The sequence below is a fragment of the Glycine soja genome, chromosome 12 (genome assembly GCF_004193775.1).
Source record: "Glycine soja cultivar W05 chromosome 12, ASM419377v2, whole genome shotgun sequence".
NCBI lineage: Eukaryota > Viridiplantae > Streptophyta > Magnoliopsida > Fabales > Fabaceae > Glycine > Glycine soja.
In genome coordinates, this window is record NC_041013.1 from 5,514,905 (window position 1) to 5,577,234 (window position 62,330).

The following is a 62,330-nucleotide window of genomic DNA, read 5'->3' on the forward strand; positions in this document are numbered from 1 at the left end:
ATTACTTAAAATTAATTTTAAATATAAAATAAATAAGAGACTAAAAATTATCAAAATAAAAACTAATTTTGAACAAGAAAAATAAATAAAGGATTAAAAATAAAAAAATAGAAAAACTAAAATTGCTATTAGAAAATTTATGAATGACTAAAAGTTGTATAAAAAAATTGAGAAACTAAAAATTAAAATAGAGTTGAGGGAATAACAACTTAATTAACCCATAATTAGGTTTAGTTTAAAACCAGAAAAACTTTTAAATTTAAGAAATACTTACAAGTTCAAAAAACATGTATACATGACCTTTTTCTTTTCATTCTAAAAATCGAAAGAGGTTAAATTGTTGAATTAATTCTGAAATTTTACTTAAAAAAATGATTATGAATTTTTTGGATCTTATCTTTTTATAACATGATAATGATAATTTTATTTCGTACTCTGAAAATACTCATTTGAATTCAGGCCATGTGGATAAACTTTTTCAATCGTCATCCATAACAGGCAGTCTAACTGGAAAAGGAAGAAATTTAAGAAGGAGAAGACTATTTATTAGTATTTACTAACTGAGAATGGACAAAAGAATTAAAATTGACCTCACATTAAATATTAGGATGCATTCATATCTGTCAACATGTATATATTGGTTTTGCCCTAGCATTTATCATCACCTTACGCGTATTCTAGTGAATAGTGATTACATTCTTGGCTTGGCTTTCTAATAAAGCTAATCTGATGGACAAAAAGTGATCATAGTCTATCTCACCTCATGTTCAAGTTTGTCTCGTCATCAAATGAAATATTATATATATATATATATATATATATATATATATAATCCAACAAATCATGAAATTATTTAAATTTAATTAGTAATTTAGAACTTAAATCTTAAATGCACAATTATATTAAATATTCAGAATTTTTTTACTATCCATAATGGTGTCATATCCGACTCTAACAATACTTATCATCTTAAAAAAATATTATAATTTTGATGCGCGCATGCATGCTTAAATGAGCTGCAACCTTTAAGCGGAAAATTCCTAGCTTTTAATGAATGTGAATGGAAAATTTGTCAACAGAGTTTATACTACACAAATATATAATGCCAAATTATATGTTGGCTATAGTCTAACAGCCACAAACTTCAACTCAAAGGTCCCGTCCAGTCCAATCTCATGCTTCTTCATTATGCTAGTTACTCTTCAAGTCTTTCCTTTCCCACCAAGAAATTGCTATGTTATTTATATCACTCAATGATGGAGTTGGTGAGGTAAGACTTACGAGTGTGATTTAGGGTAATTCTATTTATACTTCCCCCCCCTCTTTTCACATCTTCTATTTTTTATAGTTTAGAAATTAGTTTTTTTCAAATTAAAAAAATTATTCTGAAAATTAATTTTCCGGATAAGGAAGATATAAAAACAAAATAAAAAATGGAATTGCAAATAGAACTATCCTGCTTTTTTTTTTTGTTGTGATTAAAAAATAGAACTATCCTGTGATTTATCGCTTAGTGGCTAATAAAACCTAGACAAAAAATCGCTTGGTGACGGGCCCGCTTGCACGATCTAGAATATTTTGTTAACCCATAAAGTACGGCAAAAAATTCGGAAGTTGCTTTGTACACCAGTAACCTTAAAAAATTCCATAACTACCCCTCCCTTGTAACTTCTTCATCTTTGTTTTCCTTTTTCACGCGACATTTTTTCTTTGCCTTCACCTTCATTCTCGTGAGAGGTTATCGTGTGAGAGGTGCTAGTTCGTTGTTGTGTTTGCTTTGATCGAGGTGCATCGGTTATGATGGTTCGTTGGCAAGTGGTGGTTGTGGTAATAGTTGGTGTGACCATTAATGGCAAAGATAAGGTCTGGAACTTTGATCTAGTTTTTTTCCGCATAAAAATTACGGATTAATAATCCATATGTTACTTACGCATTGACAATCCATAACATACGAATTGTCAATCCGTAAATAACATGCGGATTCTCAATCCGTAAGTTAATTTTTTTTTAACTTTTTATACCATACGAATTTTTTTTAACTAGATATGTTGTTGGTAGCATACCTTTCGCGCAAAGTCAGCATAACCGAAGAGATGAAAACCATATCCAAGCGGCTTAAAGAGCTTGATGTTTGTGACAAAGTTACTCTAAAGAGTAAACTTTGGGAAATTGCCTACCTTGATGTAAATTTTTTATGTGTGCTCTTCCAGAAAAGTACAAAACAGAAGGTGCTCAGAAGAAAACGATGGCCAAACATCAAAGATCAACAAAGTGTAATCCGTCTTACTGGGAGTATGTTGATGCATTATATTCTATGCAAAATAGTAATTATTCAGAAACGTAGTGCATCATCATCTGAACAAGCAAAACCAAGAAGGACCGTGCCGATGTTGGATCAATTTCATCCATGTATTCATGATTCCATTGAAAACATTGTCGATGTCAAAGCTGATGGTAACTGTGGATATCGTGCAATTGCTGCCTTATTAGGTATGGGTGAAGATTCATGGTATTTGGTTCGCAAACATTTGCTTAAAGAACTTGCAAAATGATCTAATGAGTATATCAGCCTGCTTGGTGGCATAGACAAATTTAAGGAACTAAAGTGATCCTTACTTGTTGATGGATTATCCATGGTATATAAATTTTTTGTTATGTTTTGATGGATTAATTTAGCTTTAAATAAATGTAATTAAAATTGTTACATGCAGGTTACCATGGATAAGGAGATGAATATAATCGACATGAGATATGTGATTGCATCAAGGTATAATGTCATCCTTGTGTCTCTTTCTCTCTAACAAAGCATGATGTTCTTTCCTCTTAGAAGTCAACCACAAAGAGATTGTTTTATACATCACGTAATATGTATCGGTCATGTGTATGACAATCATTTTGTTTAGGTAAAAACATGATCACCCTATTTGTGTAATTTATGTAATAAAATGTGTTATGATAATTTGAATGTGTATGACCCTAGTAACATGCATTTATAAGAAATTGTTGTCACTTACTGCCAGTAGCTTTTTTATGGTCCACACATTGTCATTATCAAGCAAAGCAGTAACCTACACCATATATTAGTATAATGCAGCAATATACAAATTTGACGAGGTTGAAAACAAACTTTGTTGATTTAAGGGAAGATTGAACATTTAGTTATTGTTAAGCCAATATTTGTAACATACATAGTTGTGACATACTTACGAGGTTGTCATGTAATATGATAATTAATGCGTATTTCATTATACATTCATATAATTATTTATTTTACTTAATTATTGTCTGTGCAAATAATCATATTAGAAAAAAAATAAAACATCAAACGATATATATTTATTTATGTTTTAGTGTTTTATTTATGGCTATTTGACTAATTAAATTGAATTAGGCTTTAGGGTTGTTTGACTAATTAGGGTTTAGGATTTCAGTGTTGACAAATTATGTATTTAGGGTTGAGTGATTAAATAATTAGGTTTAAGGTTTAACATAATTATCTACTTAGGTCAATGATTTAATATTCACATACTACATAAACGAAAATAAATAAAAAGCTTATCAAATAACACTAAATAATAAACATTGTTCATTCATATTGCATACATAATTCATATAAAACCTAAAAAATCCAAACAATCTTTATGCGTTTGGCGTATGCCGCCTTCATCTCTATCGAACATATACATTCCCTTGCGTAGTGACACTCCTGGAAATCCTTAGGCACTCCTCGGTTACAATGTATGCTTCTGTTCCTTTAGTGACTATCCTTAGGTTGATCAAGCGTTCCAACCTTTCTGTTATTGCTTGGCAAACCTTCTACGACAATGACAACAAGGTAAAAAGTAAACATTTAATGCATGACACATAAAATGACTAACAATGAGAATTCAAAATATATTATACCAGTGCATGTCGAGGCATGTCAACATCAGTAGGTGTAGGTACAGTTGGTTCTAGCATAGCAATTGCGGTGACCGACTGCTGAGAGAATCTGGTTCAACAAATGTATCATCGTGCACCACGGGTGGATGTCTAGGATGATTCCTAGGCTGTGTCGGACTCATGAAGGGATGGGATATCATGTAGAACCACTCTATGTAGTCCAATGCACACGGTCTAGGAGCAACACAAATCTGACTAACCGATGCAAGGTATTCAGAAAACTAAATTCGTCTATCATCAATATCCTCTATAGAAAAACATGGAGTAGTAGGGTGTGGAGGAATGGTCTGCATATAACTAGACTGTCGCACAACCCTCTCTGGTCAGTGTATGACAATAGATAGACTCCATGTGATATGTCTAAAAAATAATGAGATCAACTCAAATTCTTTGAATGCATGGTGGTCACCCTAAGGAATTCAACACACAACATTAGACGCTATAAAAGACGCTATAAAAAATAATCCCTTCCAAGACTTCCAATGGCAAGCACATGGTTTCCTTTCATGATAATCTTCAACAACAATAGAAGAAGCAACAGTAGGAAAATACTCGTAGATCCAACACTGCACATATTTAAAAAATAAAAAAAAAATCAAAACAATGCTCAATATAAACTACAAAACTAAAAATTATATTTAAAATTAATTATAAATACCTGTAAAAGTGTGATATATCCTGCAAGTTGCCTGACGCTTCTCTTTGACGCATCATTCAAATTCTCATACATATGGACCGGTGCAGTAGCTCCCCATGCGTAGCTTCCAGTTTGACTGAGATCACGAAATGCATCCAAGAATAGCACATGCACGTATGTGACACTCTTGTTAGCAAATAATGTGCAACCTATCAGATGCAAAAGATATGCTCAAGCTGCTACGGTCCACTGTCATGCATCACATTTGCTATGATAAATGTCTTGCATTCAGGATAATCAAACATATGTCTCATGGCATTGCAATGTCTCATCTCTTGCTTCTTGTGAACTGACTTTAAGCAAGTCAACTAACAAGTCCATGACTTGGTCTACATGAAGAGTCTCAAAGCTATGGAAGACGTCTGTAATAGGCAGATGAAGCAATGATGCCACATTATCCAAGGTGATAGCGACCTCTCCTACTAGAAGATAGAAACGATTAGTTTTCTTATGCCACCTCTTCGCAAAAGTAAATATAAGTTCCATGTCACCAGTGTCCAAGGAACATGCAATCAAAAGACTTAATCCAGTGACAACCATGGTGCCTTCATTCTCTGGAGCATACCTTCCAAATTTCTTTACCTTCCTTCCATGGGAGGACAACTTTAACTTATGACGTTTCTGAAAATAAAAATTTAAATAATTTCAACTTGAATAAAAAATAATTATGAAAATATTGTATATTTTAAAAAATAAATACCTCTCCATTCTAAACTGTGACTGTCACATGATGAACATAGTTCATAAAAACTGATGTATCGTGGGACTCACCTGGAAATCCTTGGACATCAACAACTACATCATCAACAACTACTTCCTAAGGCTGGTCATGGACCTTGTTAGCTGCATGATGCTGTCGGCCTACGTGTAGATGCTATCAGCCTCACCGTTGAGGGGTTTCATTGACATCACCACTAACTTTTGACCCTAAGGCTCTTCCTATAACTTTACCTAAAGTCCGATGCAATCCTCTGGTTTTAACCATAATCTGTACATTTAAAGAGTAATAATAATTAATGTCATTGTTCAAATAATAGTTGAGTTTCATAAACTTACTAACAAATTGACTAATAAATAAATTTAATTTAAAATACTGAATAAATTAGTATTTAACAATTCATAAATAAATATTTAATAATTTTTTAATACTTTTATATATTCATAAATCAATATAGAAATTCTTTTTAAATATTTATAGACTTCACATCACTAATTCTAGTAAGCTTAAATAAATGATACAAATATAAGTACAATTTAGTTTTTTTATTTCTAATAAATGATTATTTCATTTTTTAACAAATTAGTATTTGAATACTTTAAAATTTTTATAAACAAATGAAGAAATTTTAATTTTATACTTCCAAAGACTATTTATATAAATATTTATTACTATTAGTGTAATAATATTTATATGACTATATAATTAAAAATAAATTCATCATTTACAAATTTAGGTTTTCTTGTTAAACTAATTTCTACAATATATACTTATAAAAATTTGGAATTAATGATATTTTAAAAAATTTATAAATAAATATTTCAAATATTAAATATAATTAAATTGTTTATATTTTTAAAATAAATAAATTACAATAGTATTTATACATTCATTTTTAAATAAAAAATTAATAAATTAATTATTTATTGAATTAATTAATTATTAAAAACCATTTTAAAAAACAAATTTAATTAATTAAATAAATATTTAAAATATACAACAATATTTATTCATTAAATAAATATTATAACAACAAAATATATTTTTTAAAATATTAATAATTTATTCAATTATTATTTTATTATTTAACAAATTAAAAAAAATAATTATACGGATTGAGAATCTGTATAATACGTATTATATGGATTTTGAATTTGTATAATGCCTATGCAATCCCATTTTCAACACCAAGTGGATGAGAGGGACTCTTAGTGACAAGGCGACAACTGAGACAGACGGGAAGGTGCAAACAGTAACAGACGACGACAACACAACAAGAAGAAGCAATGAAGGAGGACGAAAGAAGCGCAGCAGCAATATGAACAGGAGAGGAGAGAATGACTTTTTTTTTTAAATTTAAATGAAAGATAATTTCGTCACTTCACTTAAAATGTTAGGTGCATAAGAATTTATGCTTGGTGCACCTAGCAAAACCCAAGAAAAATAAATATTGTGACCCAAACTGAGAGATTATATAGGCAATACACCTAATTAGGATGCTTAAAATGATGTACATATTCCTTTAATGCAAATCTTTTTCCTTTATTACCGGAATGAAACTTCATTTTAATTAGAGAACCATATAATACATATAGAATTTTGTGTCAGTTTTGTCCGATTGATTAATGTAATAACGTATTACTATTCTTTGTTTTGGTGATTAATATCCATGGATTCAAATTAAGACCAATAGTTAACTTAGATTAATTTTGTTTTAATTGATTCATGTGTTCAATAATGCCTATTAACTTTGTTTAATTTCAAAATAAAATATTAAAATTCATTATTTTAACAAAACAATTTTTTATGTCCTATAAGGTATTAGTAGAAATGAAAGAATATTAAAGTTGCAACTTATTGAGGTCTATTAGTCGTAAATTTCTGAACGAAAAAATTAACCCATAGACAGATTCAATTAACCCATCAATGGATAGAATTGAGTTATGAAAATTTTGATCCAAACTTATTTTGTTTCAGTCCAACTTGATTCAAAATTTCAATGGCCTAAAAGGAGTTTGTTTTTTGTTAGACTGAGTCAGCCTGCGAATCAGATTTATTTTTTATTGTTTATAATTTTTTATAATTGATAGAATTATCGATGGAGTGCCATTTTCTATTACAAGTTGACATCCACTTCTTCTTTTTCTTCTTTTTTTTTTTTAATCTGAATTGTCAATAACAACGTCATACTGTAACAAAAAAAGGTTGGTCACGATGACCGTCATATTTTTGGTTCCCAATCGAGTTATGATTTCGGAGAAATGGAGAAATTTCCCCGTGGCCTTTTTTGCACCATATATTGATTTTAACGGAGAATTGAAAAGGTTGGTCACGATCAGGGTAATTAAAAAGAAATTTAATAGCTAATAACAAGGTTTCTTTGTTTTTTTTTTATATAACAACAAGGCTTCTTTTTTTTAAAAAAACTAGCAACAAGGTTATTATTAAAAAAAATCTTTAGTAAAAAATTTAATTATTCATACTAATAAGATGAAATTCTAATTCTAATTAATAATAACATAAGATATACGCATCACCAGACCTCTGAATAACTGAATTTAAATATTGTCAATTTAATTTAATGAAATCTTCGAGGTTAAGTTACCAAAACTCCATTGGCTGTTGTTATATATAGAGAGATGACCAGAGCTCTCTCTCTCTCACCCCTTCACTTTATTGTATTGAGTTGCTGTCTGAATAAATGGAGCTCACCAAACAAATGATCCCTCCAAAGAGGGGGCTGGTCACGATCAGGGTTGTGAAAAGTGTCGTCAAGTCCGTCATGTCTTTCCTTGCTGCTGCCTTTACTCCAAGTGCCCCTGATCGTACGTAACCGGTTACTGTTTAACAAATTCAACCACATATGTGCTATTTTTTATGTTTAAATTCTTTGATTTATGCTTATGTATTCAATTGATTCTGTTTGGGAATATTTGCAGAGATGCCGATGTGTGTATTTGTGATTATTATTATTGTATTCTATAAAATGTTCATATTTGTTTTTCCAGCATGTGCTTCTTCCTTTTGTTTTCCCCTTCACATGAGGAATTGTTTCTTATTGTTAATTTTCATGTTTGTGTTAATTAGTTGAAAGAGTTTTATAATTTAGAAAGAAAAGAGTATATGAAAATTAAGAACAGGAAAATGGCTGCCCGAGGGTAATCAATCACTAATCTGTTGTCAGTTTTCTTTTATTGTATCTTATTCATTGAAAAAATAATTAATATATGTTGTTTGAAGCATAAAGAAAAAAAATTGACCAATATTCTAGTACTTCTTCGGGAAGAATACACCTTTTGTTTAGGTTCTGATCTTCTTGTTGATGACTTTTTTAAACCTTTCATAAGAATACAGAGACATATTTGAACTTCCTTTAATAAGATTGTTGTAGAGTACATAGACATATATTTGAGCCATATTTGGTAACCAAAAACAAATTCATATATCTCTATGACAAAGAGTAACCTCAATTGTTCAATGAGACTACTTTAGGGATTTGAAGGTATTCATGAGTGAATTTGTCTCTTCTTAATTAAGTTTTTTTATATGCAAAAGTGAAGATACGATCCTTTATCACTTGAGTTATCTGAGTCCAACCAGTTGTTGGTTTTCTTACCGTGCTCTAATACATCAAGTTTTTTTGTAAAGGTTGAAAGGTACCAAAAAATATCTTTCTTCAAATGATAAAAAAATGATTAGATTCCTGAATACTCTGACAAATAATCGAATTAAGAAGAAAAAAAAAAGAGAGAGAGAAGCTTTGATTAATCGAGAACCGAAAAGAATCCACTATGATTGTTTCGAACTTTCGATTAGGAAAATTATTATAAATGGAAAGACGAGCACTCTGAAAGTGGGTTCTTTGACCAAGTGTTGGCAGCCCTGTGTTGATAAATAGCAGCTTCCAATATTTGCTAATAATCTCGCTGCCTTGATTTTTGGATGCTGAGCTAACGAATCGGGTTGGAATAGATTTAGTAGAAGTAAACAATTGAAATATAGATTAAAATGAAACTATTTGGTTTTGATAAATTTTGAAACGGAAATTTTGTTTAGGACAAATTTTTTGACAGAAATAATAATAATAATTTGATAAAGAGATGGTTTTTTTTCTTGTCTCTTTGTTCATTTCTTGACAAAAAATTGATTATTTGGCTTCATTTATTTTGTTTCAGGCATAAATTTAGGAGGATATTTTGTTGGCAAAGTTGTTCAATATATTTCAGGGACCTTTTATTTTAATTTTTTTTTTATATAAAATGATATTAAACCCTGACTAATTTGAGTCAATGCGGATGAGTATCCAAGGGAGTCAAATAATCTCTTCCAATGCTTTCATATATCATACATTTTATATTTAAGTGAAATAAAAGTGAGATTAACATAATAGAAGTATCATAAGATTTGGGAGGACTGAATTAAGACTTAAGAGAGGATAACAATTAATTTTAAAGGCAGAGTTACCTATTCACTTTTTTTCTTCTTCTGTTTAATGGTTAAGTATTTAAAATGCATGTGTTGGATGTAACATTATTCAGAATAGACTGCAAGCAACTTTATTAGTAGTGGAATAAGAGGCAACCTGGTTCAAGGGGAAAAATATCCAAGGAATTATTGATGGCTGTATATAACAGCTGCGATGAAATTCAATTCATGCAACCTCTCTTTTACAAAACGACTTCCTTGTGTTTGGATGATCAAGAAAACAGGACTTATCACTTTCTTGTTTTCTATATGTTTTACTTGACAATTTTTTTTTAATAATCTTTTAATTTAAATTTATGTTCGTTCATTCACTCATTCTTAACTACAAGAAAAAAGGTTACTCTGTAGCAGTGAAACTGACTAAAATTTTCTGTTATAAAAGAAAATGTACACTAAGGTCTCAACCATTCAATGATGTCTCATGCAAGTTCCAGTGAGCCATGAAAGAACAAGATACAATACTCACTAGAAGCATGTTGTCAAGATTGCAAAGAGCAATAAGTTGATAAAAATACTTCTCCTAGGCCTGGAAGTCATTACCTGCAGAATCAACTCCCCATTTGAATGAAACTAGAGTTCAGTATAGAACTTAAAACTCAATCCAACAGAAAGCTCATATATCTTTCACTGTTCGTTCACCATCAAACATTTCCCCTGTTTTTTTTACCAGAAAAAAGTGAATTAATTAATTAACTGGTATTGACATATTGCTATATCACAAGTTGTGAAAATATGGCAAACCATAAAGCAATTTTACAGAAAAGGGAACCTCCCGGGCAATATCTCCAAATATAGTACCATGTATTAGTTACAAAACCACCATCTAAAACATAGCCAGAATACACATCATGATTTACAAAAATCCATCACCTTTTAACAAAAATAAATATACCCCCTGGATGAAAAATTCTTTCATTCCATCATAGCTTGTAGTACTTCAGTATTGTCTCCCATGGTCCCATAATTGAGCTGTAAAATAATTAAAAAAAATTCAAAGGAAAGAGAGAAGGAAATGAATCTCACCTTTAGGATTCCATTATTAGGTTTCACGTCTGCTGCTGGTTCAATTTGGTGTGTGTTTTATGGGCATTGATAAAATTAATTTTGAAGTAATGTAGTTTATATTTGAATCTTTTATTATAAAATTAAGCTAGGATTAAAATTTAATATAAAATATTGAATCAAACGTTAAAGTTACTCAAAAATTACTTTAACTCAAATCAATTTTGGACCCAAAATTTATTAGCATTTCACAATAACATTAAGAGTTGTTGGCATAGAAAATTACTTTTTCCTCACAACCCTAGACACACTGGTCTAGAAAAACACATTTTTCTTAGCAATAAAAAATGTGTTGACATAGAAAAACAACTTTTTACAACTATTATGAACATTGTTGGAATTAATTAATACTTTTTCTAGTGACAACAAACTCGTTCACATAAAAAATCATTTTTTTCTCATTACAACAGGTGTGTTGGCATAAAAAAAATAACTTTTTGCAATAGGTATGTTGACATAAAAAAATAACTTTTTGCAACAGGGGTGTTGGCATAGAAAACTATTTTTTTGCAACTACTATGAAAGTTATTGACATTAAATAATATTTTTTCCAACTATAACAAACATGCTGGCATAAAACATTGAAAAAAAGGGAGAAGAATTAGATTGCGTTACGTTGGTTCTGACAGAAAATTAATTGCTAGCCCTATGTCTAAGGTCTTCTCATTATCTGATGAAGACATATGTGTCTTTGACACATGCATGCTTAATTAATTGAGCCGTAAGAGGAAGATACCTAGTTAGCTTTTAATCAGTGTGAACGGAAACTAATAATTACAAAACCACCATCTAAAACATAGCCAGAATACAAATATAATACCATGGTATTATTTACAAAACTAATAATTACAGAAAAGGGAACCTCCCGGGCACTATCTCCAAATATAATACCATGTATTATTTACAAAACCACCATCTAAAACATAGCCAGAATACACATCATGATTTACAAAAATCTATCACCTTTTAACAAAAATAAATATACCCCTGGATGAGAAATTCTTTCATTCCACTATAGCTTGTAGTACTTCAGTATTGTCTCCCATGGTCCCATATTTCAGCTGTAAAATAAAAAAAAATTCGAAGGAAAGAGAGAAGGAAATGAATCTCACCTTTAGGATTCCATAATTAGGTTTCACGTCTGCTGCTGGTCCAATTTCGTGAGTGTTTTGATGCACATTCACAAAATTGATTTTGAAGTGATGTAATTTATATTTGGATTTTTTATTATAAAATTAAGCCAAAATTAAAATTCAGTACAAAATATTAAATCAAACATTAAAATTACTCAAAATTATTTTAACTTAAATCAATTTTGGACCCAAAATTAATTAATATTTCACAATAACGTTAAAAGTTGTTGGCATAGAAAATCACCTTTTCCTTGCAACATGGACACACTGGCCTAGAAAAACACATTTTTCTTAGCAATAAAAAATGTGTTGCATAGAAAAAACAACTTTTTACAACTATCATGAATATTATTGGAATTAAGTAATATTTTTTCTGGCAACAACAAACTCGTTGACATCAAAAATCACTTTTTCCTCATTACAACAGGTGTGTTGGCATAGAAAAGTAATTTTTTGCAACAGTTATGTTGGCATAGAAAAATAATATTTTTTAGAAGACTGAAAGTTATTGACATTAGAAAAGTAATTTTTAGAAGACTATGAAAGTTATTGACATTAAATAATATTTTTTCCAACGATAACAAACATGCTGGCATGAAACATTGAAAAAAGGGAGAAGAATTAGATTGGGTTACGTTGGTTCTAACAGAAAATTAAACAAGCTAGCCCTATGTCTAATTATCTGATGAAGACATATGTGTCTTTGACACATGCATGCTCAATTAATTGAGCCGTAAGAGGAAAATACCTAGTTAGCTTTTAATCAGTGTGAACGGAAACTAATAATTACTGTGTGTCTCGCCTAACAGGGAAGGGAAAGAAATTAAAGAGGGAGAAAACTAACCTATCAAATAAATTAGATTCACGTTAAATATTACTAGGATGCATTCATATTTATTATAGTGGATATACCCTAGTATTCGCCTGAAGGAAGAAAGTTGAATAAAATTATCAAATTGATTTTGGCCTAGCATATTTATCGATCATCACCTAACGCTTATTCTAGTAATTACAATATTGGTTTATCTTTCTAATGAAGCTAAATCTCATGAACAAAAGTCACGCCAGCGTCTACCTTTATGTCCAACTTAGTTTCTTTATCAGATGAAGAAGACATATGTATTATGATATTATATTTGTAATGTGTTTTGCGCATGCATGTGCTTAATTAAGTGAACTTTCATATAATGTCAACTGAGTTTATACACATATAAAGTCAAATTCATATGCAATCACAAACCACAAATTTCAACGTAATGCTGGAAAGTAATAGGACGATGCATCTAGATACAAAGATCTCTTACAAGTCTCGTGCTTCTTCTGCTCACTCATTGCGCTTCAAGTCTTCCCTTTCCCACCATGAAATTGCTATGCTTCAGATATGTTATATCACTCAATGATGGGCATGGTGAGGTAAGACTTAATTACAAGTTTGATTTTTAATAAAACCGAAGTTAATACAAAAAGAGAGATTACATACGGTACGGCAATACAATTTGAAATTTCTACAAAGCACGACGGCCATGGAATAAAGTTTATATAATATATATTGATCTAGAATGAAAAAGTTGATGTTTTCAACTTTAACATTAACAATTATAATATGATAAAATAATAATACTTTTTATGTTATTATTATGATATTTCACTTCAATTGATGTAAGCATTTGAAAAGTTATAAGTAAAATATTATAAAATATATAAGCCATAAGCATTTAAACTAACATTAAACAATAGACACAAAAGTTGCAGTATAAATTAAAAATCAATAGACACAAGAGTAAATTATAACTAGAAATGGATTTTATTTGTATTGCCGAAAGTTTGAATTTTATAACATTATTTTATGTAGTATTTCACCTAATTATTATTGTCAATCTAAGAGTAGGTATTTTCGAACAGACAACTTAATTTAATGGCTTTTTTATTGACAATATATCATAAGTTTTACTATAAAATCCATTTTAAAAAGCTAACAGACATATTCCACCAAGTTAAAAAGTTATTGTAACAAGTTAAAATTAATTTATGAGTGTTAGAAGACATTTTTCAAAAGTCAATAAAGTCATAAATTAGTTTTATAAAATAATTTTTAAATGCTTTAGTGCTTAATTTAATTTATTTTTTAAAAAAATATTTTTCCAGCTGTATATATACAATAGTTTTTTTTAAAGAGTATTTATCAATTTTGATCAATTTTAAAGAAGTACTAAATCCCGAGGTTATATCTATGAATATATCTAGTTAAAGATTAAAAAAAACATAATTATTTAAAAGTATTTAATACCCAACATAACTATTTTAAAACGTATATAATTGCTTCTTTGAAGCTTTTCCTCTCCTATAATGTAGAACTTTGTTCAACGTGTAGTACTAAACCTACGTTATTTAGTTTCAAAAGGAAAAAAAGAAAAAAAATCCATAATTTAACTAAAGAAAGAGAATATTAAAGTTGCAAATAAAAGCAAAGCAACTTGTTGAAAGAACTAAAATATTAAAATAAGTTTAAAAAAATTGGAAGAATATTTACGATTTTCTTTTACACAAACCTGAACGGGGAGTATATAAGTAAAAAGGTTTCCGTAAAAAATATTTTGTAAATAAATAAATAACAAAGGCGAACATAGAAAGATTAAGATAAGTAGGGAGTGTGAATATGGGGATCTGTTCATTTTGCTTTTAAGCAATTATGACAGAGAAATTGTTACTTCTCACTCCATCAATTATTTGTTTTTTTTCTTCTAAATTCTAAAACTACCCCTCACAGGTGGTTTCGTTGCGTATGTTACAGAACAAAATTATATTTATGTTGCTGGTAAAAAATAAGTAGACAAATGGTAACGAGAATTAGTTATGTATGCAATGAAATCACATTTTTATTAAGTAATTTATTTGTACCTCTTAATGTAATGAGATTTAGTTTTTGTTAAAACAAATTACACACGAAATTATGTATTATTGTGATATTTTATCACAAAGGAAAGCAAATTTTGTTGGAAATGATTTTTTTTAAATGACTTGCTAAATAGAAGGCGATCTAGAAACATACTTTGATAGGTTTGTAGCGAATGATGATGGGCTCAAAGCTCATCAAGTTCATCATTCCATCATAATCCCTATATGAAAGTTTTGGTCTTCAAAATAACCTTTTCCCATAAAACTGAGATTTTAAGGTTCTCATGATCTCATCCCCATAATAATACAAGTTACATGCACTTGAGGTGCTTGTATGTTCCCTATCAAGGGTACAATGCGTGTTTCATAAGAATAAACCCCCTTTCAAGAAAACAAATAGGTCATCTGGAGTGTGACTATTGGTTTTTGAGGAGCAAAATACTTTGGGGTTGGACAAAAGCCGAAGGTTAGTCTCAGAGCTTCTTTGTTCACACTCAACATAATCACAACAACCTTAACGAACGATGATGATGATCACCAAAGACGATGGTTGGAAAGTTGGGGTGGGAAGAGTGGCTGAATGAAGAGAGGTGAAGGGGAAGGGGTGTGGTGAAATAGAACTAAGGGTGGCTAAGTAATTTCAATTATTTTTGAAAAAGCAATCATTGGGAAGAGGAAAAAAGGAGGTGAGAATAGTAGTTCCCAAGTATGACATACTGGTCTACAATGCATTTCTGTATGTGGGCCCTCGGTCTTTCACTTAGGCTATTACTAATACACCTCATATTTACTTTTACACCCCTTCCACTTCTTTTTTCTCTTTCAACGAAGATTGCTGCACCTCCTTCTACTCTGCAACACGAGACTAAACTTAAACCCCCCGTCTCTTATAATCACCTAAATCCAAATGAAGCACCCAAAACCTAACTCAAACTAGCCTTACGGCAAATTGTTTGGCACAATCTTATAGCTCCAGCATTGGGGTGTATCTCAAGTGACCTACATCGAATACGATGCAAACACAGAATCAAGAACAATGAGATAATATGGAAGAAAAGAGATAGTACTCGTCAATTTCACTCTCAATTTATCGTTTGGATTGAGCAGCACCCAAACCCTAGAAAGTGTTACTTCACTTTGATTTAAGCTTCACTTTGTATCAAACTCTAATTGCAGCGATCAATGTTATCTGAATTGGTTGATGGTTGCTCCATAAATTAATTTGATGAGTTCTATAGAATGGAGGAATTCCTTATCTTGCTTTGGTCTTTAAGTAAGCCTAGAAATTCGGGATTTGTGTTGCCATGACTGGGTTCACTACACAAACTTTTCTGAATTACTGTGAGAGAGTTTGGGCAAAGGATTTCCCCTATCAGAATACTTGATAAGGTTATGGAGTTTTAGTGTTACTCATTTACTAGAATGTGTTCATTCGGTGATGATTCTGAAGTTGATTTTAACAATGAGATAATATGGAACGAAAGAGAGTAAAGAGGACAGAGAAGGGGGTGCACTAACTTCCGGAAAAAATACAAAAAAAAAGGGGATATAATTGAAAAATGATGAGTGAAAGTAGGTGTACAAGTAAAGAGAAGAGGTGTGTTTAGCAAAAACCTTCTCTTATGTTATGCTTTGTTATACGTGAGCCCAAAAACAAGCATAAAGAAAAAAGGCGGGATTTCCCTTACGCCACTCAATTTCGAAAGAAAATCCCTATACTTTGTGTGTGTGTTTTTTTTTGCAGTCCACTACTAATCAGTAATCACAAATAGCAAGGGCAAGAATGCAATAATGAAGATTAGATCACAGTCTCACACATTCCAACATTTGAAATTCAATTTGAAAAGCCGAACGCCAAAAGAGGCAAAAGCCACAACACCAAGGTGGACCTCCCCCCTTTGTAATAATAATAATCTGAATCACTAAAACCCTTTTCAGTTTTCTCATACCCACTTTGCTGCTTCAGAGAAACAACGGAAGCAAAGAGATGGAAAACAATGCTGAATCTGAGAATCCAAAAGGGAAAGGGAAAGGGATTCCAATTCACGGAGGCAAGTACGTTCGCTACAACATCTTAGGCAACCATTTCCAAGTCTATTCCAAGTACGCTCCCCCTCTCCAACCCGTTGGTCGCGGCGCATACGGCATCGTTTGGTTCGCTTACTCTCTCAGCCTCAACTTCCATCTTTTTTTTTTTTTTTCTTTTATCGGAGCAAATGTTAATAGTTAGTTTGTTAGTTTTTTTTGTTAGCAGGTTGATCGAACTCACGACCTTTCCCTCCTTTTCTTCTTTCTTAATCACCCACCAACCTTATATATCCCTTAACTTCAATCATTACTACTCCATTTATTTTTTTTTCATTTTCCATTTTTATTTAATTAACTTGATTGTTTAGCTGTGCGACGAATTCGGAGACGAAAGAAGGAGTGGCGATAAAGAAGATTGGGAATGCCTTTGACAACAGGATCGACGCCAAGAGGACGCTCAGGGAAATCAAGCTTCTCTGTCACATGGAACATGATAACGTGCGCCTTGTTTTTTTTTTTTTTGTGATTTATCTGTAAAATTTACAATTTAATGATCTGTGCATTCTTTTTTTGATTTGATTTGGTCCATTTATATGCAGATAATTAAAATTAAAGACATAATTCGGCCAGCGGAGAGGGAGAACTTCAATGACGTGTATATCGTGTACGAGTTGATGGACACCGATCTGCATCAGATTATACAGTCTAATCAGGCTCTCACCGATGAACATTGCCAGGTATGGACTCGTGAATGTGTGAGTGCGTGATTTTTGCTTATTGCTAGAAGAAGTATATGTGTGCACGTGTCAGGGAAGTGATTGAGTGTGTGGAGGTGCGTGATATTTAGTGTGGGTGATAGTGCAAAAGAAAATACTGTGATTGAGTATATGGTGTGTGTAAAAAATTGCATTGGTTTGGTATGAGAAAAGAAAAGGAACGACATGGTTTGAGTGTTGTGACTTGTGAGAGGGGTTTTGAAGGGTGTAAATCCTGGATGCAGGGGTGATGGTGAGATATCTAAAGTGGGGGAGTGTTACTGTGTTAGTACCATATTTTCTAACATATTCTTTGTAACACATTCTCTTATATTGGTTAAAATTTATTAAAAACTATAAAATTATCAGTAAAACTCATTAAATAAGGTATGAGACAAGACTTGCATAATTTTATGATTTTCAATAAATTTTAGCCAATTAAAAAGAATGTATTTAAAAAGTGAGTGTGTGACTAACTAATATTTCTCTTTATGGTAATAGGACATTGAGAGTTTACATTTATAGTGGAATGGTTTTCTTCTTTTTGTGGATAATGTGGACTAGTTGTTGAATTATTGTTATTTTGTTTGCGTTGTTATGATTCCCACACAATAGGCATCTGTCCTGCCTACTAGAGTTTGTTGAGTTATTGCTATTTTGCTTACTATATAAAGCAATTTACTATATAAAGCAATACACGTGATGGAGCACTTTAGAGTGTTGAAGTTTGAGTTCAATTCATCCCTGTCCCCCTATTTTTTTTTTTGCAATGAATGCTATGTGTCAGTTTAGCTGTTTGTTTAGTGGTTGTTAGGTAACCCACTAACCCTGTTTGACAGTATAGGAGAAGAACAAAATTTTGCAGAATGTTTCTTCTCATTCTCATTTGTAAAGTTTCGGGTTCGACTTGAGTCTTGTGAACAGAGAAAATAGGTGTTAGAATAACTTTACCCGTGAGTTAGTCCATTAGCTCAACCCAGATTAAATGGAATCTAAAGTGATTTCTTGATGTGGAAGATTTAAGACAAAAGGAAAAGTAACCCAACTACTTGAGTGATATTAGAAACTTGTTACTACTACATAACTTATTAAGAGTGCTTCTGTTAAAGTGAAACTGTTTATTTAGTCATGTAGTGTTTTATTGGTTTATAATACCATCTATTGTCCTCTGAGTACCTCTATAATTAATCAGTAACCAGTTTCAGATGTTCTGATGTTTTTCCTTGAAACTGATAATGAATCATTAGCTTACAAATTTTAATTTATTCATTATGTTTTGGACTTATACATTTTATTTGTAACAAGGAAGTTGAAGTTCATAAAGCTTAAGTAGTGTTTTAAATCGTTGCAGTACTTTTTATATCAACTCTTGCGAGGGTTGAAGTACATTCACTCTGCAAATGTTTTGCACCGAGATCTAAAACCAAGCAATTTACTTCTGAACGCAAACTGTGATCTCAAGATATGTGACTTTGGGCTTGCTAGAACAACCTCAGAGACCGACTTTATGACAGAATATGTTGTCACTCGTTGGTACAGAGCCCCTGAATTGCTACTGAATTGTTCAGAATATACTTCAGCTATTGATATTTGGTCGGTTGGTTGCATTTTGATGGAGATAATTAGAAGGGAGCCTTTATTTCCTGGTAAAGATTATGTCCAGCAGTTGGCCCTTATAACTGAGGTATTTGTTCTTTCTCTTTAATACTGTCTGTTTGTTGAATAGACAGAAAAATTTAGTATGCTAGGATCTTTGTCTTATGAAATCTCTTTTAATTAGCATTAGTAGTTAATACAAGCTTCCAAATGATTAAATCTTGATGAACAAATTCCTCATAATCATCTTTCGAAACAGTTAATAGGTTCACCAAATGACTCGGATCTTGGATTCCTCAGAAGTGATAATGCAAAGAAGTATGTTAAGCAGCTCCCACATGTAGAAAAGCAGTCCTTTGCAGAGCGGTTTCCTGATGTGTCCCCATTAGCAATTGATCTTGCTGAGAAAATGTTGGTCTTTGATCCCTCCAAGCGCATAACTGGTATGCCTCTTTATTTTGCTATACCTTTATTTTTGGGGTAAAAAATGTGTTTTAGGTATGCTAGGATTTGGCCAAAATCAGTTTTTAGTTCCAAATGGTAGTTTTGGTCCTCATATATATCAAATGTGGTCAATTTTGTCCTTGACTCTATACTTCATTTTTACTTCACCAGAGATGAAATCCACTACATTTCAGGAATACAAGGACAAAAATTACCGTTTTTAAAATGTATAGACTAAAACAAATTTTGAACGAATGTTGAGGACCTAAAACTCATTTTACTATATATTTTTTTTTATCGTCCTCTTTAATTTCTTTGTAAGTTTTACTTCTTTTCTATGGTTGCGTTATTGCATAGTGGAGGAAGCACTGAATCACCCATACATGGCAAGTCTTCATGAGATCAACGAGGAGCCCACTTGCCCAACTCCTTTCATATTTGATTTCGAACAGACAATTCTCAACGAAGAAGATATAAAGGAGCTCATATGGAAGGAGTCTCTAAACTTCAGCCAGGATCATCAGATGTTGGAATAGCCTTTGGCAGAATGGTTTTAAATCATTAGATTCTATGGAGTTTGATAATACAGGTTTGGTTGGAGTTGGGTGGGAAAGTGGTTTTAGTTTTATAAAACATGTTATAAATTGTTATTTTAAGAGGTTTGGAGTTGCAAGTGCTGCATGTGATTCTGCTATCTGTAATCAAAGTGATTAGGGAGATAGGTTCTCCCAATTCCATTGTCCTGAGAGGGCTGTGTGTTCACTTTTTCTTTTATTTCTTGGGGAGGATTATGGTACCCACAAAGCGTTGGTGCTTGTTCTACATAAGAGGGGCATATGCCTCCAAGGCCCAAGACGTTGTCTTCGGCTTCGCATTGTATAAATATCCAAATATAGTAGTTATACAGAAGTTATTGAAGATAAGCCACAATATAGTGGTTGTTTTATTTCTGTGTGCTTATTGTTGTGGTTTTGTTTTCATTATTTGTCTTTCATTTTTTTTACTGTAGTCCTTCACTTTGAAATTTAGATATACTTCTGTTATGTTTTCTAAAGCTTGGATTCTTTTAAGGTGCTAGTAGTTATCTTTTCCTCCTTCTTCCTCCAAAATATAGAGTTCTAGCAGTCCTACTGGCTTGCATGTTCCTTGAGGAATTTGGCTCCACTCCACTAAATTGTGAAATTCACTTTGGAAGATAAAGTGGAGAGGGATAATTGTTGTTTAGAATTGTTGGCACCACTTCCAATTGTTATTTAGAATTTTTTTAAATAATTTCATAATTTTACACACAAATATTTTATTATAATATTAATAACTTATATTTTAATTAACGATTACCGCTTTATCCTTTATTTTTTCAAAGTTCAACTTTAAAAGAGATGAATTCATAAATGTGTTGCAATTTCCCCTTCACCCTGTCTCTTTTACTTTCTCTTTTTTGCATTTTTCTCTTATCTTGTAAAGCACGGGTACACTTCTAGTTTATTTTATGTGCATACCAAACCTGACTTGTTTAATGGTAGTTTATTGCGAACCAGGCTTATAGAAGTAGAAAATATAATAACTACAATAATGATAATGATAAATATGATGTTTTAAAATTTAAATCCAGCACTATTAATTGTGATAACAATTGTTGACTAGTAACGACGTCAGTGACAATAATAGTCTTAAGTGATTATGATGACAATAAAATGGTGATGCTAATAATATTGATAATATTAGTTTTTTGTTTTGTGGTAATAAAATTGAAAATATTGATTGACAGTGGAGATTACCAGGGTTTTGAAAATTTACAATTTGCAGCAAATATTACCATTCTCAAAATCTAAAGTAGTAGTAGCTTAGGCTTAGACTAAGCTTGAGAGGATTACATTCACTTTGCTTTGTAAGTTATTGAGAGTTGAGACCGACAAAATTTGTGGAGTGTGGACTACATATCTTGGCGAAGGATAGTACCTGGTAGGTTCCTGCTGCTTTCCATGGCCCCAGGCTTTGATTCTTTTAAGGAAAAAGGTCTCAAAATGCAATTGGTAAGATAATAGTAATTGTGATTAGGAAGACTTATTTTCTCTATCTGTTTACTTCATAGAATAAATCTTGTCACTCGTTTTGAATGAAAAATGTCAATTAATGTTGGGTCCTCTAGTAAGTTAATAGTCTTTAGTTGATAAGTCACTAATGAGTTGTATTTAAGTTCTCCATGAAACTTGAGGGAAGTTTAAAATAAAAATCGGAAGTTACAAAATAATACCCTCGGTGAAATTGATGTTTATGATATTGCTCATGTCTTAAAAAAAGTAATTAAAAGAAAACCACACTTTGGCATTTTAAGCACAGTGTATCCAGCTAATCATTTTCATTTGATGGATGCTCACTAGACACGGGCAGAGCTAATTATATTTTGAGTCCACTTTTTATTCTTATTAGTATATTCTGTATTTTAATCTTTCAAAATGTTAAATGATTTTTTAAGGATGTATTAATTCTTTAAGAGTTTAATTCACTCATAGTGTAAAATGATTTTACATTCATAAATCATAATTTGAATTATTTTAAGATAATTATTTTAAAAGTCAAGAAATTTGACATATATGATAAATTGTGATTGAATGATTATAAAAAATTTTACACTAACAAGTATGTAACTTTTTCTAATGTATGTTTATTTCTAAAAAATAAGTTGAAGTTGAAATTACTTGAACTATGAATCTAGTTTTTTTTAATAAAAATCCAAGAATTCCGTTAAGAGCTTTTAAATTATTAAAGATATATTTAAAAAACAAAGACAAATAGTAAAATTACACTAATGATATCTTTTTAAGCTCTCATGACTTTTACAATACATATTTTACATTAAGAGAGAAGATAAACATGAAAAAATAGATATACACTCACAATTTCACGTTATCACTCAATTGTAAAATCATCGTAAATATGATAATAAGTTTGTTAAATTTTATAATCATCACCTTAAAAGTTATAACAACAATAATTTTTTTAAAACTTTTATACAATCAACTAATTAGATATAATTGTTGTATGACTTTTAAAATAATTATTATATAAATGAATAAATTTACTATATAATAATTTATGATTAAATGATAATAAAAAATGTAACATCATCGGTTTGTAGTCTTTTTTTTATATTTTAAATAAGTGGTTGCTTTTCTAAATTTTAACTCAACCGAAGTCCTATTACTCATTTTTTTATTAACTATTAAACTTCTATGTAATTACATAAATTTATTTAAAACTAAGATAAAATAGATAAACTTATTTAATTATGCTATTGTTAATTTTGGGATGTTTGAAACTTTGACTTGGAGTTTCCCGATAGATTCTTCTTATTGCTAGTTAAGTTGATAGGTGAATGAGCACAACTTTTTTGTATATAAGGGAAAACAATGCATACTTGGAAGAGAGTAAGGAATTTTCTTATATAATGCGTCCTTTTTTTTTTGACAAAATATAATGCATCCTACTCCTTTTTCTTTTCTTTCTTTTTTTTTTCTTTTTTCTAACGGGCGTGACAATTTCGTTATTAATGTATAAAATAATGGTAATTTTCAATGTATGTTAGATTTCCCGTGTTGAGAAAGAGAGTTTTTCTTTCTTTCTAGATCTTATGTATATTTTATTAAAAATAATCATATTTAAGTCAAGTAAGATAATTATGGGTGTAAAGTTCTCATGATAATCTTACTTGGTTCAAACATGATTGGTTCAAACATGATTGCTTCAAGTAAAAGATATTTGTAGTCTAAAAAAATAATTATAAATCAATCAAAATTAAGGTTTTGAATGTAAATAAAAAAACCAATATAATTTTTAAAAAAAAAACATTAAAGGTAAGAGCATTGACATTGAAATTTCTTCCCAATGGCCATTGACTGATTAATTGTGCTCATGAAATGATTTGGTACTAAACTAGTCTCTTAACTTCTGTTTTGCATTAAGACATTCTCAGTTGATGAAATTAATGTTTCCAGTTTAAAAAAAATATCACTTTAAAGATTATAATTTTTAAGTAGTAAGTGAAATAAAACAAATTAAAATGAAATTTGATTATCTATCCACCATATATGTTGATTAAAGGATCATCATTGTATTTAAAGTTTAGATTAAATAGGATAGTTTATACCATAATATCATAAAATTCAAAATTCCATAAGCACTACTACTCCTCGTGGGAGATCTAAAGGTTGTCTATCATTTGTTTTCGTTCCAACTTTATCTATGATGTGGTCATCCACCTGTACAATTAGAATCCCCTCAAGGAAAGTTGCTTAAAATATGTGGTTCTGGAGTTTGGTTACATCTTATAAACCATAGTATATTCTATTCTAGTAAAGTAGATAGGCACATGATATTGAAAAGTTAGCAGCAAAAAGAAGTTAAGACAGAAAAGAATCCCAATTCTTAAGGCTAACGGTCCCACTCAATTTGTTGGTCTTTCTGTTTTTCCAATCTTTTTATTTTTTTCATACTTCAACCTTAACTTTTGTATATTCCAAAATTAGTAACAAAACTAGATTTCAATTTCTCAATTATACACTTTTCTTTATTTCAACCTTAACTTTTGTATATTCCAAAATTAGTAACAAAACTAAATTTCAATTTATCAATTATACACTTTTCTTAACGAGATTTTGATTTCAAGTTATTAATGATATATAACGAATAGGTTGAGAATCAATCAATCCTCTTATTTTAAGGGTTCATTTCTTTTTATACTAATTTTATTGGACTTGAAATTTATGAACCTGTCATATCATAATTATCAATTGAATAATACTTATTCTAATCATGTTTAGGTGTCTTTAATTGAGTAATTATTCTTAAACAAATTTAATAATAATAATTATGATCAAATGATACTCGGTATTCATATATACTAAAAGTCAAAATGTATTTTTTCATATATAATGATATGTGATTAAAAGATGTATTCGATTTGGATATACTATGTATCCGTTCATCTGACTAGATACTTTATCTAGTATAATGTTAATCGATCATTTCCATAACTTCAAATGCATTTGAAAATTACCAAAAAGACAGTTAAATTGGTTGGGACTGCTTCATTAGTGAAACGCAAGTTCTGCACATTCCGACAGCACATCATCAATTATTTAACAAGATGCCTTTTTCTTCCTTAATTTCAACCATTTTCAACTAGTCCTCTTCATGTTTGTTTGAAAAAAAAGATTCTCACTTTCTCAGCCACCGACACTTTCACACCAGGAATATCGATTAGATTTGTCTGACTTCATGCATAACCATGATGATTGATTTATCGTTTATAGTTTTATTATGATCTACTTTCTCTTACATTAACCAACATTTTTAAGTTAAAAAATAATGTTACAATTAGTTTTTTTTTAATATGTGGAAATCAAAGACAGTCTTAAATATTTATATAACTTATATTTTATTCAATCAATTAAATTAGACTCTCTCAATCTATTATAATTAATTAGCTACTTGACTTATGAATCTCAATCTATTATAATTAGTTAGCTACTTGACTTATGAATTAAAATGGGAGAGATCTCTCTCCTAAGATTTGCTGGACTATTAGTAATAGAAATATGATATCTAGCATAAATTGCCCAAAATAAATAGGTTTTACTTACATCTAAAAAAAATCAGCCATACATTATTCCTGACCTCAAGTCCAGTATATCTTTCATATCAACCTAAAATCCAATGTAAATTAAATGAAAATAAAGATAAACACATAAAGTAGCAATTGACACATAAAACAGTAATAGACACTCCCTCAAAGAAGAATTTCAACTGCGCAACATCCTTTCAAACCTAGCTAGGATAAATTCCTCAGGACCAGCTGAATAAATAAAGATATATGTACTTCTCATTCTCCTCCTCTAATGTAAAAGTATGGTAACATCATCCCTCTTTCATTTTTCTCATCTCTTGCAATCATCACTCATTAACAATACATAATAATTTGCTGCGCACAAATAAAATAACCTACATTACAGGCAACACTATACACTAACACAACAAGACCAAAATCCCCCAATTTAAGTATGGAAGAAAATATTTTCTATTATTATTAATTTTATAATGAATATTTAAATAATTGAAATCTAATAATATAACTCAAATATTAACACGTGCGAGAATGATCTATTTATTAAAAAAATATTGTATATAATTTTTTTTTCCATCAGAATAACACTCATGACAAGTAATATTAATATCCGACCCAATGAAATAAAAAAAACATTCTCGGACCTAGGAAAATGAAAAACTAATCATATATTGAATGGATAATTTGGTGTATGAAAAAAAACAGATTTGGGAAAAAAGTAGAGGCAATGAGTGTGAAAGTACTTAGAGTGGAGCATGCATGTATGATGTAAGTATCAAAACGAGGGCCTTGCGGGGCTTGTGGGTTTGAAGGGAGAACCTTTATAGAAGAGGCGAGTGAGCCACGTGGTGGGATCCAGATCTGGAAGATCGTATTGGATTCGAAAGGGTGTATGTAAACCTCTCGGCTTTTGATTTTGTCCATGTCAGCAGATCAATGCGTCTCCAACGCGCCACGTCACGCGGGTCCCAGCGTACCACGTGGTGCACCGAGCCATTCACACCTTCATTTTGTACAGGTCAGCATCCCCAGAATAATATCTTCTCCCCACTCTCTCTTCTCTTAACCTTTTGCCTTCGCTATTTCTCTGCCAGTCAAGTGTTTTCCATTAAAAATTTGTTTTCCGCGGAATAACAAAAGAAAAGAATAGAAAAAACGGATTAGGAGAGAAAAAAAAAAAAAAGAAAAGCTTTGAGAGAAATGTTAGAACCTTTTTTCTGATTTTTTTTTCCTTTGATTTTGATTTTTTTTTCTGTTGTAGTTTGTTGTTTTTTGCTCTCTATTTTCGAAACGAGATTGGAGCTCTGACTATTGTGGTTTTTGAATTTTTTTTTGGATTGTTTTTTCCAAGTTGCTGCATCGCGCTTGCAAATGGAGGTTTGGTTCCTGTCAGTGAAGCTCTGAAGGTTTGTTTCATAGTCCTATGATTCTTCTTTTTTTTTTTTTTTTGAATTTCTAATTCTCTCTTGCTGTGATTCCATTGGAAAAAAAAAAACGGTTAAAACGCGATTTTAGATCGTGTTTTCTGGAACTTTTTTTGTTCTGTTTGGTTTAGATAATTAGAAACTTCATTGGTATATTTGTACGAGACATTTAACTGTTTTACGTTTGACTCTGTTTTCATTCCCTAATTTCTGAAGTCTGTGCTAATACATGAAAAATAATCTATGAAGCGTCTCAGCATAATCAATTAATTATAATTTTTGCATCAAATTTATAGTAATTGTATTTATTTCCCTAGAAGATTGAAATAAAAATGGCTCTTCCATTTTTATACCTGTCCTTCAGTGCATCTGGTGTTATATAAGGTGGATAAAAATATCTGGGAAAAAGAAAGAAAAACTAAGAAGACGATGTTTTAGATTATAACTTTGGAGTTTTTGTGTTTCATGTTGTCTTATTATATAAGCCTCTAACTATTCGAACTATTCGAATTTCTGAGGTCTGCTGATGTCTCCATGTAAAGTAATCTTGTGAAGAGTTTCTCATGTATGCATGTCTAATCAGATTTCGTCCGCAGTTTCTGTAAGGATGGTAAGTGAGTTTAGTTATTATATTCATTTTCTCAGGATATTGGTATGAATGGAAAGTTATACCTAGTGCTGAGACAGAAGCTTTGAGGGTTCTTTGATGCAGGAACAGGTTGTCGTTCCATTTCTTTAAATTTGCTATGAAATTTTTGTTTTTGAGATTTTCATTTCTGTCGGGGGGCTGGAGTTTGGAGGTATGGATCTATATTTTTCTATCTTAACTTTTTCAAATTACTACTATGTAATTATTATCAAGTCTATTTTTGTTATGTTTAGTCTGTTAACAATTACCATAAGCAATTACTGATTTTATTCCTTATGATATTGTGTATATGTAAATTTGTTTGGGCCCCTTGGGTGGAGTACCCTCAGGTATAGGGTATTTGGTTTTTTCTGAATTATGATGGAAAAAGCGCTGACTTGACTGATGGATAGGGTTGTGTTTGCAGAAATTGATAGTTCAAGTGCTTGGGATGTGGAGAATCCATGATTCACTTGGGGAGGATATCATGTTCGTGTGTTAATTCCTCACAATGTTTTTGCAGTGTGGTTGATATAGGCTGGTCCGATGAACAATAATGTTGGGAAAGGGAAAAAAGGTTTGGCAGAACAAAATCATATGTTTTTTGACAAAAAGAGTCTCGAAAATGGAGTAGTTAATGGAGGGGTAGCCTCTGGATCATCAACTGAAGATGACACAAGATTTAATAAGGTGGTTGAAGATGGAAACAATGGATTGAGGGGTCTGATTCAAATCCATGGGAGCTTGCAGATTTCACAACAACCACCTCAAGAGCCAGCCGTATGCTGGGAGAGATTTCTCCCATTAAGATCGATAAAAGTTTTGCTGGTGGAAGATGATGATTCGACACGCCATGTTGTGCGTGCTCTGTTACAGAATTGTAGTTACAAAGGTATTAATGTTGTCTTTGTGGTAAATCATGCCTTAGCACCAAGGTTAACAAATTGAGATTCAAGTTGTGCTAAGCTAATTTTTTAATTGTTAATCATAATTTGTATCAAATTGTAAGATTAGGAAGCAATGAAAAAATAACTTCAAACGTATCATACAAATGATATATAGTGTTCAATGTAATAATTTTGAACTAGAAATAGATCAAAACCTTAACTATAAGTCTCATAAAATAAAATTATTAGTTATATTAGAGTTTGTGAAGCCTCTATTTTGGAAGAATGGAAACAAAGCAATGAAACAACCAAATAGTGTCCATGCATTGAATGAGTGAGTGACAAAGTAGTAGAATAATCAAATAGCATAAGTTTGGGTGTGCTCCTTTAATTCCTTTTCATTTAACAATTTAAGCTTATATAACTCTTCAATTTCTTTCATGAGAATTAGTGAAAGAAAAGTAAAAAGAAGAAAAACTAACAAATCGGTGAATCATGCGATTCATATCAATGATACGAAATTGCACTAATTCATTCATGCATAACAAGATTCAAAGTCATTTGAGATTAATCTTATGCTATGAATTTATAGCGTGTTGAATCACATTGAATTGTATGATTCAAATCATGAATTGTAAGATTCTAATAATTATGCTTAGCACTTGAATGCATTTGTATAAAACTTATTTGTAACTATTGCCAATATGATTGAGATGCAAAATCCATACATAATCATGAGTGCACAGATTCAATTTCTTGCAATGCTACCCAAGCCCTATCGTGAAACCGCCTCTGATATTCAATGTCTCAGTGGCTGACTCTACAATGCTTCACTGAGCCTTTGTAGTCAGTCCCTCCATAGGTAGCCTTGTTTGAGACACCGACAATCAGCTCTGATACCAATTAATAAGTTCCCAAGCTTGGGGAATCCTCCCTTAAAAGCTATCTGTTAAGGGGAGAGAACCAAACACTTAAATACTCCACCAAACATCCCATACTACTCAATGTGGGAGTTAGGTACTCGATAATACCCAAGCCCCTTATCATCCCTTAACCCTTTTCCCCCCTCTTCCTTATAAGGCTTACCATGAGTCTCCCCTTGGACAAAAAAAAGTAATACAAACAGGATTGTATTGTTTGTACATTTGGTATATTTTTTGTAGTAGAAAAAATCTTACCATGCAGCTTTCTTTTACAGATTTGAGGTTGGACTTTCAACCACTAAGTATTAATTAGTTTTTGCATTGGTTTTAGATTGAGAACTCTGCCTAGATAAAAATTTTTTTTTTTTGATATATATGAAGTAAGTTTCAACTTTTTCATGGGCTCCATGTTTTATGCATTTATTATACAGTCTTGCTTTATTTTTACTATTGAATGATTCTTTGCTACGTATCCTCTAGGGAGGTCCCAGTATTGGTATATAACCTTTCAGTTCATGTATTTTACTCTGTTCTGTAGTTATTTGAGATATATTCTTGTGTGTTTTACATTGAAACATGATAGATAACTTGTACATAGAGGGAAAGAACTTGTGTTGATGGCAAATTTTAAGCTGAAATGTGAGGATAATACTTCCTAATTTCCAGTACAGATGTTAATTACAATCTTTTTGCATACAAAACTGTTAATAAATAGTCAAACTTGGGCCTTGGGGTGGCTTTAATTGCATCTTTATATTTATTTTACTTTGATGTAAACTGAATTGTCTCTCTAGCAAATAGGTGCTTAAACAATGAGTGCCATAATTCTTAAAACCTATTTTCTTCATCTATGGTTTTACAGTCACTGCCGTTTCCAATGGCCTTCAAGCGTGGAAAGTCCTGGAAGATCCAGAAAATGGCATTGATCTTGTCCTAACAGAGGTAGCTATGCCTATTTTGTCTGGAATAGGTCTTTTGTGCAAGATCATGAGCCACAAAACTCTGAAGAATATTCCTGTGATTAGTAAGCGGCATACCAAAGTTATACTCTGTTCCAAATTTAAGTATATATTTTCAATGACTATTGCTCATGTGGTGTTTTGTTTATTGCACATGTTCAAATACATGCAGTGATGTCATCTCATGATTCTATGGGTATAGTCTTTAAGTGTTTGTCAAAAGGTGCAGTTGATTTTTTAGTGAAACCTATTCGGAGGAATGAACTTAAAAACCTCTGGCAGCACGTTTGGAGAAGATGCCACAGTGTGAGTTGATTTACATTTTGTCTCAGGCATGTACTGAAACAAATTACAGTGTTTTTTTTATCAAAGTGAATCACTTCATTTCTTCCACTTGAAAAGTAAAAGAACGTATATATTTCTGTGTGTTTTGAATACAAACACTAATATCCTTTTTATAGGCTAAGAATAACTAACCCTATTAAGGAATATAGGGAAATAATATAAAAAGGAAATATGAAAATAATGAGATATTTATCTAAATCTAATAATGCCAACACAATTACAATTTCTTTTCAGTTTAAGGACCCAATTAAAAATTCCCAAAAAGTTTAGGACCTACTAATGTATTAAAACTAAAAAGATACTCCCTCCTGTCCTTATTATAAGGTCTAAGTTAAAAGTATGATTTGGTCCTTTTTATAAGGTCCAATCTAAAATGTCTCCTACATTTATTATTTTTCACAAAAATACCCTTTATTAAAGTCAGTTCTAGAATAATGTGACAGTGAGAGAAATATAACACATTAATGTTTTTGTTAGTTTTGGAAATTAATTTAAGACAAATGTAATGCTGTTAACTAAATTTACCAAATTCCTTTATCTTGGTGATTTAGTTAATTGGACCTTATAATAAGGACCAAAGGAAATACTTTTTAAGCTTCCCTTCAAGTTGGTAAATGGATATCAAGTTCTGGAAATCTTACCATAGGGAGCTCCTTGGTCAATACATCTGCCAATTGGAGTCTTGAAGGAATGTAAGTTGTAGTTATAAGACCATTATCTAATTTCTCTTTAATGAAGTGCCTGCCAATCTCTATATGCTTGGTTTTGTCATGCTGTACAGGGTTGTGGACAATGCTAATAGTAGAATTATTATCCCAAAACAACCTCAGAGGGTTTTCATAATTTATCTTAAGGTCATCAAGAATGATCTTCATCCATAATATCTCACAGATGTTCTGTGCCATAGCTCAAAACTCTACTTTTGCACTAGACCAAGCAATTACATTTTTTATACTCCTCCATGTTACTAGGTTTCTCTGAAGCTTGCAATACCCTGAGATGTATCCTTTATCAACAACTGACTCAGCTTAGTCTTCATTTGTATACATTTCCTTGGGTAGCTTGCATTCTCTTCTAAATAACAGTCTGCTTTATCTGTTGTCCTACAAGTGTTGTTCTTGGGGATCATGCATGAATTGGCTTACCACACTCACAGCATAAGCAGTGTCTGGTCTAGTATGGGACAAGTAGATGAACTTTCCCACTGGTGTCTGGTACTGTGACTTCTCTACTGTTGGCCTTAATCCCCACTTCCAATCTTGTGGTTCTGCTCAATGGGAACTTTGAATGTTTTACACCCTTATTTGCTTGTTTCTTTGAGAAGATCAAGTAAAAACTTTCTTTGGGTGATAAAGGTACCTTGTTTGGAATAGGCAACCTCTATCCTAAGAAAATACTTAAGCTTTCCCAATTCTTTCATTTCAAACTAGGTTCCCAACTTCTCCCTCATAACCTTCTTTTTAGTCTAATCATTACTTGCAATGATCATATCATCCACATAGAGTAAGAGTGTGAATTTCCCATCATGCGAGTGTTTTATGAAAAAGGTATGATCATTGTAAGATGTGTGTAATACCACACTTCAGGATGCTTTATTTTTAATAAAGATATCATATAATTAAGGATACAATGAAAGAATAAAAATCCCTAATTCCTAGTTATACACCTTTCCATATTTCCCTATTTACATACAAGAAAATCATATCTTTACAATACCCCTCAAGTTGAAGCATATATGTCATACGAACCCAACTTGTCACGAATGTAGTCAACATGAGAACCCTTGAGAGATTTAGTGAACATGTCTACCAGTTGGTCTTTGGAGCTAACAAAGTCAGTGGTGAATTGCCAAGTGTACCTTCTCCCTTGCATAATGACAGTTTATCTCAATGTGGTTGGTTCGTTCATGAAAGACTGAATTAGATGTGATGTGGAGAACAACTTGATTTTCACATATGAGCTTCATGTTATGAGTATCTTAAAATTTTAACTGTTGGAGAAGTTACCTAAGCCTTGTAATCTCACATGCAGTTGTTGCCATAGCGTTATTCAACTTTGGCACTGGATGTAGCCACTATATTCTATTTCTTGTTTCGCCAGGAGATCATATTTCCTCCAATAAGAACATGATATCCAAAAGTGGAACCATATATCTGATAGTGATCCTGCCCAGTCAGCATCAAAGTAATAAATGATTATGGTATTGTCTTTGTCTTCATATAATAATCCATATCCTGGTGCAATCTTGATGTACTGAAGGATGCACATAACAACATCCCAATGACTGTCACAAGTGGCATTAAGGAATTGACTCACCATGCTGACAACAAAGATGATGTCTGGTACAATGAGGTAATTACGTCTGCCCACAAGTCGTCAATATCTTCCCGAGTTTTTTAGCGGCTCACCCTGACCTGGAATAAGCTTGGCAGTAGGATCCATTGCAATGTTGTTAGGGCGACAATCAAGCATACTTGTCTCAGTTAGGATGTCCAAAGCATACTTTCGTTAGGAGACAACAATGCCAGATGAGGATTTGTCAACCTCAATGCCTAAGGAATGCTTGAGCAAACAAAAATGTGAATGCTGATTCTAAGGCAAATAAGCTATTATTTAGGGACTCCCACTAATTGTAACACTCCCCCTCAAGCTGGTGCAGATCTTAAATTGAGCAAACAAAAATGTGAATGCTGATCGATAATAATGCCTCATTATGGTGGGCAGATCTTAAATTAGCCCTTCATAATCCCCAACATGAGATGGTGTTAAAGGGAGGGCTAACATGGAAGGTGGGGAATGGAACTAAAATCAAGTTTTGGGAGGATCATTGGGGCTTTGGAGACACATCGCTGCTGGCAAAATACCCCAGTTTGTACCTAATTTCAGACCAACAGCACAACTATATTCAGGAGATGGGTCAGCAAACAGACAAAGGGTGGGAGTGGAAATTTAAATGGAGAAGACACTTGTTCGACAGAGAGCTTGAGATGGCAGATTGCTTCCTTTCTGAAGTTGCTGGCAGCAGTATCCAGATTCACAAAAAAGATGAGTGGATCTGGAAAGCAGAGCCTACTGGACAATATTCGGTAACAAGCGCCTATAATATGCTCAATGGAGTGGATGTTGAGGAGGATAATGGGTGGATGTTTGAGGAGTTATGGAAGATTCGAGTCCCAACTAAAATCACTATTTTTGCATGGAGGTTATTAAAGGAGAGACTACAAACGAAGGCAAATTTGAGGAGGAGAAGGGTGGCAATTAATGATCCATTATGCCCATTTTGTGGTAATTCTGAGGAGAACGAAGCGCATGTATTTCTGACATGTGACAAAATACTCCCATTATGGTGGGAATCTATGAAATGGGTCAACCTTCATGGAGCTTTTCCGCAGAAACCGTGGCAGCACTTTTCCCAGCATGCATTCTGTTTTCCTAGCAAAATTCGTATTAACCGATGGAGAAGTTGGTGGCTTGCCCTCACATGGACAGTGTGGCAGCACCGGAATAAAATCATCTTCTCAAATGAAACTTTTGATGGAAACAAATTAATGGAGGATGCTATTTTTACATTATGGACATGGCTGAAGAACTTTGAGAAGGACTTTGCTCTCACTTACAGCTATTGGTCGTCTAACATAGCAGCAGGATTTGTATTTTCAGGGGGGTAGAAACCATAGACAGTGGGTGTTGTAGGTCTTTGTAATACCTAGCTTTGGTTCCTTGCGAGACTGCTATTAGTCTGAGCTTGGAACCATGTTGCTGGCAAGCTAATCTAATTACATGTACTGTTTGGTACCTCTGGTACTCACTATATATATAATATATTTTATCTTTGCTGATCAAAAAAAAAAAAAAAGCTGGTGCAGATATATCATATGCATTAAGCTTGTTACATATAGTTTCAACCCGGGGTCCTTTAATAGACTTGGTAAAAATATCTGCCAATTGATCATTGGAACCAACAAAATCAGTCGTGATTTCCTCAAACAACACCTTTTCTCTTACTAATTGATAATCTATCTTTGTGTTTAGTCTGTTCATGGAAGACCATATTAGATGCAACTTGAAGAGCAACTTGATTGTCACAAATAAGCTTAGTGTCCTGAGTGTCAGCAAACTGTATGCAGCTGCTACCATGGCACGGTATTCAGCTTTGGTGCAGAATCTAGCAACTATATTTTGCTTCTTGCTTCTCCAGGAGATCGAATTCTCTCCAAGCAAAACACAATAACCAGAGGTAGATCTCCTGTCTGATGGTGATCTTAACAACCAATTTTGGCATTGCCTTTGTCTTCATATAGGAGTCCTCGACCTAGTGCATTCTTGATATATCTGAGGATGTGCATGACAGCATCCCAATGGCTATCACAAGGGGCACGGAATAGCATGCCCGCAGGCGGAAAAGAAAAAAGAAAAAGGTGTAGAATTTCTGAATTGTGTCTTAACAAGATCACACACGACTGTCTATATAATATATATTTACAATAAATACAAATAAATATGAATGCTGATTCTAAGGCTAATAAGCTATTAATTAGGGATTCTACCACTAATTCTAACAGTGACAAAATAATAAAAGCCTAAAGTTACCTGGCTCTTATGATTTGGTCGCTAGAGAGACTAGACTTTATACGTGTTGAACAGAAAAAGTGCCCAGTTATAAAGACTGGGCACACAAGGGACAATGACCTACTGTGAAGATTGGATACATGAGATTGGTTACAGATGATGGCTGATGTCAGCGGAAAAGAGAATCCCATTAGATAGGAGTTAATACCTACTTGAAAGAATAATGTCTGAATATTAAATTCATAAATTACAGTTGTACTAAAGTAATTTACATAAAGAAATGACTTGAAATATAAGGAAAATCACTGAAATATTATTTCTTGATTTTCAGTGTATATTAAGGGTCTATTTATACGGCTCTATTCATAAAATCAAGCTCAATTAAACAATCCTAATAAGGAATAAATCAAATTAAATCTACAAAAAAAGGAAAGAAAATATAAACACATTAAGCACATGCTGCACACGTTACAACAGAATAATTTCTGAATACTATCACTTTGATGATTTGAAACCATACGAGGTGTTACATTAGACCAAACAGCATGATTACATACCTAAAATAAGACTGAAAATCTGGTAGATATCTATAATAATTACAGTACAGCTAATGAGGGACTGCTACAACATTATATAAACTTGTATTGATAATTACTTGCTAGAATATAGCTATACAGTAAGAAAATCTGTCCTAATAAAAGGAAATCAAGCAATAAATCTGTCCTAACAGAAACAACTCATTCCAAGACAGCAACCCATCACAGTTTATCTTGTTGATCAACTTAAATATCCAACTATCCAGTTCATTCTTCAATATTCAATATCACTCCTTAACTGATATAAGGATCAATGAAGGAATTGCAAAAGATAATTACTGCATTCCTCCTTTCAATCAAATTTGAAGTTTCTTTTACGTAGAGATCTATGCCTTAAAGATGCAATAATGGATTAAAGTAGTTTATATTATTCTATCCTATTGATCTTATCATTTTTCAACTTAAACAATAAATTGATTCTTCAATAATCAATGATTCAATGTCATTCCTGAACTTGGATTAACACACTTCCTCAGTCTAGTGGTAGTGGGAGTGAAAGTGCGACCCTCACCAGAAAATTTGCAAAGTCAAGAAGTAATGATGCATATGAAAACAATAGTGACAGCAGTGATGAGAATGACTATGGAAGCAGAGGCTTGAGCATTCGTGATGGAAGTGACAATGGAAGTGGCACTCAGGTATTGCACGTATCTCATAAAATATACATGTTCTCTTAATTGAATCACCCTTAAGTAATATTTCCCCATCGGAGGGCAAGGTTACCACATTATGCTGTGTCGATATCATTTTTTGCTCATGAAAATTAGTTTCTAAATCCATGTGTTGTCACTGTTTGATGTTTTTAAATTTCCTTATATGAAATTTCTTCTATTTAAGACTCAACACATGCAGTAGTTCAGCTCTGAAGAACACAAATTCATCATTTTTTATCGATGGATCAATTATTTTCTAATGGCTCGGTAATAACATTGAATCTTCAATACTGACTAGCTTCACTTGAGCAATTTGATATGGTAATTTTAAGTGGACAGAAAATAGGGATTTTAAATTTCTAGACAAGTCACATGGGTCTTGAAAGCAGGGCTAGGTACTGGGACAGACCAATAAACATTAGCAGGAAAAAAAAGACTTTGAGGACTGTGGTAGCTGACAATAAGAAATGGATTTTTAGAGTCTGAGTTGTCATTTAGGGTTATTAGTGATGAATAAAGAAGAGAAGAATAATGGACGTCGTTCATTGATCAGGTTAACCTACATAGGTTTCACTTAGCAAAAGGTTGCATGTGCCAATTACTTGCCATAACAATTAAACAAGCCAACAAGTGTCACTGAACTATCTTGTCATCCATAGTTTAATCATCATTTGATTGTCCTATATCCAATCACTTATGTTCTTTTTGTTAGTGGAACTGAGGATAGTATGATGCATGCTATTATTTGTTTTGTAATTCATACTACACAATTTTAAATCATATATTGTAGAAATTCGCATATTAATGTAGGGAGAACCACAATTTAGGAATTCTTGGCAGTTATTTTCAGTTTAGGAACAATTTACTGCTGAATGGTTAACATTGTTTGGAGGGTGGTTAATGGGTTAATTCCCCCATTAAAAAAAAATCTTTACAGGGTTCTCACTTAAATTGGGAGTTTCACTTGAAAAAACTTGAGAAATAAAGAATCTTGTGAATTATAATGTCTTTTGTTTTTTTATCAACTGTACCCTATTCAGATGGAGATGGGAGAAGTTCTTTGTTTTTGTTCTGTGTGTTTTCTAGGAATTATATATTAAAGCTTCTGTGTCACCCTTTAATCATCTAGACTTCTTGCTTGACAAATTAATATGAAAATTCAATATTCCTTGTAAAATCAAATCTTTTTTTTTGGATGTTGGTTTTTATTATGATTAATAGGCATGATTTATTGCTGATTTGTAAGCCCTGCCCCACTTTTTCTCCCCCACCTGTGTTATATGTAGGTCAGGTTCAAAAATGGTCGGACACTGTTTTTGCACTGTAACTTCGCAAATTATCTACTTTCCTACAAAACAACCATTTTGGGACTCTTGAGCATTTGATATGTCCTACTTTCTTTGAAGCAAATTTTGATGGGTTTGTGATATTGGTTTTGGTTAAAACGAGGCCCAAATTTTATGGCAGTGTGCAGTTTATGAAAATCTTTGGTGTCCTTGGTTGGAGTGGAGCACATGCATCACTTAGGATATTTGATTGCCATTACATTTTCTGTGTAATATGAAAATGTTTATTGCTTCCTTTATTTGTTATGCCCTAACTATTGCTGGGGACAAAGAATGGATAGCTTGCTGGGTTTCTTTTTTCATGTTCTTTTTTGTTTTTTGTGTTTTCTGGTCTGGTTGATTTCTTGCTGCTTCATTTCTGTGCTTTCTCTCATCACTCAGAAAATTACTTTTCTATTAAAAAATAGTTAACCATATGTTACTTAATTGTTCACTTTTCTGTGTGATTGTTCCTACACAAATGAACAATAAATATTTTTGCAAGCAATTCGAAAATTGTATTTACCCCTTATTTATTTATCTAAATACCCCAAAGTCCTAGTAAAGCTCCTATTTTATGTAGAGTTCATGGACTAAATGTCTAGCTCAAGTTGGCAGTCCTCATCCAGTTTCACCTCATAAACAGTTGGTTGATGCCCCTGATAGCACATGTGCCCAAGTGATGCAAACAAAGACTGAAAAAGTTAGTGGTAGATGGGTGCATGCGACGGAAAAAGAGTGCCATGAACTTATTGATCTTGGTATGCCTCGATAGTATGTATTTTTTTACTTGTCTATCTTGATTTGGATATTTCCCCAAATAAACCACTTAGTTACTTTCTTTCCAGATGATGTTGCAAGGGTTAAGGACTTGGCTATGGGAATATCTTTGAATATGCAACTAGAGCATCCACTCGAGGAACTGTCTAGCAATCCAATTGTGGGTAAAGGGGCAAATAAGATGTCTGATGTAGATGATATGCAGATCATTAAGAGAAAGAGCAATGTCTGTGAAAAAGGACAATTGGAATACAATGGTGATAAAACCGGGACACAGGAAAATCAGGCTATGAATGTTATTGATGTTACTGATAGCAACAGTCCACAGGCTGAAAGCAGAGACTTGAACACTCCAAATGGGTTTTCTGGTTTTTCACAATCAAAAGCAAACTGTTGCCCCAAAGAGCATCCATCCCTTGAACTAACTCTGAAAAGGCTGGGAGAAGTAGGAGATGCTAAAAATGTCACTGGTGAAGAATGCAATGTCTTGAGACATTCAGATCAGTCAGCATTCTCAAAGTAAGAGGAAATTTGCCAGCACAAATACCTTATTTTGGAAGCAAATATTGTTGCACTACATTGATAACGTTTAATTTTTTTCTTTATTCTGCAGATATAATACTGTTTCTGCTAACCAGGTGATGCTCTTCAGTCCTTTGACGGCAAGAACTTTATTTATTGTGTAAAAATTAAGATTTTTGTGTTGCATAATTTGCAATTTTGCATTTACATTTTTCATCCCAAATTCCACTTATCTCATCAACTTATCTCATTGTCTATTCCCCACCGTTAATCATCTCTCAATGAATATAAGATTTCTTCCAAGCCAACAAGGGGTAATGGGATTAATTGAATCATCAAAAAATTTCTAATACACAATATGAAGAAATGATATCAATATGCTGTGTGTTATAGTTATTTCTCCGCAATTTGCAAGGAAATTCTGGGTACCATTAGCTGGAGAATAGTGTTTATCACCAAATCTTAATCTTTGGGCAATCCTTATGTTTTCTTTACTTTTTATCAGGCTCAAACTGGAAATGTAGGAAGCTGTTCCCCACTAGACAATAGCTCAGCTGCACCAAATACAGAGACAATGCACAACTTTCCATCTCATTCAAATGGCACTCCTTCAAATCAAAAATCTAATGGGAGCAACAACATCAATGACAGGGCCTCCACTAATACATATCTTGGCACCAAACCTGATACTTTTGACAAGAAGCCGGAGTCTGGAAGAGGGATTGGCTCGTATAATTCTTGTGAACTCCTAACTGTGCAGAACAATAGCATTTCTTCATCTCAGAAGAAAACTTCTGCCTGGGAAGAATATACAGAAATCATTAAAGAATCAGTAGGAGGCTCTGAACAAGGATTCCAAGTCGAGCACACTTACTATCAGCTTCACCATTATAATCACATTGCCCATAAAGCTGCAGTAGATCCCCAATCAGATCATGATCTCTTACTGAAAAGCTCAACTCCGCAATGTGTATCATCAAATGCATTTGGAGGGCCAGCAGAAAGTAATGCTGCAAACTATAGTGTGGATGGAAATGCAGTGGAGAGTGATCATGGGAGCAATAATGGACAGGATGGAAGCAACAACTTGACAATCAGAACGATAAATGTGGAAAACGGAAATGTGGCTGCTGGGAGCATTGGAATTGGTGGCATTGATAGGAAAAGCATTGGGAACGGGACAGATGAAGTACGGCTTGCATTGAGAGAGGCTGCCTTGACCAAATTTCGCCTAAAGAGAAAAGAAAGATGCTTTGAGAAGAGGGTAATCTATTTTTAATTACATTGTCCTAATATGTTCTCTGTAGATCTTTGTTGCATGTGGATTTTGTCAATTTGAGTATGTCATACTCATTGTTTGTGTTCCCATAATTTCTATAAATGAACTGATGGCTTATTGAGATTCCAACAAGTTGGATGATGCTGTTAATATAATCTACTTATTTGAAAGCATCCTATGCAAAAAATATGTTGCCGTTGGCATTATCTATATGCATAGTTATCTACTCTCCATCCTGGGTATTTTATATTTCTGTAATTTTATCAAATTATATCCACTTTATTTAAAGTTAAGATATTTTCTTCCAATGTTACTTTCTTTGTATGACTGGTATGTTCATGTTTGAGTCAGTGATTTGATCCTCATCATTAATAAGCACGGTATGTTATATATTGCCAACTTGAATTTGGCTTGTTTCCATATTCTGGAATTTTCATTTATTTTTCAGGTTCGATATCACAGCAGGAAAAAACTAGCAGAACAGCGACCACGTATTAAGGGACAATTTGTCAGACGAATAGTGTATGGTGCTGCATGGCTGGGTTCATTTTATATTTTTATGTTGCATTATGCAAGTGCTGGGTTAACTTCTGTCCAATTTTTTCTCAGGTCTGAAGGCAAAGAAGAAAAAGATAAACAAAGTGACAACCTGGTGCCTGGGGACAATTCTATCGACATTCCTCAATAACACCAGCCAAAATGGTGATCATTATTTGACTGATTCCGTTCCATTAACTGCCTCTAGCTTCTTGCTATCGGACTAGCTTCTTCACACGTTCACCTAGGAAGTAGCTTGGAGGTTTGTGTTAGAGGAATCTGTGATTAGGTAGTTTAAATTTATCTCTATTGTGTGAAAATCAGACATTTAATTTGAAATTTCTAGACAATGTTCTAGATTCTGTTTATGTTTGTCTGAACTTTAAAACTCCAAATGGACCCATAGAAGTGGTTACCTTTGGATATGTTAACCTCTGATGAAATAAAATTTATCATGTTAGCTTTCATTTTGGTTACACCTGGTTAACAGCTAATGCTGTTCCTTTCTGAGAATTATAACATGCTTGCTGAGATCTAGATCCAATACTGGAATAGATGTCTTGAATTGATTGTCGTGGGTAAAAAGAAAGGGAGAATGGAGCTTCCCTGCCTCGTATGTTTCATAAGTCATAACTATGAAGCAGGGACAGTTCAAGGAATGAACCATGTCTGTTGTGTTGTGCGAGTATGGAATATGTCAGCTGTCAACCATGTTCATGTCTTTGTTCGACACGCAAGGATTGTGTCAAAACCAAGTCCATGTCATGTCATTATTTTTTCATCAATTCCTTCACCCCCCAAAAGTAAAATCTTATTCATCTATTTAAAATGATTGTCTTGAAATGGGACAGTCACCACTTCTCCTTAACTTGTGCTGTGACGCGAACTGTTTAAAATAGTTGGATTTCCTCAAGTAGCGTCAATCATAAATCAATTATTGTGATGATATTCTATTAGCAAGAATTGTTTCATATTTCAAAAAAAAAAAAAAGAGAAGCAAGAATTGTTTCAGCTGTCTACTTCAACCCATGGCCCCCTCTTCTAGTAAAATTATAAATAAGCAAATTCCTGACAAATGTCTTCAAATATTTGATAGAGATTTAGAACTACAAAATATTTAACAATTTTTTTAAGTTTTTAATATATTAAAGAGAAAAATAGTATGATCTACTGACAGTGTAAAATTATTATTATTTTAAATTATCAGTACATTGGTATTAATTCTATTAAATGTTATAGTAATCATGCAAAATAATTTTTAAAGTTTTTAATACATTAAAAATGTTTTTTTCTTAGTGTCTTTAGAATATTGGATTTAATAAATAAACTTCGTGTTTGTATACCTAAAATGTCAGTAGTCGAACTTTGTTGGTACGGAGGCAAACATGTAGGGGTTCTTTTACTTGTTTTTCTCTCACGATTCAAAAATAAAGGTAATTGAAGTCACCAATTGGTTTTCCTTGAAGCATGGAAGGGGAGTACGACCAAGTTGGATTGCCTACTCAAAAACATTAGAGGCTACATTTGGGTTCATCAAGCGACCTAATATGGAATGATACCTACCTACCTATCCATAGTTTCCAGTTCAATTTTCTCGTAGTTTTTACATCCCATTGCTAATCGTACAGTCTATAGCACATTTTGTAGGTACGAATTTTCCTATTGGATGGTAGGGGCTTGACCACGTTCCAAGTATGTCCCTCCAATAAAAAGAGAAAAGTTTGATAGGCAATACAATATAATAAGAGATAAAGAAAAATAGAAAGTATTGATGTAGTGTGTGATATATAGAAGTATCTATATAATCATTCCAATGAAAAAGGGATATAAAGTGTTGGGAATTCAGCAAGTTTACTTGCTATGATATGGCCCTATGCAAAAGGACAGGGTAAAGGGATTCTTCAAAATGGCCTAGCAGTAGCAGTTTCTTTTTCTCACTCCTAACACCGGCTCTCATGCACTTTTTCATTACTCCCAAACATAATTAGTGTGTTTGGTTTATGTCAATATAATTTTGCAAGGTATGAATTCAAACACAATCTTACCCGTTCTCTCAATGATGCTGCGCCTCACCCTTCAAATTCACCATTTCATGTACAACAATAACATGCCAGGTTGGCTTTTAAAGAAAGCTTTTGTGATCAAAATGTTAACATACGCAAATCAATGCATATATGAAGTGGGTAGATGTATCCGTACTTCATTCCAAGTAACCGTGCTCCTAAATAAGCGCTGTTACAAATTTTATTAAGTTTTGGATACCGAGTGCCATTTTGAATTAAAATAGTATGACAAAGATGTGGAATTCACACATATTTTTTAAAATTTCTCTTCCTTTCTCTCCTTTTTCTTCAAAACCAAACCCTTAATAAAAGAAACCCCAATCTCAACCTATAAATATCTAATAAAATTATGATTGTTCAGAGAAAATGAAGTAGTAACACTTGTATGAATGGAGCATCTACTAAGTTGCCCAAAATGTTGGAATTTGAATCATCTGAGCATAACATCATAATAAGATATCCTATATCTGGATTCTGTCAATGCATAAAGTTCAATTTAATATGGTTACCTAGCTCTGACATCTAATTTAATGGATGCAAATATTTTCCCCTTTCCTTCGTGTGTTGCGTAACCCATTTGAAATGATCACAAAGCCGTGCAGGTGCTATCTTTGGGGGAAGAAATTAGGGTTTATAAAAAACTTAAGTGCATCATTACACATTTACACTTGGAAATTTTTGTTTGTTTGTTTGTTCAATACATAAAATAAAATAATAAAAGCAGTAGATATGAATACATGATTTCCCTTCATCAATTAGGCACTTATGGCTTAGTGAATAAAAGATTTGATCGCCTATTAGCGTAAGCCAGAAGGCAACTCTTGGTGGACAGAAATATTTTTTTCTTTTGTTTTTTGGACACAAGTCTAAGAAAGCATGTTTTGAAGAAAAAAAAAACATTCACTTTTCAAAAGTGAAAAATCCACATAAAGATGTGCTTGAGATATATTTTGTAAATGAAAATTTACCTTATAGATGTGCTCTCAGTCCTGAGATACAAACTTGGTAAATCTTTAAGCTAGGAATAATCATTTATCATCAGGGATCTCTAAACTTCATATTTTTCTTTCTTTAATTTCACTTGAAGAATTATGATTGTTAATTAAAGGTAAAAGTTTAATTACCTTAAAAATTTTAATTTAAATAATTAAGAAAATCTGGTAGACAAGTTAAGAAAATCCATATTAGAAATTTTAGGTGAAAGAGAATGAAAAATCATCTCAGTAATTTTTAATTTAATTCCTCTCAACTTTTATCACGTTCTTTTTTTTTTATTTTCTAAAAAAAACCTTCGTTTTATTTTTTTAATTTTAACTACTCTTCTCTTCTATCAAACCAAATGCATAGCTAATGGGATTGGGTCTTTTTTTTTTTTAATTTTTAATGTATTCATCTCATAATATGGCGAATTAAGATGTGAATTTCTATTTAGAGAAATGTACATATTTAATGTGTGTCAATATTTCAAATAAGATTATCTGGTATAAAATATACTTATAATGAAAAAAATACAAATAATTCTTTGTAATTCATATTAGAACAGCCCTTGAAAATTGTATATTGACAGTTAGTTGATTCCAGAGAATGGTTGTAAGTTCTCACCATTAATTACTTTAAGTACTATTACCTGCAATATCGAAGTACACTTGTGAAGTTCTCATCAAATATGAATCAGTTATAATTTTATCCTAACATTAATTATTGGTTTACTTTTTAAAAGCATTGGTACAAACTAATAAATACAATTATTTTCTACATTGAAACATATCATATAACTCGTACTGATAAAATCTAGGGTGTTCAAGTGGTTAATTCAATTATAATTGAATCTAAAATGAATTGAATTTTCTCTCAAATTAGTTTAAGAAAAAAAAAAGTGTATTATTTTATAAAATTAATTTGGTTAATCAAATTATTTTTATAAAATCATTTCGGTTAACTAAACTAATTTTTATTGAAATATTTTTTTATGACAAAATTAGTTCGAAAACTAGTTCAAAACTGGTTTGACCCTTAGAACTAATTTAAAGCTGATTAAAAACTAGTTTAACTTAGAATCAATTTTTTAAAAGCAGTTCGATTTTGAATCAATTTCTATATCAGGTTGACTATTTAAATATACTATCAAACCGGGTAGAACAGTTTAAAACTAATTCGGTTTAATTTTTTTACCAAACTAATTTTTGCACAACCCTAATAAAATCCTTTATAAAGTACGTTTTAAAATTTTAATCTAATTTTTAGTAATTTCTTATTAAAAATATATTAAAGATTCCGTTTAATCATGTACTATTTTAATATAGAATGATTTATAACATCCGCCTATTTTTATATGATTTGTACAAAAAAATTAAGAAAATAGTCAGATTTTAGGCAAAATTGTAAATTTGGTTGTCACGTGTCATATTCTGATTGGATGTCAACTCCATGAAAGATGAGATGCATTGTTGTTTTCATTGACCAATCAGAATATGACATGTGACAGTCATCATCCAATAAGAACGTAACACGTGATAGTCAACATCACTTGTTAACGTAAACGTCGACGGTCTAGGAGACCAACATTACATGATTTTACAAAATAAGAGGATCAAATTCGTGAATTAAATTACTGGGACCAAATCCAAAATTGAAGATAAACTAGCAGACCAAAAATACAATTTTACCGATTTTGTTAAGTGGAAGTCTTTTTGTTGGAGTTTTGTGGAGGTAGCTATGTGTGTGTGAGATCTTCGGATATCCTCTATATATATATATATATATATATATATATATATATATATATATATATCAAAACAAAAGTTTTATTCTTTTATTTTTTATATTGGGAATCAAAAGAAAAGTTGTTATGCTCTCTTCAAAGTGATGATATTAACTTTTCATTTTGTTACTCATATATCCCATCATCATTAATCTAACCTCAAGAGACTTTACCTTCTATTTAGCGACACGTGTTTCGTAACTTGCCATATTGCATGTCTTTTAGCACCCATCATACAAAAAAAAATAAAAAATGCAATCTTTTAAAACGGTTGAATACATACCTAATCAATTATCTGTTACGGGTGTCGCTTTCAAAAAGCCTGCTTTTAAACTTCTTATCAAATTAATATTTTAAAAAGAAATTACAGTAGTATTACTTAAAGAATTTTTTTTTTATCAACACACTTTTAACACATTCTTTTCAAACATGTTTCGTATTATTAATTAAACTTTATTAACAACTACCCCTTAAATCATAAGTAATTTTTTTCAACTGTACTACTTTATAAATTTTAATTAATAATAAAGTTATATTTAAAAATATTAGATAATATACTACTTAGGTAATATGATTTACTTGTTTTTTTTTCTTCTAAAAATAATGTAGTTTTATGATCATAAGTCATGAGATTAATTCTTAAAATACAAGAATTACTAAAATAAATTTTAATTCTCTCAATAAAATATTTTTCATATACATCATAAAAAATCAAATTCACATCAACATGTTTTCGTATTTGTGGACTTAAACCTTCCCTTATTTATTTCATTCTATCGTTTTCCATTATTTGTAATCTACCTTAGCCAAGACTCATTGATGTCTATATTTATGGTTAATGTTTGAATAGTGGAACTTTCTAGATCAATGTTGTTTTGGCGCGCCGACCACGTACCTACTAAACATTACGGAATTTGACACTTGCACACTTCAGATATCAAAGACGAATGTGTTACTCAACTACAAGTGACCAACACTCAGAATTATTATATGAAACAGCTATTTATATTCTTTATTTTTTTTCCTTCCATATTCAGCATGCATGATTACATTTCTTGTCTTTCTTTTATTCTTTTTCTTGGGTTAAGTTACTGCATCTGGTTTGATTGTCTTTTTTTATTCATGCTTTATTTTAGTACGTAGTTTATAAATGTATCATGTCATAGCTGATAGGAAAAAAAAACGTTCATCACCAAAATTTGTTTATTTTGTGAGTACTTTTTAAAGTATTCATCAAACACCGGTTAGCAATAGGGCGTGCATGGTTTCAATATACAAAACTAAAAAGTTAAACTCACACTACTGTAAAAAAAAAAAAAAAAGACAATTAACGATGGTTAATAAATATCTTTTACAACGGTTAGGAACCATCTTTATATTTAATATTGTTGAAAGTCTTATACTATTAACACGATTCCAATAAAAATCGTGATAAAAAAGTCAATCTTTTTAAGATTATTTTTATCTAAGATTAGAATATATGTTTTTTACATATTGAGCATATTGGTTAGTAACTAAAAATGGCCTATCATTATCATTTAAAATCAATTAATTAGGTACAAGATGCTCTATTAAAAATAGGCAAGTTATGTTTGTCACAATATTTAATAAGTCGCAATTTTATTCATTAAGTTTTTAAAAGATCTGTCGAGTCTAAAACATCTAATTCCTATTTAGGAATCATTTATTCTAGCTTTATTTGAAGATTTTTTTTAATTGAAGGATAATTCAAAAAATATATAATAATTATGTAATCTCTCCAAAAGATTGTTTTAGTGCTTTCCACATATATGTTTTAACTACAATCGATTATTCTAATAATCCTTTACAAAAATAAGTTTAATGTTTGGATATTTTATATTTGAAATAATCAAATAATATGGGTAAACAAAAGTAGCAATTGAAATTTAGGCAATATGCAAGTCTATCGAATTATAAATTCATTGCAAATTAATATACCCATGGAAAGTCATGATGTGCTTTGCATTCACTCTCTTCTATTTACACTTAGATATTTAGTAACAAGGCTAATTTAATCCTTCAACAAATTATTTTTCTTTCCGAACCATCAAACAGAGAATAAAAAATAAATACTTAGCAATAGTAAAGAACACCATGTACTTCAATCTGCATTATATCTTTTAGGATCTTGCTATTAGGTGCCCCTCATGGCACTAGTTAAGGAATTAAAAGAGAAAATGTTTTATTGGAAATCATATGGGAGCACATCTAAAACTCACAGGGGAGTGCATTTTTTTGCATCCAATAAAACATTTCCCCTTTTACTCCGTTAACCAGCGCCCTTACTAGTTACCATTGAAACAAATCAACAAGAATGACCAACAGAATTCATTTCCATTGATATAGTTAAAAATGACAACACAAAGCTTTAGGTGTACCAATATACACCTAAAATGTATTTAAGTAAACCAGAACAAATGCAAGCAAGAGAGGTTAACAGGGTGAACACATTGTAGGAAGACAGTCATCGACAATGTGTCTTTAGACGTGTTACATGGTTATATATTGTTCTCAACTCAATACCGGGTGAGTGAATATATTGTTCACTTATGACCCTGCAGCCTACACCCTATTGTTTACCGACAACAAATTATTTACAAGGCAAACGAAGGAGAAAATAAATAACGAAATATGGGAGACAATGACATAATCGAATGCTGAAAAATGCCTAGGGTCTAAAAGTTGGGATAAGTTCTGTACATACCAAACCAGTAACTGCAATTTTGTAGTTTCATTGGTCGCAGACGTTGTCATTATTTCCCTATCATGGCTTTGTTATTATCGATGATTATTGGCTTGTGCGACAGAAACAAACATGGAATAACACACTCAATCTATATATATATATATGCGTACATATAAGAATATAAATTCAAAGGAACAATGGTGGGGACCTCAGTGGGTGAGGGCGCGATGGAGGGCTTCACGGAGGGGCACTTGGAGAGAGCTTCGACACGACTTCAAGAGAGGTCTCAATGAGTGTCGCACGTCAGAGTAGAGTGAGTCACTGTGCGAGGGAGGGCAGCGTGGTTGACGATGGCCGGGAAACTTCGAGAAAGGTTTAGGGCGCGAGGGAGGGTAGAGAGTACGGGTAGTGAGGGAGGTCTAAGGCGCGCGAGGGATCGAGAGTAAGGGTAGTGAGGGATGTTTAGGGCGCGCGAGGGCTGCAGCGGAGTCAAAGCTAGAGGGAGCTGCAACGGAGGTGTAGTGCTTTAGAAGGCCGGAGTTTAGGGCTTATTTTAAGTTGAGAATTAAAGACGGTTTTTTACTAAAATCTGTCGTAATTTTCATTATTCATAATTACATGATTACCACCCAGACACATTTTAAGGCCATTTTTAATAATTGTCTTAAAATGTGTGTTATAACAAATATTTTAAGTTTGATTAATTATAAAATTGTTATCGTCTCATTTTTTAAGGCACTTCTACATAGATTTGTTGTAAAATTGGTGTCATAAAATAACTTATTTCTAGTGGTGTCAATTCATTTTTAAAATTAAACCATTTTTTATATAAAAAATAGTTTTAGATCCATTTGAAACTAGTTTTAAAATCGATTTTGAAAGCAATTTTTGAAAGAAAATAAAACTAATTTTAGTTATAAAAAACAAATTTAAGCGAGTTTTAAATATGTTAGTTTTACAAAATTAAATTGTAAGACCAGATCTAATTTTGGCTGGTGTTATTCTAAACTGATTGGATTGGGTGCATGATCATATGTATGATGAAATTTGGAAAGCTAGAAATGAGGCAGTGTTCCAGAACTTTACAATGCAACCATACTCCATTATCTTGCGAACAAGCAACTCGCTTCAAAGTGTCCAACGAGTTTTTCTTTTGGATGTTGCGGACTCTAGTAGTGCTCGAAGCTCCAAAATGGTAATGCATCAGGGGTTGTAGCAACCAAGTAACATTAAATGTTGATGGTAGCTGTGTTTCTAATCCTGGGCTTGCTGGGTATGGAGGACTTCTTCGGGATACTAATGGGAGATGGCTTCGTGCATGGATTCTTTGGTGCTATTGGTGTGGCTGATACTATTGAAGGTTAAATTTGTTCTTTTAGTCTTTTAATTTACTTTTAAGATTTAATTTAATTTTTTTAGTTGATTCAACTTGATTTTTTAAAATAATAAAAAATCATACTTTATGACAGTTTAAAAAACTTAGTAGCGATTAAGGCGGTTTTAAACAGCCATTAAATGATTTTAAAACCTTATAAAATGTATATTTAAAAACAAATGAATGGATTCTTAAAATTAGAAGAAGAAATTGAATCAGTGTTAAAAATCAAAGGATCAAATTGAATATAAATAATAAATTAGAGAAAAAAATTTAATTTACTCTTAATTAATGTTACATTAAAAAAAGGTATATAATTTTACAAAAATAATCTTATTAAATAAATAAAAGAGAATAATTTTAATCTTAGATTAAAAAACTAAAATAACATTTATTAGAGATATTGATGAAAAAGAGTAATTAATGATATATAAAAAAATCAAATACGATATTTATTTTGGAGTAATTTTTTTTGTTAAATACTCTTATTATACTCATATATAAAAAAAATAATTTTATATGATGGATTAAAATATAATTAATTTTATCTTATTTAATAATATTATTTCTAAAATATTGTTCATTTTATTTATAATGAATTTTTTATTTATAATAATAAATTTTAATGAAAAATAGTTTTAAAAATAATCTTATTTTTTTATTGAGATTAAAAAAATTAAATATTTTAATTAATATAAAATTAAATATTTGTACTTTTATGTAAATAGAGGTACTTCTTGAAATGAGGTAGGATCATTTGTTGGGACATTGTGCGATACGCGTAGGTAAGTGGGTCCGACTTGATGACGTCATTGTGTGGACCCGACTGGAATTGCAATTGTTGGAGAGGTTGACCTTTCCCATTTTTTCTTTTTCCCCATTGAATAAATATTTTTAGAGAGAAACCGGACATGTTTTTGGTCAAAGCCTTTTGTAAGCGTTGTTGAAATGTGCCACCGGCGGGCTCATCAAAAGACAACGATATGAATGTTGCTAACTAGCTCGCATCATAGAAGTCATTGCAACCTAATATTTAAATTTCATAAAGCATTTTAAATAAGTTAAAAACACTATTCTTTTAATATGATAAGAAATTCAAAGTTATATACTATAATCAAACAAATTTAAGCCTTTAAAGTAAATTAATGGATCTAAATAACTGCTATATTGTCACTATAAGTTTATATATTACTACTATTTAATTAAATAAACTGTTTTATTTTAAATTTAAAAGTTTTTCAATAAACCGAAACTTGACTTTTCCAACAAATTAAGCAACAAAATTTACTTAACTTATCGGGTAAATAAATTTGATTTTATTTGAGTTGAATGTGAACCGCGTTGTGGACTTAATGAATAATTCAACTTATTTCACTCTTAGATGTATATATTAAAAAAAACGTACCATTATAAAATTATAAAATGATATTCATTAATTTTAAATTATTGATTATTATTTTATTTTGAGAAATGATTTTATTTTAAATTACTTTAATTTAATTTATTCAATATATTTATTAATAAAAATTTCAAATAGTTATTTTAAATTTTTAAATGAATTTTTGAAAGTAAAAATTAATATTTTTTTTAAAACACGTGAAATCATGACTTTTTGTTAAGAGAAACATTTATTATATGACAAATAGAAAAGTATAATAATTTTTATTTTGAAAAAATTATTATTTCTAAATATTTAAAATTAACGTTAAAGGTTAAAATTAACATGTAAGAGTATTTATAATGCATATTTACTTAAATTATTTTCTTATCTTAATTTTACAGTCCTAAATATCACATAAATTTGACTACTTTACACAAATATTCATTTTAATGCTAAAATAATTAAAGAGATTGTATAACCTGATTTTATGGGTCTTACAATACGTTAATTTATCTCTTTTAGATCTTAAGAAATCATTTTTTGTCCTTGACCAATTTTTAAGTAACTTTACTTATATAAACAATGTTAAGTCATGTACTTCAATGATAAAATTTGTTAAACAATTTTGCTTAAATTAAAACAATCTTCACAACCAACAACTTTGGAAATAACTTAAGATTTAACCTAAAAAGGGACTAGAATTAATTTTAATAAACTCAGGGTTTATTAACGATAACATTAGTTAAAAGAATCAATAAATAGAAAGTTTTTATTGAAAGATTGTATTAAAAATCACAGAAAAGTGTACTGTTTGGAATTTTCTAATTATTTTTTTTCAATTTTTATTTTTTTAAATAGTATCTTTAAGTATATGGTTAACATTTTCGTAAGTTTACAAGTATTTTTTTTCTTTAACTTCTTTTTGTTTGGAACTTTTGAAGGTATAATTGGCCATGCTTTGGTTAGGTGACTAATGTGGTTAAAATTCATGTTGTAAAGTGAATTTAATTCTATATGGTTTGTGTTTTTCTTAACCACCGTGGTTTTTTGATTTTTTGTGTGATTCCGAGAATTTTTTTTTTAAAATTTTGATTCTTTGAATAGGTTATGGAAGTAATCCGGAAATTAATCACATTTAAAATCTATCGTTCCTCCTCGATGATATATTCTGTGTTACCGTGATGAAACTTAAATCTTCTTTTATAAATTTAACATGTGTTGTCAACTGAACTGAACTATATTTGATGTGACGTGTTAGATTTATAGTAAAAAAATAAATAAATTTTGTATTCCTAAAATTAATTGTGTGGTTAATATATATAACAAATTAGTTCTTAATATCATGGTTTTCAAACCTAGATCACACTAGCCAGTTTGATTAGGAACTGGTCGTGTGTTCGATCTAACATTTCCTAAAAATCAGTTCAAAATCACTAAACTGGTAAAAAATCGATAAAATTTGATGGATTAACTAGTTTTACTAGTTTAGCTTAAAACTATTTTTTAAAAATCTTTCAAAACATTATTTTGATTTTTTTTTAAAAATATTATGATTTATGATACTTAAAATTTACTTTTTATTATTATTAATTTATATATATTATATTATTTTTTATTTAATATTATTAAGATATTATATTAAAATGTTAAAAAAATTATTTTATTAAAATTGATTCGACTCGAATAGAAACATTTATCCTTGAATCAATATTTCTATTAAGATCAATCTAATTTTGAGAACATTGATTAATATGAAACTTATAAGTTATACTTTATTAATATTTTAAATGTTATCTTAACTTACTAATTAAGCAAAAAAAATTTTCAGTCAACTCTTAAAATGATCACACTTAAATACAAATGAATGTTCTCAAAATTAATCTAATCAAAATCCAAAACAAATCGAGTAAGCATCGTGAAATACCGAAACAGACCCTGGGAGGGGCCAATTAGGCTTTAGATGAGTACAACGCAGCTGATAACAGTCCATTCCCCCACATACTGAAATGACAGAAATACCCCTCGTTCCTTTTGTCCTTATTGTGGCTTGTTGGTGACTGTGGAACATTTGTTTCACAATTAATTTCCACCTCATATTGACCAAGAATATATTAGAGCACCGAGAATACCCAAAATCATCAGAAAAGGCCTCTCCCCTCTCTCTTTCTCTCTCACACACAGTTTGTGTCACTCTTTTTTTTAATTTTAATTTTTTTTCATTTATTTTTTTTCATTTTCTTGTGTTCTTCACCTTGAGAGGGTCCTCTGTTCTGGGCTCTGTTTTCTAATTGGAGCTTGGGCACCGAAACAACATGGGTTGGTTTTGTTGCCCAGGGAAATCAAGCAAAAAATCGGTTACCGAAGACTACAGCGACACCCTCAACCAGAAACCCATCAATTTCACTGCCACAGGTCAAATTTTCATTCTTTTTTTACTTTTATAATGCATTTCACTATCACGCACAGACACACTCGTATTGTTTTGTGACCTATTTTGTGTGATCGTGCTGATTGTTGTGTTTTCTCAGTGATTTTCGTTTTAATGTAAAGATTCCTTGGTGGGTGTGTCGTAAATTGATCAAAGTTCGTGTTTTTTCGGGGGTGGGATCGTCGAATGCTTCTGTTTCCGTTTTGAAATAGTGTTTTCCAGGAATTTTCGTTACGGCATATGCAAAAGGAAAGAAAAAAAATGTTTTGTTTTGTTTTGTATTGAATTTTGTAATTAAAATTTTGGTATTAAAATAATTTTTGTATGGAACGTGTCTTCTGGCAATTCTTGAAGTTGTAAGCCTTTCAATATCGATGCTCTGATTTTGGTAGCATAAAACTAACATTAACCATACTCGATTTCGTGTTTGTTTTGGTTGGTTGCGAGGTTGGAATGATTAGATCCATAATCCAAAGTTGTGTTTGTCACTTTGGACACTTGTTTTGGTTCTATAGACTCCACGGATTAAAATAATTTTCTTCTGTGTTATTTTGTTTGATGTCTTTCCCTTTTGGTTTATGTGTGTTTTTGTATTTGTTATAGATAGTGTCAAAGTTGATTTCAGAGTGAATGGGAATAAGGAAGATGGTTCTAAAGGTGATCAACTTGCTCTGGACGTAAAGAGTTTAAATTTGAAAGAGGAGGCTTCTCAGGATAGAAAAGATAATGGTAATCGGGCACAGACATTCAGTTTTAATGAACTTGAAGCTGCGACGGGAAGTTTTAGGTTGGATTGTTTTTTGGGTGAAGGAGGCTTTGGCAAGGTTTACAAGGGACACTTGGAGAGAATAAACCAGGTTTGTTAGAAAAAGAATAGAAATTCGATGTGTTGAACCTAATCCTGCCCTGGCCAATGTGCTGTGCATTTATGAGCTAATAAGTTTGTATGACGTCATATTAGGTTTGTTAAAAAAAAAGGCAAAATTTGAAATTATTGATGCACTGAATCTGATTCTGCTATAGTCAACGTGTCGTGCTTTTATTTGTTGATGAATAAGTATGGTGCCACATCAGTTTGCATGTTTATTGTTTCTTTTGATTTTTCATGAGACTAAGATTTGATAGTGGTTGTGTAGGTTGTAGCTATAAAGCAAAATTTGAAATATTGATGCATTGAACCTGATAATGCTCTAGTCAATGTGAATGCATTTATTTGCTAATGAATTTGTATGGCGTCACGTTAGTTTGCTTGTTTATTGTTACTTTTGATTTTTGCTGTGACTAAGATTTGATAGCGGTTGTCTAGGTTGTAGCTATAAAGCAACTTGACCCTAACGGACTTCAAGGGATTCGTGAATTTGTTGTTGAAGTGTTGACGTTGAGTTTGGCAGATCACCCTAACCTTGTGAAGTTGATTGGATTTTGTGCTGAGGGAGAGCAGAGGCTATTAGTTTATGAGTACATGCCATTAGGATCTTTGGAGGACCATTTGCTTGGTAAATTCTATCATCTCAATTTTTCATAAGCAGCATTTTTATCAATGGCTTGTCTCATTTCCTCTCCCATTGTCCTAGATATTCGGCCAGGTAGAAAACCACTTGATTGGAACACAAGAATGAAAATAGCAGCTGGTGCAGCTAGGGGTTTGGAGTATCTGCATGATAAAATGAAGCCTCCTGTAATATATCGCGATTTGAAATGTTCTAACATTTTGTTAGGAGAGGGATATCATCCTAAATTGTCCGATTTTGGCTTGGCAAAAGTAGGCCCAAGTGGTGATAAGACCCATGTTTCAACAAGGGTTATGGGCACATATGGGTATTGCGCCCCAGATTATGCAATGACAGGCCAGTTGACATTCAAGTCAGATATTTACAGCTTCGGGGTTGTTCTTTTGGAGCTTATTACAGGCCGGAAAGCCATTGACCATACAAAACCTGCCAAAGAACAAAATCTAGTTGCATGGGTATGTCACTACTCTTTACCTGTCTGTTTTATTTACTCTGGAATCCATGATTGTTTGTTGATTACTTGATTTACTTTTGTAGAAACTATTCTTGTCAAATTGTTGTAGCTGAGAATTTGAGTGATTAGTGTAATTAGATAAAAGCAAGTGGTGTTACTTTTTAAGCCTGGATTAGTTTGTATTATCTTTGGAAGAGCTGTGAATTTGCATCCTGGTTGGCACCTAGTTAAATTGTTGAATGTGGGATTTATAGGAAGTGTAGTGACCTATGTCGCATAGATACGATACTAGCGTATCCACTACAGCTATACATTATTTTAAAAATATATAGGATATGATTCGTGCAACAATCATATTTAGAAATGTATAAAAATTCGTAAAACATAATAAATATATAATCGCAATTTTGCAAATTCAGATTAAAAACATACTTCTTGGACACTACTGAAAATAAAAAATTATAAATTATTGTCATCATAAATTACTTTCTATTATTTACATTTATGAATAGTACTGTCAATCCCATTTCTTTCTTGAAATCATTCATAAAGATCAATAGCTAGACTTTTTTCTGAAGCTAGCTGATTAATTTGTATGCTGATAACTTTTTTCCCTTTCAATACTTCTAGAGACCCACATTAGAGATAAGTCAAAAGTGTCATCATACTGAACTATTTTTTAAAGATCTTAGAAAATTGGAAGTTTTAATCATATGTATAATGATACATTTAAAGTGCTTATTGAATTTCTAGAATAAACAGTTATGAAAAAGTCATTACTACTATTATGCATATAATTGCATGCCTTTACCTTTTTCTTTTAGACTTTTGGTAAAATAAATTGGTAAGCTGGAATGGTTCCCTCCAAACCTGTCCCCAATACTAAGCATGGTGACTACACCCGTTAATGCCAAACCCATTGGAAAAGCTTACTACATTGGCCCAACAAAGGAATAGCTAGACCATATTGTGCAAAGCAGTGCCTTTGCCTAGGATAGCCTTTCTAGCCTCTTGGTTAGGAATCAAATCTGAGCTCTCAAGGGAAATGAATGATATTCTACCACATTGAGGGCGATGCTCGGTAGTATGCCTTTGCTGGTCACTGGAAATAATACACACTGATTTTCATGCCCTCATTTACCTTAAGTGGGGTACTTCTATTTCACACACGAAAATGAATCCCTATTCCTTATTTTGTGTTTTTATTGAACTGGAACTATAGGTAACTGGAAAGCTCAAATATGGTCAAATTAGAATGGTTGTAGCACATAGTTACTCCACTTTTTCATTTTGTGTTCTTCATTAATGCTTCACATTATGAATAGTTATTGGCTTTTACTGTTTGGTAATGTGTCTCATACATAAGAATCTCAGTTAATCTCCTCAGTCTCCTTATCTTTCCATTAAGGTGAACAGATCACATTCATACTACTGAGTATATCAAGAATAAATAAATGTCTCAATACTGAAGGTTGCCGGTTTATTGTATACTTGATAAATTACCTGAATTGATTAAATTCATATTATCACTTCCAAAATTATTGACTCATGGTACATGTGAATTGTTTGCAGGCAAGACCCTTGTTCAGAGATAGGAGAAAATTTTCGCAAATGGTTGACCCATTACTTGAAGGTCAATATCCCGTGAGAGGCCTATACCAAGCTCTTGCCATTGCTGCTATGTGTGTTCAAGAGCAGCCTAATATGCGGCCTGTAATAGTTGACGTGGTTACAGCTCTAAATTACCTAGCTTCTCAGAAGTATGATCCCCAACTTCATCCAGCACAAACTTCTAGAAGGAGTCCACCTTCTCAGATGATGAAAAGGGATGATGATGATCATAGACATATTTTAAGCATCGAGCATGAGACAGACAGATCTTAAAACTAGGAAAATAGATTTTTTTTTTGTCTGTTCATATGCAATGTGCCTAGTTTCCAAATTTTGTTTCATAGGGGAGATAACAGGTGCCTTATCAAGTGTAAGTCTCATTGAAATTTTCTTACTTAGTGCCCCCTCAATGTAAATGTCAGCTGCTGCCTTTAATGTGTATTTAAATGCCTTTCTGTAGGAAGTATATTTAATTGTTTTTGTGTTTTGCCCCTTCGTTAGAATTTAGCCTCAGATATAACATGACTTATTTCGTCTTGATCTACAGTCTAGTTCATTGTCCACCATCTAGGAGTGCATCCTAAATGTTTGAACAGAATGATTTGTACGAGTGGACCACATAAGTTCTTTATGAGGAAACTCTGATGGTGATATCTTGCCATGATTGAAAGGAACATGGGCTTGGATTTTGGAAGTGAAGGCAAAGAAAGATAGATAGATAAGAGAGCCCGAGCGTGTGGTTAAGAATGACTTGATGATTTGGCTTGGACAAGAAAATGAAAATATCTTGGATTTTTTTTACTAATTAGCCATGAATTTTAACTTCTAACAATAACCACTGTTTTGTAATCCTATGGATTTATTTCAAAGCCATGCAAGATAATTGAGTCTGTTAGGACCTACATAATTTGGCAATTGACTTCAACATTTCTTCCCTCACATGGTAGTTGTCCAGTGTTAGACACAAACTTTGGTTCCAAGAGTTGGAGACTCAACCCAACTATCTTCCTCACTAGCTCTTTAACAAACACATCATAGGCTTAATTTATTATACTTGGTACGTTCTTCCAAACCTTCGCATTGTGCTTTTGTAATTTTTTTATTTTAATTCACAATAGAATACTCTCTAACTATGAAAACTAGAAAAAATCAGGTAGGGCTCACAAAATCTTGAAAATGCATTAAATTAAGAATAAACCCAAAAAATACAAGGCAATTAGGGAAGAATAACAAAACTTGAAATTTGACTAGACAATGACATTGAATATTATTGAGAAACAATAATATCTTACCAAACACACTCTAAATCCAATTGCACTTCACGGTGTTGTTGTTTACACTTGATTTTTGAAAGGTTATACTTTGCAATACAAATACACCATTAATGAAAATTGGCTCTTCTTTGTGTTTTCATTTTCTTATAAGAGAAATCAAAAACAAAAAATCAAAGCATATAAAATCTGTTGTGGTTTTTAGTTTTAAAAACTAATAAAAAAACAATATTTGAAAACAATTTTTATAAAGAAGTTGAGTAGTGTCAGAGTTAGTTTTTGATGTCTCGAAAATGACTACCTACGGAAGATTTTGACCAATGAAGAGTTTAGTGAAGTGTCATCGTGTGAAGTGTTGTAGTGTGAGCTGCCAAGAAGTCGACAATGAAGAATGTTACAAATGGTATCAGAACAAACCTCTCTCCTAGTATGGTGTGATTCGAGAATGAACTAAGCTGAAGTTGATGGGCATGTAACACCTTGGACGAATCACATTGGAATGAAAAGGATCTAGAAGTTATGCAGGTATGAAACTGTACAATTAAGAATGACTTAAAGGAATTAATTGATATTACCTATACCAATAAGATGCATATACTTTTTGATAGTCCATCACATATGAACTTTACAATTAAGTGTGTTTTATTTGGAGCAAATATAAGATGAGTGACCTTCTGGAAAAAATTTCGAAAAATGTATGAATGAAGACAAAGAGTGCGAAAAATCTCATGTTGATTTATGAGGACAATCAATGATCCTGAAAGAAGTCAAGTGATGTCAAAGTTGATTATCAATGTCTCGAAAGAGGGTTACTACAAAGGGTTCTGACCAACGAAGATCGAGTGAAGTGTTATTGTGTGAAGTGTCGTAGTGCGTAAATTACTGAAAAGTCAACAATGAGAAATGTTACATCTACCACCAAGAAAAATACTTTGTCTATGATCAATCACCCTATCCAATTCTCTTTTAAGCCTATTAGCTAGGATTTTAGCTATGATTTTATACAACCAACCAACATGGAGATAGGTCTATAGTCACCTAACAATTGTGGATTATCATACTTGGCAACAAGAGAAATGAAGGAAGAGTTGGCACCTCTAGACAAGACACCATTTCTATGAAACTCCCTAAAAAATCTCATTACTTCCGGCTTCATGGTCTCCCAAAACCCCTCCATAAAAAGGAAAATGAAACCATTAAGATTAGCACTTTTGTCATTACCACAATTCAAAATTACTTCTTTCACTTCATCTTCTTTAAAATCTGCAATAAATATCAAATTGTCACCAATTGAAATTTGTTGGAAGTTAACACCATTAAGCTTTTGTCTACTTCTCATATCCTCCACAAACCTCCTTTCAAAGTACCTCTTCACTTCTTTTAGTTAATAGCATTCTTACAACCTTATAAATTAATATGATGACACACATTCTCCAAATATTGCTTGCATTTACATATTTTGAACCGTTTTAAATATAGGCACCCTGAAACAGCCCACGTTTTCTTTCATTTTTCCAAGGCTCTTGCTATCTACACATCTTGTTTTCTAATTACACCCCTGTACCATTCCTCTCTACTCCCAATTACCCATTATGCCCTTTTTCTTAAAGAAATACACCCCTTTTACTTTCTGAAAATGTCTTTCTGGAATTAAATATACCTATTCCAGAAATATATCTCCGAAACTATGATTAATAGTTCTAGAGATATGCTTCTAGAATAGGTATATATTTTTCAATAAAATATCACTTAAGAATTAAAATGGTTGACAAGAAATAAAAAAAGATGATAAACTCTTATCCTATACTCATGTTTGTTAATCTTATTTTCGTCTTATCATAAGTGTTCTTTAAATCCTAAATAAAATATTATTTTCATCTTATTTTTATTATTCTTTAAACTCCAATTTTAGAGTATCTTCACTATATATTCATATATAATATCGCGTTTTCATCATTATTATATAATAATTTGCATTTTCCTTCATGTGATGTGACATTGCATTTCAAGGTACACTCATCACTAAGTTCATATATTATACACCTTAATTATAAAGCAAACTTTTTTACGATAGTTTCTTTCCTTAAAGTGTGTTCATTCATTTTCTAATCTAAGTCTATGTCAATGATTCTAGCCACAATGACTCTTGAGTGCTTTGGTTGAGATATGATTTGTAATTCTAGAGATACACTTCCAGAATGATATATGTTATTTTGGAAATACATTTTCGGTAATAACAAATCATGCTTCAACCAAAGTACTTAGGAGTCATTGCGACCTAAATCGTCAAAAGTTTTGCTTTGTAATTAAGATATATAATATATGAAGTTAGTGGTGGACGTACTTTGAAACGCAACGTCACACGAAGAAAAATACAAAATATTGTATAATAATACTGAAAATATGGTATTATATAATGAATATATGGTGAAGATAGTCTAAAGTTAGACTTTAAAGAATAATAAAAATAAGATTAATAAAAATGAGTATAAAATAAATATTTATCATCTTTTTTTTATTTCTCATCAATCATTTGAATTCTTAAGTGATATTTTATTGAATAATATATACCTATTCTAAAAGTTTATCTCCTAAATAATGAATCATAGTTCTGGAGATATATTTCTGGAATAGGTATATGTAATTCTAGAAATAAATTTTAGAAAGCAAAAGGGGTGTACTTCTCTAAGAAAAAAGGCATAATGGGTGAGGAAGGGTACGGGAGTGTAGTTAGGAAACACGGCGTGTAAATAGAAGGATTCTTTTTGAACCGTTCTAAAATTGAGCCATTTTAATATCATTTTTGTTAAAAGAAACATTACTTTTTGAACCGTTTTAAATATGGGAAGCCCACGTTCAGGAAGCCAAAGTTGACATCTTTTTTTCTTCTTTTATTTTTGGAGTTTAATTTTTATTCTTTTTGGTAAAGGCTTTTAATTTATAAAAGCAGGACATATGGCACCTTTTAACATGTTTTTTTTTTTTTTTTATAGGAAATATGGTTCCATATTTAACATATTCTTTCTAATACACTATTAATTAGAATTTATCAAAAATTACAAATCATGGTAAGGCACATGATCACATCTCTTGGACTGATAAAGAGCACCTACTGTATCATCTAATTGGTTGTTTTTTTAAATTATGTATAAAGAAAACTCTACTAATTTGTAATTAAGAAACATTACCTTTTGAACCGTTTTAAATATGGGAAGCCCACATTCAGGAAACCAAAGTTGACATCTTTTTTTCTTCTTTTATTTTTGGAGTTTAATTTATATTCTTTTTGGTGAAAGCTTTTAATTTATATAAAGCAGGACTTATGGCACCTTTTAACATATTCTTTTTTTTTTTTTTGGAAATATGGTTCTATATTTAACATATTCTTTCTAATACACTTAGAATTTATGAAAAATTATAAATCATGGGAAGGCACATGATCACATCTCGTGGACTGATAAAGAGCACCTACTGTATCATCTAACTGGTTGATTTTGTAAATTTATTAAAATTATGTATAAAAAAAACTCTATTAATTTGTATTTTGGACATGATAAATAACACAAGTTAAATTTTTTTATCCAACATCCCAAATCCCCCCCCCCCCTCTCTCTCTCTCTCTCTCTCTATATATATATATATATATTAGAATAACTACCCTGAACAAAAGGGTAATTAGCTATTATTCTTTAATGATTGCATTTTTTTCTTTGACGAGAATATTGTTAGCACTTCTTTTAACTACTGCTTGTCATTTTTTTAATATCTGTAGAAAACTTAAATTTAATATTTTTTTAAAGAAATTATCAATAATTAAAAACAATATTATATCATAAAAACAAATTATTTATTATAAATCTAAAAAATAACTTATAAGTTAAAAAATATTTATTATAACTTTTAACTATAATAAAATTTACATATTTGAAGTATTTATTAATCATAAAATTTAGTTATATAAAA

The 62,330-nt window shown here is 31.6% G+C and overlaps 3 protein-coding genes across 5 annotated transcripts; all 3 read left to right on the forward strand.

Annotated features, from left to right (window-relative positions):
* The first annotated feature begins 16,724 nt into the window (after positions 1-16,724).
* Positions 16,725-20,715, forward strand: LOC114378496 (mitogen-activated protein kinase 13-like). 2 transcript variants are annotated; one of them, XM_028337093.1, is made up of 7 exons: positions 16,725-16,815; positions 16,899-17,086; positions 17,329-17,458; positions 17,560-17,697; positions 19,067-19,399; positions 19,571-19,754; positions 20,113-20,715. In XM_028337093.1, exons 2-7 carry the CDS (start codon positions 16,920-16,922, stop codon positions 20,289-20,291), a joined length of 1,131 nt encoding a protein of 376 aa, XP_028192894.1. In that variant the 5' UTR covers positions 16,725-16,815; positions 16,899-16,919; the 3' UTR covers positions 20,292-20,715. The 2 variants fall into 2 exon arrangements, with proteins under 2 accessions (XP_028192894.1, XP_028192892.1); XM_028337091.1 differs by having other exon boundaries at positions 16,805-17,086.
* A 5,796-nt stretch (positions 20,716-26,511) lies between these two features.
* On the forward strand, positions 26,512-41,272 carry LOC114378564 (two-component response regulator-like APRR3). Of its 2 annotated transcripts, none has more exons than XM_028337190.1 (13): positions 26,512-26,784; positions 27,321-27,412; positions 27,515-27,602; positions 27,858-28,322; positions 30,103-30,264; positions 30,372-30,505; positions 36,186-36,347; positions 38,334-38,448; positions 38,536-38,986; positions 39,081-39,105; positions 39,495-40,253; positions 40,717-40,790; positions 40,878-41,272. In XM_028337190.1, the coding sequence occupies exons 4-13, from the start codon at positions 27,977-27,979 to the stop codon at positions 40,954-40,956; spliced, it is 2,307 nt and encodes a 768-aa protein (XP_028192991.1). In that variant the 5' UTR covers positions 26,512-26,784; positions 27,321-27,412; positions 27,515-27,602; positions 27,858-27,976; the 3' UTR covers positions 40,957-41,272. The 2 variants fall into 2 exon arrangements, with proteins under 2 accessions (XP_028192991.1, XP_028192990.1); XM_028337189.1 differs by having other exon boundaries at positions 26,514-26,784; positions 38,271-38,448.
* An 11,950-nt stretch (positions 41,273-53,222) lies between these two features.
* LOC114379862 (probable serine/threonine-protein kinase PBL5) lies at positions 53,223-57,691 on the forward strand. Its single transcript, XM_028338651.1, has 5 exons — positions 53,223-53,504; positions 54,124-54,377; positions 54,827-55,016; positions 55,095-55,486; positions 57,058-57,691. The coding sequence occupies exons 1-5, from the start codon at positions 53,405-53,407 to the stop codon at positions 57,367-57,369; spliced, it is 1,248 nt and encodes a 415-aa protein (XP_028194452.1). The 5' UTR covers positions 53,223-53,404; the 3' UTR covers positions 57,370-57,691.
* The last annotated feature ends 4,639 nt before the right edge of the window (positions 57,692-62,330 follow it).

What these genes read in the sequence shown, in the direction of transcription:
- LOC114378496 (XM_028337093.1), top strand. Translation starts at nt 16,920, where the DNA reads ATGGAAAACAATGCTGAATCTGAGAATCCAAAAGGGAAAGGGAAAGGG. An exon ending in GGCGCATACGGCATCGTTTG is followed by an intron (nt 17,087 to 17,328) that starts GTTCGCTTACTC and finishes TTGATTGTTTAG; the next exon opens with CTGTGCGACGAATTCGGAGA. An exon ending in TCCCTCCAAGCGCATAACTG is followed by an intron (nt 19,755 to 20,112) that starts GTATGCCTCTTT and finishes GTTATTGCATAG; the next exon opens with TGGAGGAAGCACTGAATCAC.
- LOC114378564 (XM_028337189.1), top strand. Translation starts at nt 27,977, where the DNA reads ATGAACAATAATGTTGGGAAAGGGAAAAAAGGTTTGGCAGAACAAAAT. An exon ending in GATCAGTCAGCATTCTCAAA is followed by an intron (nt 38,987 to 39,080) that starts GTAAGAGGAAAT and finishes TTTATTCTGCAG; the next exon opens with ATATAATACTGTTTCTGCTA. An exon ending in AAAGATGCTTTGAGAAGAGG is followed by an intron (nt 40,254 to 40,716) that starts GTAATCTATTTT and finishes TTTATTTTTCAG; the next exon opens with GTTCGATATCACAGCAGGAA.
- LOC114379862 (XM_028338651.1), top strand. Translation starts at nt 53,405, where the DNA reads ATGGGTTGGTTTTGTTGCCCAGGGAAATCAAGCAAAAAATCGGTTACC. An exon ending in ACTTGGAGAGAATAAACCAG is followed by an intron (nt 54,378 to 54,826) that starts GTTTGTTAGAAA and finishes GCGGTTGTCTAG; the next exon opens with GTTGTAGCTATAAAGCAACT. An exon ending in AACAAAATCTAGTTGCATGG is followed by an intron (nt 55,487 to 57,057) that starts GTATGTCACTAC and finishes AATTGTTTGCAG; the next exon opens with GCAAGACCCTTGTTCAGAGA.